The sequence below is a fragment of the Procambarus clarkii genome, chromosome 6 (genome assembly GCF_040958095.1).
Source record: "Procambarus clarkii isolate CNS0578487 chromosome 6, FALCON_Pclarkii_2.0, whole genome shotgun sequence".
Lineage (NCBI taxonomy): Eukaryota > Metazoa > Arthropoda > Malacostraca > Decapoda > Cambaridae > Procambarus > Procambarus clarkii.
Genome location: NC_091155.1, coordinates 3,945,245 through 4,017,333, shown reverse-complemented (window position 1 = coordinate 4,017,333; position 72,089 = coordinate 3,945,245). Strand labels below are relative to the sequence as shown.

The 72,089-nt window shown below is 42.5% G+C and overlaps 2 protein-coding genes across 2 annotated transcripts; both read right to left on the bottom strand.

The window, feature by feature from the left end:
- Nucleotides 1-17,177: 17,177 nt before the first annotated feature.
- LOC138354718 (J domain-containing protein DDB_G0295729-like) lies at nucleotides 17,178-50,988 on the bottom strand. Its single transcript, XM_069309170.1, has 4 exons — nucleotides 50,890-50,988; nucleotides 49,622-50,137; nucleotides 18,158-18,354; nucleotides 17,178-17,784 (listed from the first exon to the last, which is right to left on the bottom strand). Exons 1-4 carry the CDS (start codon nucleotides 50,986-50,988, stop codon nucleotides 17,178-17,180), a joined length of 1,419 nt encoding a protein of 472 aa, XP_069165271.1.
- A 10,288-nt stretch (nucleotides 50,989-61,276) lies between these two features.
- On the bottom strand, nucleotides 61,277-61,678 carry LOC138354717 (uncharacterized glycosyltransferase RBE_0706-like). The gene has a single exon (XM_069309159.1). It carries the CDS (start codon nucleotides 61,676-61,678, stop codon nucleotides 61,277-61,279), a length of 402 nt encoding a protein of 133 aa, XP_069165260.1.
- Between the last annotated feature and the right edge of the window lie 10,411 nt (nucleotides 61,679-72,089).

Here is a 72,089-nt window from a genome sequence, read left to right as displayed (position 1 = left end):
GCTTGGAACAGTCACCCCTACATTTCAGAGAGATATCTGAAGATATTGAGTCTGATCCACCTGTACATCGTTTGTGGGATTTAGACACTTTAGGTATTATCCCTGAACAACCAAGCCCTGATGATATGTGGACTTACCAGCAATATCTGGATACAGTTGTCTATGAAAATAAACAATACTGGGTAAGACTCCCATGGAAGTTGGACCATCCACAACTTCCAGTTAATTATTTTATGGCAGCCTCACAATTGCAGTCTCAATTAGCACGACTACAGAAGCAGTCAGACAAACTGAACATGTATCATCAACTCATCCAACAACAACTTAACAGTAAATTTATTGAAGTTGTTGATAACGATGACCGAAAAATAGGTCATTATTTACCTCATCACGCTGTGGTGAAAGACTCATTGACAACACCTATTCGTATTGTCTTTAACTGTAGTGCTAAAGTAAAGCCAAGCAGTGTGTCTTTAAATGAATGTCTCCAAACGGGACCTAGCCTAACCCAAAGGCTACATGATGTGCTGTTACGATTTCGCACTGGTATTTTCGCCTATACTGCTGATATCAGCAAAGCCTTCCTCTGAGTAGGTTTGCAGGAGGAAGATCGTAACTACACAAAATTTCTCTGGATTAAGGACCCACTGGATCCTAACAGTGATATCATCACATATCGTTTTGCCTCAGTATTATTCGGAGCTACGTCCTCACCGTTTCTTTTGCAAGCAACATTAGACACACATTTGAGGAAATCAAATAGCCCTTATAAGGCAGACATTAGCGACATCTTGTATGTCGACAATTTCCAGGGAACAACTAATGAACAAACTAATTTGGTAGAAATCTACCATGAGGCTAACCGTGAGCTATTAGGAGCCAATATGCCACTACAGTCATGGGCCTCAAATAATGAATTACTCAACCAGGTAATCGAGAAAGAATTTCCAGGTTATCAGGTACCCAATCAATTAAAGGTTCTAGGCGTGGAATGGAACACCAGTACTGACGAGATGAATGTCAAGTCAGTACAAACTGATAACTCAACCCTTACCATGAGAACACTGCTCTCGTTTGTCAGTCAACCATTTGACCCTTTAGGCTTACTTACTCCTATATTAATAAGGGGCAAACTCCTAATGCAGGAGTGCTGGCAGAAACATATGGGATGGGATGATCCGTTACCAAGTGAGTTACAAGCTAAATGGCAGATACTCGCATGGGATTTTAATCAGTTAGGTGTTTTGAAATTTCCTCGTAATGCTTCAGGACCAAACTTACCCACAAATTTACATGTTTTCTGCGATGCCTCTGGCAAAGCATATGGCGCTGTAGCCTACTTAGTTAACAGTGCACAATCAATTTTGCTCACATCTAAAGCAAGAGTTGCTCCCATTAAGAAGAGATCTTTACCTCAAATGGAGTTGACTGCATTGCTGGTGGGAGTAAGATTGGCTCATTGCCTGACAAAGACACTCAATAATATCCACTTTGGTGAGATTGTCGTGTGGTCAGACAACGAGGCAGTCTTACAATGGGTAAGAAACAACAACAACAAGACTCCCTACGTCAGTAATCGTGTTAGGGAAATTCATGAGTTATCTGCTGGATATAAATTCAGACATGTTCCTACTTAGGACAATCCTGCAGATTATTTATTTCGAGGGTTAACGATAAAACAACTTATCAAGTCTTCGCTGTGGTTCAATGGACCTTCATGGCTTGTTGGTGGACAGTGGCCCAAACAAAAGCCACAAGTCATAGTGACCAATATCACCACTCCCATGAAAGAACCAGAAACTCAACGAATCTTAGCCATTGATCCTCACAATTATTCTAACTTAAGTAAGTTATTAAGAGTGACTGCACATGTGTTTGACTTTCTTGTTAAGATAGGAATTCGACATAAGTTTCCCAATCCTATCCTCTACTGGATCCAACGTGCACAACAAGAGACATATGGAAGCGAATATGAAAATCTTCCAGATAAATTAACTAGGTCTCTAGGTATCTGGTATGATGCCAACACTCATAATATACTAAGATGTGGAAGACGTTTGCTTCATGCAAAAATTGATTTGGACACAAAGAATCCAATTCTTTTACCTCGTCAGCACATCATCACTAAACTTCTTGTTTTGCATCACCATCAATATGGTACTTTACATGGTGGAGTGTTAGATACTCTCACCGACCTTAGACAAAAGTACTGGCTTCCTCAAGGTCGTCAGACAGTTAAGTCAATAATTAAATTCTGTGTAATCTGTAAAAGATACGATGCTAGAGTATGTCCTTACCCAGGACCTCCACCACTCCCTGAGGAAAGAGTGGTTCATCTTCGTCCCATTGAAACCACTGGTGTTGATTACACAGGAGCCTTACTTCTCACTGGCAACCCAGACAAGATACCAGTGAAAGCGTACATTTGTCTCTTTACGTGTGCTACAACCAGTGGCGTACATTTAGAAGTGACTTCAGATATGAGTGCTGAAGCCTTCCTCCAGGCCTTCCGCAGATTTGCTGCTCGCAGATCTTGTCCCAAATTAATGATATCGGACAATGGTTCCAATTTTGTGGCAGGAGAAGCTTGTCTACGAGAAGTCTGGAATCACCCAGAAGTACAGTCAGTCCTGCAGAGACGACAATGTCACTGGAAATTTATAGCACCAAGAGCCCCTTGGCAAGGTGGGTTCTATGAGCGAATGATAGGCACAGTCAAGAAGTGTTTAAGAAAAACTTTACACAGACAAAGGGTCAGTTACTCCGAGCTCCAAACCATTGTTGTGGAAATCGAGGCGCGAGTCAATAACCGCCCATTAACATACCTGTCTGATGATTTCACCCAGAGAGAACCTCTGAGTCCCTCACACTTGATCCATGGAGGTCTACTGAGCCCTCTCATTCCTTTAGCCGAAGAGGACCCCGTAGACCCGTCACATGTGACCAGAGGTGACTTGGTGGAAAGCTACCAGCATCTTTCAGGGGATATTAACAGGTGGAATGAGGTGTGGACTCGAGAGTACCTCACAGCTCTACGAGAGTACCACTACGGAGCTTCGAGTCCTTATAATAAAGTGCAACTAAAACCAGGGGACCTAGTACTAGTCGACAGTGATGGACCAAGGTCAGAGTGGCCCATAGGCAAAATTGTTGCCATTTATCCAGATCATCAAGGTGTCCTGAGAGTAGTGAAAGTTTTATGCCGAGGCAACACTACTCTGAAAACTTTAGAGAAGCTGGTTCCTCTCGAATTGGCTGAACGAGAGTATCAACCAGAACTAGCTTCCCCAGTAGTTTCCGAGGACAGTGATTCTGATCCTCCGAGCAACCGCCCCACTAGAGCTGCTGCTCAACAATGTAAGCGGAAACTGCAAGCCTATTACAGCTCTGACCAAGAGTAATTCCCTTTACATCCAATTTAGATAACTATGATGATACTGTGGTGTGATGTCAAGTAACAAACCATTACAAGTCACTATGACCCAGGACATTCTCATCACCGTAGATTCTGTTGTTTGAATTGTGTGATTTAAATCTTTAATTGTTGTATAGGCTATAAATAACATTATTTATCTAGAGTATCTGAGAGTTTGCAGACTTTGAGATTTTGTAACATACACATTACATGTCATAGCGACACCAGTCACAGAGTCTAGTGTAAGTTCTTAGTTATCAGCTTTAGGTAATTCATAATAACATGTTCCATTTAACATGAAATCAGCAAGACTTAAGTTTCTTGTATGTCCTTGACAAATACGGGACATTCGTTATGTGTGTACTAACATACTAACATACTAATATTAATACCAACTTCGGGATAGGTGTGTCAGTACTCCACATTACACTGCGACCCTAAAACTCTCCCCCTGGAGTTATGTTGGAAATTTCCAACACTAAATACAACACTGTTGTATTATTATTAATTATTACTAAATCTACTAATCATTGTAGTAATTAAAATTAACCAAACGTAGAGTTCACATGTACTAATAATTACATCTGTACAATAAGGCTAGAATTCTTACGTCACCAGACGCCAGTATTGCGTCAGATTCCATTATAATAAACACAACTATATCCAATGTGTCTGAGAATTGAGTTTGATTCTCTATAAAACAACGGTGTTCTGTGTGATAATTATTTACAGATAAACTGATCCCCAACTAATGCCAAATAGAGCGTTTATAGTTATAACTGTTATCTGGTAATAAATTTAACGTCACGCGTGAATGCCCTGGAGAGACTTTAATTCATCTCCATTGCTCGTTTACTCATCTCCATTGCTCGTTTACCATCATAAAATGGGCAAATAATTATATTTAACTCCTCTGAATAATAAACCCGTCCTTATCCGAGCATTTCAATCACAACTGCGAGAAATGATAATATTCGTAGTAAATAATTTGTGTATCAAACGCGGGACGCGAAGCGGGGCAGGGGAGACGCGAGTACACGAGGCGACGTGCTCGGAGAGAGACGCCATTACCCAAGCCACCAGGGTAGACGCCACCAAGAGCTCCAGATGAAAGTCGCCACTGTGAGGTGTGAAGAACCTTTGCTGACAACAACTTAGCTGGTGTCAGTGTCACTTTACACATCGTGTTGAATTGTCAAGAGATTTAATTTGACATTCAGCCAGGAACCTGTTAAATTTGTTCCGTGTAGCACAACGTGACCGGCCAGATAAGCGCGTCAACATCTAGGCTAGGCTCGACACCACGTGTTCGTTACAACGACGCCTGAACCTAGGACCCGAACTTCGGCAAGCCTTAACTTACACAGTGCCCGATTAGCTAAGTACCTTTATTCCCATTTGATGCATCATTTAGGAGGGGGTTATAGCTGGGTAGCTTGTCGTCACGCAGAGCGACTATAAAAAACCACAGGTTATTATTTACCTCCATTATTTAATTTAATTTTCTTGAACATAGATGTCTAGCAGCTTAATCTGTTGCTACTGAATATAATTTGATTTACAGCGTGTGTGAAGAATTCCTCGAGCTGTCATTTCCCGTGTTAATCATCTCCCAGTGTTCCATGATGAGTCCAGGAGATTCCGAGGATGAGTCGTAACCGACTTTGTGGAAATCGTTTTCAAGCTAAGACCCTTTCCGTATTCCTTAAATTCCATTATCTGTAGTATTATTCATGCAGAAAACTGTTTCTTTGGATTGACATGTGTTTATTATAATTATTAATTTCTCATGTTCATAATCTATGTTCTTATTGGTGATAAATATAATGATTCTATAATTGATCATAGGATTAGATTATTGCATAATGAACTGGTGCACGAACCACACTAGTTCCTGGACATATATGAAGTTCCAGTAATAACCCCCCAATGTAGGTGTTTGAGGCTTTGATTCAGTTAAATTATACAGCCCATTAATTTATATAAGTGATCATATTCTCTAGTATTTATCCATAGTTACTGGTTCATCTAGGAATTTTCTAATGATCATATTTTATTAGTTTCCCTCTTTACTATAAAAGCGGGTGGTCCTTCGTAATAGAATTTCATTACATTAATATTTAAATAAATTGAGTCAAACCCCAAATGTCCCACAAGGATTGTTGGAAACTTCCAACACTAATACAATATTATTGTATTATTATTATAAACTAGTGTTAAAATATACTAATTACTGTAGTTACTAAAAATTTACTAACAGTATGGTTCACATGAACTAATAATCATATCTGTATAATAATACTGGAATTCTTACGAAACCAAGCTCCAGTATTGCGTCAGATTCTACCTAGTTAAACACATTTATATCCAGTGTGTTAGAGAATTGAATGTGATTCTCTAAAATCATCAGTATTCCGTGTGATAATTATTTACGGATAACATAACTCCCAAATAATTCCAAATCGAGAGTTTTTAGTTACAATTGTTATCAAGTAATAAATTTACCGTCACGCGTGAATGCCATGGAGAAAACTAAAATCTTCTCCATTTCTCGCTTACTACCATAAGACGAGAAAATAATAATATTTAACTCCCTAGAATTACAACCCAGCCTTTATTAAAGCATTTTAGCCACAACTACGCAAAATAATATTATTCGTGATAAATAATTTCTGTGGCGAATGCGAGACGTGAGCGGAGAGGGAGACGCCATTGTGATTTGTGGCTCGAGGAGGACAAGATGCCAGCGTGCGGCTTGAAGTCATTTGTTGCGGAATTGAGCAACAAGTTTTGGTGTCAGAGTCTAGGACACGTTACGGTGAAGTTGTCAGCAAGATTTAACCTGATACTCATCACAGAACTAGTTAATTTGTTCTACGTGATCTGTCGTGACCGGCCAACTAAACGTGTCGACATTCAAGCCAAGCTATCAACCACGTGTTCGCCATTGTGAGAGTGGAGCTTGGGACGCGGTTTCGGCAAGCCTCAACTTAATCTGTACCCCTTAGCTAAGTATATATAACTCCCTTTTGATGCATCATTAGAGATTATATATGTCGGGGTAGCTTGTCGTTACATTGAGCAACCTCAACAAAACCCATGTTAGTATTCTAACTAATTTATTTTCCATTTCCATGAATATAGATATTTTAGTAGCCTAGTGCATTGCTACGTAATATCCCTTAAATTACAGCTCGCGTGTGAGGAATCCACGAGCTGTTACCTTACCCGTGTTATTCATCTCCCTTTGTTCTATGAGGAATTCCGGAGATCCCGAGGATGATTCGTAACTGATGTCTTTGAAATCGTCTTCAAGCTAAGACGTTTCATATTCCCTTAATTCTTCAAATTCTCATTATTTTATTTTATCATTTAATGGAATACTGTGTACACTGGAGATAATACGTGTTTATTAGTATGATTAATTTTTGATGTTAATGATCTATATATTTACTGGTGATAAATTTTCTATTGATTTCTTTAATTGGTCATAAGATTAGGTTATTACACAATGAACTGGTGCATGAACCACACTAGTTCCTACACATATATGAAGTTCTAGCAATAACCCATCAATGTAGGTGTTTGAGGCTTTGATTCAAGTAAATTATCTATACAGCCCATTAATTATTTAAGTGATTATACTTCCTAATATTTGCCATAGACACTGGTTCTTCTTGGAATTTCGAATTATCACTTTTTATTAGTTTCCCTCTTTACTATAAAAGCGTAATTCTTCTCGTAAGTCCTTCGTAATTGATTTCATTACTTTAATAATTAAATAAATAGAGTCAAGCCCCAAATGTCCCACATTATGGTCCTTATCGAACTGGATAAACATAAAATATAAATATACATACTAATTAGTAATAACTAATCACCGTGTGAAGTAGTCTAGACTAACCATTTTAATTAATTGTGTCTACCAACAGCGTAACACATAGGTTAGCCTAAGTCACACCAAGTCATTACTACTTACACCTCATGTATAAGGTAGCACTAGTGGGACACAGTCAATTACCCACAACACTTAGACCTATACCTCATACTGAAGTAAGAATCTTTAGGTCACCAGGAGCAACAGCTCATAACTTTTATAACAATTCCACACTAACACCTGCGTTAGAGTGGCCACACCATCTAACCATTATTTACTTAGGTGGTAATGACATCCATCCTACTCGTCATCCAGCTGAGGTGATCAATCACCTTAAAGCCATAATTTCTTCATTTAAGCTCATCAGCAATTCGGTAGTATTCACATTAGTGGAACCTCGCCAACCAAGTCAAGATAATCGTTGGGGAGTAACACCAGAATACTACCAGAGAGCTGCTAAATACATAAATTTCAGGCTGAAAAAACGAGTGAGATTGGATGCCACTTATATCCAATTTACAGCCAGACCATATAGACAAAACCTGGCAAGAGATGGTGTACACCTGTCAGGTGAGTCTAGGTCACATGTAGTTGACAAATTGATCAACACAATCAATTATCACAAACGGCTGTGGCTAGCAAGCCAAAGTTAACTGTACATAATTGTTTTCACTTGTGTGTGCAAGTGCACACTTATAAACTATAAAATCCAAAAAAAAAAAAAAAAATACAGAACAACTATATTCACATTACTGCACCACAATAATCTTTACCAATCTTATTAGGTAGAATTTAGGCTGTGATTGGGCTGAATTTGGCACAAACACAGACTAAATAAATTTGTAGTTATTAGGTAGGAATTATCACGACTAGACTTAAGCTAGTCAGTAGTATATGTATTATACCCTTTGTGCTGACCCTATCAAGAGTGGGATTAAACTTTGAGATAACTCTGATTAGAGTATCTCCATATTATTTCATCTTGTACTCATTATTTGTGTGTATCTATTTTGAGTATTGCTGGATGATCACCATTACATCTAATGGTGATGTAAAAGAGCTAACCGGACGAAAGTTAATGGTGAAGTTCAAGCAGTGCTCAAAATAATTAGCTACTTGTTGTTAGGTAGGCACATTTAACCTCGAATGAGGTAGAGTATAATTTAGCCACGTTAAATTAGGCTACATTTAATATTACTTGTCAACTAATGAACAAGTACCCAAGCTTCATTAGTAATACTTATTCCAATCCCATGAAGTTTGGACTTAAGCCCATCATGGCTACTCCTGAACAATTAAGGAGAACCTATATTGGCCTCAAAGGTCATTTAACCAGACTAATTAACAAGTCTGAGGGCTTATCTAAAGCAACTCCCATTGATTCTTATCAATTAGGGACATCAGTAAGAGTGGCTGAACTGAAATTTGATCAAGTTAAATCTACAAGTCAGTCTTATATTGATCTACTGAATACCATAGAATCTGATTCTGATGAATTGGATCGAATTATAGTAGATATTTCCCAGTATGAAGATGAGACTCAAGATAAACTTTACATACTATCCAATCTAGTAACACAATCTAAATCTAATACAAATAATGCTATGTCTCAATCCAGTAACCAATTACCAGAGGTTCGTTTACCTACTTTAGACTTACCTACATTTACAGGGCTGGATACAGAAAATTGGGACAACTTTTGGACTTCATTTGAAGTTCATATACATAAGAAATAGTCTCTTGACAAGATTTCTAAATTATTTATAATAATAATTTTTATTTAGGCAAAGGTACATACATAAAGAGATTTTACAAAGTTTGTTGGCTTTATAGATAGAGCTAGTACATACAATGCCTAAAGCCACTATTAAAATTCTCATACCTGCTTAGTCTTCTCAAAGGAGAGGCTAAAAAGGTCATACATAACCTAGCTCTCACTGAGAGTAATTATGAGGAAGCTGTAAAACTGCTGAAGTTGAACTATTGCAACAAAGAGTTGAGTATAGCTAACCTTTATTACCAGTTGCTAGATCTGAATGCACCAAATAACAGACCAGACTCACTTCAAAGCTTCAGACTAGAAGTAGAGTCTCTAGTGAAAGCCTTAGGTACTAAAGTTGATATACCAGCCTCAGAATGGTCAATCAAATTACTTTTGCAGAGGAAATTACCTCGAAATATCTTAGCAGAAATCTGCTCACACTATAAAACCGAGTTTCTCACTCTTGACCAAATATTCGAGGGACTGAGAATAACAGTTAACAGGTTGAAGACCCATGATAAGATTAAACCTGAGTCTAAACCACCTAATATTGACACTTCAGTCAAAACCAAACCGACTTTGAATAAGTCTAATAAATATAAAACTAGGACTGCTCCATCCACTAAAAAGAGGAGTGGTAATGTAGGTACTTATTCAGTATCTCCTTCTGAGGTAACCAATGACTTGTCTGCTAAAGAGACCAAGTCAACCAGAGAGAGAAGGTGTCTGTTTTGTAGTCAAGGACATGCCACCTACCAATGCCCTGTTTATCCTAACTTTAATACCAGGATTAAACGGTTACAAGAAATACACAGGTGCACCAAGTGCATGGGCTCTCATGATCCCAAAAAATGTGTAGTGCAACTACGTTCATGCAGTACATCACTATGTGTACATCACTATGCCTTATGTAGAAAAACTTCTACCCAATCCATGACAACTGGGGAGAATGCCACTAATTCTACCACATTACAATATTGTAAAGTACATCAAGAAATAAATGTACTTGCTACTGAGTCAGGCAATAATACTACTCTGCCTACAGCTCAACTTAAACTAATAAACAGGAAATCTAGAGTTAACACTAAAGGTCTTTTCGATCAAGGATCACAGAAAACCTTCATTACACAACAATTAGTCGAGCAGTTAAAATTAAAATCTGCCAAAAGTGTGAGATTGAATATTTCTGGTTTCTTGACTAATAGTGGACCTCGTGAATACCAAGTAGTTAAGGTATTAGTGAGACTTGGATCTTCCACTAGTCCAATACAAGCGGTAGTAGTAGATAAACTTTCTACAGACCTGCAGGTCACAGGATTAGCTCGCACTGCGAAATATCTTAAACGAAACTGCATGAGGCTAGCAGATTACAAAATAAATTCTGACTGCCTCACTGATGTTGGAATACTTATAGGCGCTGACTATTATTATAAATTTATAACGGGATGCACCAGAGAACACGGAATGAATTTGTTGTCATCTGCTGGAGGCAAATTGCTTACTGGACCGGTGCTTTTCCAACAAAATCCAGCGTCAAACAACCAACAATCTAACAACATAATAGTGGCGTGACTAGGCTTGGAACAGTCACCCCTACATTTCAGAGAAATATCTGAAGATATTGAGTCTGATCCCCTTGTACATCGTCTGTGGGATTTAGACACTTTAGGTATTATCCCTGAACAACCAAGCCCTGATGGTATGTGGACTTACCAGCAATATCTGGATACAGTTGTCTATAAAGATAAACAATACTGGGTGAGACTACCATGGAAGTTGAATCATCCACAACTTCTAGTTAATTATTTTATGGCAGCCTCACAATTACAGTCTCAATTAATACGGCTGAAGAAGCAGCCAGACAAACTGAACATGTATCTTCAACTAATCCAACAACAACTCAACAGTAAATTTATCGAGGTTGTTGATAATGATGACCAGAAAATAGGTCACTATTTACCCCATCACGCTGTGGTGAAAGATTCATTGACGACACCAATACATATTGTCTTCAACTGTAGTGCTAAAGTGAAGTCAAGCAGTGTGTCTTTGAATGAATGTCTCCAAACGGGACCTAGCCTAACCCAAAGGCTACATGATGTGCTATTACGATTCCGTACTGGTATTTTTGCTTATACTGCTAATATCAGTAAAGCTTTCCATAGAGTAGTTTACAGGAAGAGGATCGTAATTATACCAAGTTTCTCTGGATTAAGGATCCACTGGATCCTAACAGTGATATCATCACATATCGTTTTGCCTCAGTATTATTCGGAGCGACGTCTTCCCCATTTCTATTGCAAACAACATTAGATACACATTTGAGGAAGTCTTATAGCCCTTATAAGGCAGAAATTAGTGACAACTTGTATGTCGACAATTTCCAGGGAACTACAAATGATCAATCTAATTTGGTAGAAATCTACCATGAGGCTAACCGTGAGTTATTAGGAGCCAATATGCCACTACAATCATGGGCCTCAAATAATAAATCATTAAACCAGATAATCGAGAAAGAATTTCCAGGTTATAAGGTACCTAATCAATTAAAGGTTCTAGGCGTGGAATGGAACACAGGTACTGACGAGATGAATGTCAAGTCAGTACAAACCGATAATTCATCCCTTACCATGAGAAAATTACTCTCATATGTCAGTCAACCATTTGACCCTTTAGGCTTACTTAGTCCTATATTAATAAGGGGCAAACTCCTAATGCAGGAATGCTAGCAGAAACATATGGGATGGGATGATCCGTTACCAAGTGAGTTACAAGCTAAATGGTAGATACTCACAACGGATTTCAATCAGTTAGGTGTTTTGAAATTTCATCACAATGCTTCAGGACCAAACTTGCCCACAAATTTGCACGTTTTTTGCGATGCCTCTGGCAAAGCGTATGGCGCTGTAGCCTACTTAGTTAATAGTGCACAATCAATTTTGCTCACATCTAAGGCAAGAGTTGCTCCCATTAAGAAGAGATCTTTACCTCAAATGGAGTTACTGCATTGGTGGTGGGAGTAAGATTGGCTCATTGCCTGACCAAAACACTCAATAATACTCACTTTGGTGAGATTGTCGTGTGGTCAGACAATGAGGCAGTCTTGCAATGGGTAAGAAACAACAATAATAAAACTCCCTACGTCAGTAATCGTGTTAGGGAAATTCATGAATTATCTGCTGGATATAAATTCAGACATGTTCCTACTAAGGACAATCCTGCAGATTATTTATCTCGAGGATTAACACTAAAACAACTTATCAAGTCATCTCATCGAATCTTAGCTATTGATCCTCACAACTATTCTAACTTAAGTAAGTTATTAAGAGTGACAGCACATGTGTTTGACTTTCTTGCTAAGATATGAATCAGACATAAGTTTCCCAATCCTATCCTCTACTGGATCAAACGTGCACAGCAAGAGACATATGGAAGCGAATATGAAAATCTTCCAGATAAATTTACTAAGTCTCTAGGTATCTGGTATGATGCCAACACTCATAATATATTAAGGTGTGGAGGACGTTTGCTTCATGCAAAAATTTATCTGGATACAAAGAATCCAATCCTTCTACCACGTTACCACATCATTACCAAACTTCTAGTTTTACATCACCATCAATATGGTTCTTTACATGGTGGAGTGTTAGACACTCTCACCGACCTTAGACAGAAATACTGGCTTCCTCAAGGTCGTCAAACAGTCAAGTCAATTATTAAATTCTGTGTAATCTGCAAGAGATACGATGCTCGAGTGTGTCCTTACCCAGAACCTCCACCACTCCCTGAAGAAAGAGTGGTTCATCTTCGTCCTTTTGAAACCACTGGTGTCGATTACACAGGAGCCTTGCTTCTCACTGGTAATCCAGATAAGATACCAGCGAAGGCTTACATTTGCCTCTTTACGTGTGCTACCACCAGAGGCGTACATCTAGAAGTGACTTCAGATATGAGTGCTGAAGCCTTCATACAAGCTTTTCATAGATTTGCAGCTCGCAGATCCTGTCCCAAACTAATGATATCGGACAATAGTTCAAATTTTGTGGCAGGAGAAGCCTGTCTGCGAGAAGTATGGAATCATCCAGAAGTGCAATCAGTCCTGCAGAGACGACAATGCCACTGGAAATTTATAGCTCCAAGAGCCCCTTGGCAAGGTGGGTTCTACGAACGAATGATAGGAACTGTCAAAAAATGTTTAAGAAAGACCTTACATCGACAAAAAATTAGTTACTCCGAACTCCAAACCTTTGTTGTAGAAATCGAGGCGCGAGTCAATAACCGCTCATTAACATACCTGTCAGATGATTTCTCACAGAGAGAACCTTTGAGTCCCTCCCACTTGATACATGGAGGCCTGCTGAGCCCTCTAATACCTTTGGCAGAAGAGGACCCCGTCGATCCTTCACATGTAACCAGGAGTGACTTAGTAGAAAGTTACCAACATCTCTCAAGAGTAATTGAAAGGTGGAATGAGGTGTGGACTCGAGAGTATCTCACAGCTCTACGAGAGTACCACTATGGAGCTTCGAGCCCCTATAATAAAGTACAACTTAAACCAGGAGACCTAGTATTGGTTGACAGTGATGGACCAAGGTCAGAGTGGCCCATAGGCAAAATTGTTGTTATCCACCCAGATCACCAAGGTATCCTGAGAGTAGTGAAAGTTTTGTGCCGAGGCAACACTACCCTAAAAACCTTAGAGAAGTTGGTACCTCTCGAATTAGCAGAACGAGAGGGTTTATCAGAACCAGCTTCACCAACAGTTTCCGAGGACAGCAATTCTGATCCACCGAGCAACCGCCCCACTAGAGCTGCTGCTCAACAATGCAAGCGGAAGCTACAAGCCTATTATAGCTCTGACCAAGAGCACATACCTTCCCATCCAATTTAAGTAATCATGATGATACTGCGGTGTGATGTCAAGTAGCAAATCGTTACAAGTCACCATGACCCAGAACATTCTCATCACAGTAGATTCTCAGTTATTTGAATTGTGTGATTTAAATTCTTAATTGTTGTATAGGCTATTAATACCATCATTTCGTTTAGAGTATCTGAAAGTTTACTAGACTTTAAGACTTAGTAACCTAAACATTACATGTCATAACGACACCAGTCTCAGAGTTTATTGTAGGCTTTCTTAGTTATTAACTTTAGATAATTCATAATAACATGTTCCATTCAACATGAAATTTGCAAGACTTAAGTTTTTTGTGTGTCCTTGACAATTACGGGACATCCGTTATGTGTGTACTAACATACTAACATACTAATATTAATACTAACTTCGGGATGGGTATGTCAGTACTCAACATTACACTGCGACCCGATAAATCTCCCCCCGGAGTTATGTTCGAAATTTCCAATACTAATACAATATTATTGTATTATTATTATAAACTAGTGTTAAAATATACTAATTACTGTAGTTACTAAAAATTTACTAACAGTAGGGTTCACATGAACTAATAATCATATCTGTATAATAATACTGGAATTCTTACGAAATCAAGCTCCAGTATTGCATCAGATTCTACCTAGTTAAACACATTTATATCCAGTGTGTTAGAGAATTGAATGTGATTCTCTAAAATCATCAGTAATCTGTGTGATAATTATTTATGGATAACATAACTCCCAAATAATTCCAAATCGAGAGTTTTTAGTTACAATTGTTATCAAGTAATAAATTTACCGTCTTGCGTGAATGCCATGGAGAAAACTAAAATCTTCTCCATTTCTCGCTTACTACCATAAGACGAGAAAGTAATAATATTTAACTCCTTAGAATTACAACCCAGTCTTTATTAAAGCATTTTAGCCACAACTACGCAAAATAATATTATTCGTGATAAATAATTTCTGTGGCGAATGCGAGACGCAAGTGGAGAGGGAGACGCCATTGTGATTTGTGGCTCGAGGAGGACAAGACACCAGCGTGCGGCGTAAGTCACTTGTTGCGGAATTGAGCAACAAGTTTTGGTGTCAGAGTCTAGGACACGTTACGGTGAAGTTGTCAGCAAGATTTAACCTGATACTCATCACAGAACTAGTTAATTTGTTCTACGTGATCTATCGTGACCGGCCAACTAAACGCGTCGACATTCAAGCCAAGCTATCAACCACGTGTTCGCCATTGTGAGAGTGGAGCTTGGGACGCGGTTTCGGCAAGCCTCAACTTAATCTGTACCCCTTAGCTAAGTATATATAACTCCCTTTTGATGCATCATTAGAGATTGTATATGTCGGGGTAGCTTGTCGTTACATTGAGCAACCTCAACAAAACCCATGTTAGTATTCTAACTAATTTATTTTCCATTTCCATGAATATAGATATTTTATTGGCCTAGTGCATTGCTACGTAATATCCCTTAAATTACAGCTCGCGTGTGAGGAATCCTCGAGCTGTTACCTTACCCGTGTTATTCATCTCCCTTTGTTCTATGAGGAATTCCGGAGATCCCGAGGATGATTCGTAACTGATGTCTTTGAAATCGTCTTCAAGCTAAGACTTTTCGTATTCCCTTAATTCTTCAAATTCTCATTATTTTATTTTATCATTTAATGGAATACTGTGTACACTGGAGATAATACGTGTTTATTAGTATGATTAATTTCTGATGTTAATGATCTATATATTTACTGGTGATAAATTTTCTATTCATTTCTTTAATTGGTCATAAGATTAGGTTATTACACAATGAACTGGTGCATGAACCACACTAGTTCCTACACATATATGAAGTTCTAGCAATAACCCATCAATGTAGGTGTTTGAGGCTTTGATTCAAGTAAATTATCTATACAGCTTATTAATTATTTAAGTGATTATACTTCCTAATATTTGCCATAGACACTGGTTCTTGTTGGAATTTCTAATTATCACTTTTTATTAGTTTCCCTCTTTACTATAAAAGCCAAGCGCCAAAGGTCCCACAAGGATGGGGTTTTCCATGACAGAGTCACATACCTGGGGTTTGTCCATGATGATCAAGTTTGAAGGTTGTAGATCTTCGCCAAGTCGTTGCCCTGGAGAAGTTGTACCCCTGACATGGGAAAAGGCTTTTCCCGGATGGCGACTTGGACTTTACTTTGTACGAAAGGACAATCCAGGTGGACTCTGGCGAGTGGATACGGAGTGGTAGCAGTAAGGTCAGTGATAAGGACCATCTCCCCGGTGTAGGTGATGTTAGGTACGGCCGATTTCAAAGTTATAGACTAAAGAGCTGCTGTGTCCCTCAAGATCTTCACTTTGAAACATCCCTCCGAATTTGTACTGTTGGCAGAGACAGTTCCAGGGTACAGGTGTTTGCATAAGAGAGAAAGATCATTAACAGGAACACAAATATTCAACACAGGCTTACCGGACTTAGGAGGAGTCGGTTTGGGTTTAGGAGTTTCACTATAGCCTTTGTATTGGGCTTTTCCACATTTATCTATAGTATGTGCATAGAGCTTGCAATACCTACAATATAATTGAGAGTTCGCTTGATTGGTACTCACTTTGTCAAAATTAGACCAAGACTTCTTACTGGAAGATGTGTCAGCTGTTAACCTGTGTATAAGACTGTAGGTGTCAGCCGTCTTCGCACATCTGATGAGGTCGGTCTCCTCTTTGTCTACTAAGTGAAGACGGATGAAAGCAGCGACATGTCGAAAGAATTCCTCGACTAGAATGAGGTTGACGAGGTCTGAAAATGAAGAAACATGGGCTGCTTCCAGCCATTTCATGAAATACCTTTTCTTAGTATTGGCAAATTCTAATTAGGTGGTGTCACTTGCCTTTAGATAATCACGGAATTTTCGTCTGTAGCTTTCGATGGAGAGAAGGTAGGCATCTAGAACGACTTGCTTTATGATCTTGTAGTTATTCTCAGACGCTAAGGTACTGAGAGTAACTGCAGCTCTACCTGCGAGATGTACTCTGAGAAGTATAGACCACTGATCTTCAGGCCAGCTAAGTTTTTTAGCTAGGGCCTCAAAAGTAGTAAAAAACACATTTATCTCTGTCTCAACGAATGGTGGCATTAACTTACTTGCCTGGGAGATGCTGAAGCTTACTGGAGGACTGATTGTTTGTGGTTGGCGTGTCCTTTCCAATTCCACTTCCTTTCTTTTCTGTTCTACAATGATGTCAGCTTGTTTTGTGCGGCTACTAGTTGAAATTCGGCCTTTTTCTTCGCAAGGTCGTACTCGTACTCTAGTTCTTCTTTATGCCTGGCAGCTTGTTCTTTCTGGCGTTCTCGCTCTAGGGTAGCCTCGCTTTCCTTCAATTGTAGAGCTTCTTTCTGACGTTCACGCTCAAGGGCAGCTTCGCGTTCCTTAAATTGTAGAGCTTCTTTCTGGCGTTCACGCTCAAAGGAAGCTTCGCTTTCCTTGAATTGTAGAGCTTCTTTCTGACGTTCACGCTCTAGGGTGGCAAGGTGTCGTTGTTCTTTCGTTTGTTCTAACTTTAACTTCATAGCTGCTATAGTATGACGGTTTGTAATGGAATAGTTTTCGTGAGAATCAGGGTCTATACTTCCATTATCTAGGAGGTGGTCAAGAATAAGGTTATGCAAGTCACTTTTGGTGGCTCCATGGGGAACATCTAGGTGGTACTCATGTGCTAGAGTTTGTAATTTTGTCTTTTTGGCACTAATTAATTTTCCTACTTCATTTGCTGGATCACTACGAAATGCTGAGAGACGAAACATTTTGAGAGATGAAACATATGTACAGAGAATATACCTGTGGTATTATAAGTGTCAGTAACAGGATGACGTGGCAACTGGTGACTATCCTGTGTGAATTCAATCGTTAATGTCAAAACAATTAACGTTAATATTAGATGTTAAGTGATTAAATAATGAAAATGCAGGGAAATCTTGTACCTGGCACTCTATATACGAGAATAAGGGCAAAAAAAATCCAACTTAAATAAATGAAACTTTAATAGTTTCAAAAGTGAGAGGTAGTCCAAAAACGTAGGGATACCTTGCCGGGTCTCTATAGGACAGAAGCAGAGGGTTTTCTACTTAACTAGATGACACTTACAGAATTAGCGTTCTTTGTGCTCTGGAAAAGAATACCAATTCCCTATCTGTGTATCATCAACTCTGACCGACACGTAGGGGTGCGAGTGTCAACTGGTGATGAGAACTGCTGTTGGGGTCCCAACTCAACAGCGTAGTCTGTGCGAGACGAACTATGGCCCTCTACATCCTCCTTCGGTCGGATTAGAAGATAGGGTACATGTCCCGAGGACAAACCAAAGTACGAGGGTACCAAAGGGGTGATCTGCCGTAAATGAGAAATATTCTTGGGACCAGAATAAGGTGGAATACACGAGTAATAACACCGAGGGATGAATAACCAATTAAGAGAGTGACTGTGGCCACCAGACACCACGTAATCCCCAGTCATCCAACACTCATAAAATGTTACACTCGGAAAGCACATAATACACAGCACCATAAAATAAATTGAAAGTTATGAAATTATTGAAAAAGCAACGTGTAACAAAGCCAAGTACACTTACCACAAATTGAAATGATTGGTCTAGTATTAGTACCCGAGTAGTTCTTCCAAGACAAACCTTATTGTGAAGACAAATCCCGGACGGGGCCCCATTAATGTGACGAGAAATGTAGGAGTTAAGGTAGTCTTCTCTATGGCTGGTGCAAATGCCAATCACATTAAAAAAAAGAGAAACAAAATTTTGACTGCTTGGCGGTTGTCTCCTGTGGTAAAGTGAAAGGGAAAAATACGCAAAACAAATCTTATAAATAATGAATAAGGTGTCATCTACGTTAAAATCCGAAAAATTTCGAAAATTTACGAAAAATTCTGAAAAATACTACAACGTTCTGGCAACACTGTGGTGCAAACCGTTTTATGTTATCTTGAAAAATAACGTAATTAGAGTCAAATTTCCCGCTGCAAGTTTCCCCAATCCGGTTCTCGCGGCCTGGGTGCGCCGTGGGGTATTGTGTCTTACGTTGTAGAAGTCTAATATTTCGTAATAGCATGGAAAATAACGTGTTATGCATGTTGACCAGACCACACACTAGAAGTTGAAGGGACTGCCTCGTATGGGCCAATAGGCCTTCTGCAGTTATCATTATTACTACTATCCCCTACACCTTACTTTTCTCCTCAGCTCTCTCTTGCCTATTTATTGCCTGTCCCTACCTCCTCATCACAATCGACTTGAGAATGGTCCAGGACGGACCGAAACGTCGTCGTCCCTTCAACTTCTAGTGTGTGGTCTGGTCAACATACTTCAGCCACGTTATTGTGACTCATCGCCTGCACGTGTTATGCATAAAACGAATATAAACTCACTCATTGGCAACAGTCTCGTGTGAGAGAGGGGTGGGCTTGCTGGCTAACGGTCAGTCACTCTTTGTGTCCCTCAGCTGGTGGATCTATCGTGGACGCGCTCTCACAATTTGTGCTATTTTTACTGCAAAATGACGTACAAAACGAAGATGAGGAAAACTATGAAAGCATGCTAGCTGCCCGTAGAAGGTGCGAGCTGGCTAGAATCCGTAGATTACGTACTTTGACAAGTGATGATTGAGGCGGCCACTCAGCCGCAAGTGTGAGGAACTTGTCCCAGCCATCTGACCCCACACCCCCCACAATCCCACCCTCTGCCACTGCACATTTTCCACCTACTCCAGGTCTTGCACCTGCTACTCCAAATCTAACTGGACTGGTACTTGAACAAAAAGAACAAGTCCTGTCCAGGAATAGTCCTGGGGACCATTCAGGCTTCTTTGCATTTGTGTTTCTCACGTGTGCCCCAAAGAATGAGGTGATTTGATAAAATGCTATGCCCAAGATTACCATCCGAGTGCCGGCGGGGAAGTGGTTCAAATAGCTTCGGCTATCACTTCCTTATGTCCGGTCGTGTTGGTCAAGCGGATTAAGACGTCCCTGTACATACCAGTTGCGTTGCTCCTGGCAGTATGGGTTCGAGTCACTTCTGGGGTGTGAGTTTTCAGTTGTATATAGTCCTGGGGACCATTCAGGCTTCTTTGCATTTGTGTTCCTCACGTGTGCCCCAAAGAATGAGGTGATTTGATAAAATGCTATGCCCAAGATTACCATCCGAGTGCCGGCAGGGAAGTGGTTCAAATAGCTTCGGCTATCACTTCCTTATGTCCGGTCGTGATGGTCAAGCGGATTAAGGCGTCCCTGTACATACCAGTTGCGTTGCTCCTGGCAGTATGGGTTCGAGTCACTTCTTGGGGTGTGAGTTTTCAGTTATATATATATATATATATATATATATATATATATATATATATATATATATATATATATATATATATATATATATTGGTGTATACTGGCAGCAGGTTTTCTTTCAAACATGTTTCATTGAATATGACCGCATATTCTGTATTTATTATTTTCTGGTTTAGGGCTTCTATCCCTCTAACTATTTTCTTAGCATCAGGGCTAAGAAAACTCATTTTCGTACTTTTAAGGTGAAGAAAAGAAGTGATTTACTATAGAGTGTATTACACTTATTTGTATAATTTGCACGACGTTTCGAACCTCCATGGTTCATTCTCAAGTGAACAGATCTTACAATACTAGTTGATTTTATACCCGCATTAGGTCAGGTGATAATACAATGAAGGTGAAAAACATGGGGGGATACATAAGGGATAAACATAGGGGCTGCAGAAGGCTTATTGGCCCATACGAGGCATCGCCTATCTAAACACAAAGATTAATCCAGTGTAATTGGCCTGTTATGTTGGACATTGTCTTCTGTGTTGGCATCGATATGTTCTTGTCTTGTCCTTACTCTCATGGTGGGTAGAGTAAATAGTTCCGTGATTTGGGTGTTCATGGTAGGTCGCTCTATTCTTATGTGAATTGCCTCAAGAATTTGTAATCTTCTTGAATCTTGGGTTTTGTCTATTATGCAAGTATTCTTGTTCAACATTTCTCTTGTTAGAGTAATGTCATGGGCTTGTCTCATGTGATTTCTAGGGGCACCAGATTGAAGATGGCATGTCAAACGCCTCGTCAGCTTGGTCGACGTCATACCTATGTACTTACATTGAAGGTTACATCCTTCGTGGGGGCAAGTGTACATGTATACAACGCTTGACTGCTGTAGAGGGTTCTCCGTCGGCTTCGGGCTGTTTTTGATAAGGAGTTCGGAAGTCTTCTTGGTTTTGTAGAATATTATCAGGTTTATGTTTTGGTTAGGAGTAGTGCTTTTTACTCCTTTACGGATTATTTCTTTCATTATTCTTTCCTCTTTTATATGTTCACTGTGCATGGTTGATTTGTAATATAATTTTATTGGGGGTGTTGTGGTTTCTGTTCTAGGTTCTGAATTATATATATATATATATATATATATATATATATATATATATATATATTTTATATATATATATATATATATATATATATATATATATATATATATATATATATATATATATATATATATTTTGTGACGATAATCTCTTTCAAGAGAGATTGAGCCTGCTCTTCCCTCCAAACTACGTCCCAGTAACAACTAATATAGAAGATATATCCATAAGTACAACAACAAGTTTTGCCCAGAGTGCAAAACGTATCCAACACCGGCACACCTGCTCGCCTCCGCCACCGTGAACCGGCAAACTACTTGTCCATCACCTGCCTGTCGCTGATTGGCTGGTGCCCGTCGCACCTGCCCCACCACCCGCCACACGAGCTGATGTCTGGGCCACCGCGACCTAGGGAAGACAGAATATATCGTGCTCCACACAAGTTGACACGTCTCATTGGTAGACTAAGCCTTGGCTTACTTGTACTAAGGGAGGTGGCAGCTTGAAGCCAATATTCCTGCATCATTATTTCCTTTGCTATATTTACTTTGCTATTATTCACTTGTCTTAACGTAACTTTTCATTTGCCAGTGATTATTCTTATTATTTTGTTTGATTGATTTATCTGTTACAGTTTTTATGCCCAATTTTATTCATGTCTTGCTTTTCTAACGTAATTAAAATTTCATTGTTAAATTTACTTCTGTTTTGTGTGTCTTCCCATTACCTTACCACAGACGAAAGTTCCAGCTTTTTTCTTTTTTTTTCTTTATGTGACGAGGCCATACCCCTAGCTTTTGAAACAGCCGAACACCAACGCGTTACCGTCACATAAAGTGGGGGCCTGCTCTAGGAGCTTCACTCAGGTACTGGTGCCAAGTAGTAATTTATGGTAAGCGTATTTGGCTTTGGTAACGTAGCTTTTACTATTTTTCATATTGAATTTCATTTTTATATGGTGCTGTGTGTATTGTGCATTCCGAGAGTAGCATATGGTTAAGGTGAGACAACTTTGGATTACGTGGTGACTGTAGGCCTCAGTCATACTCTTAATTAGTCATCTCTCCCTTCGTGTTTACCATCTTTTGTCCCTTGGATATTTCTCATATTTTCGACAGATCATCATATTGGTACCCTGGTACTGTGGTCTGCCCCCGGGTCAAGTGCACCTAATCTTCTGCAATCTGACAATAGGAGGATAAAGAGGGCCATAGTTCCTCTAGCACGAACTTTAGTTGCTGAATTGGGACCTCAGCAGCAGTTCTCGTCACCAGTTGACACCTCGCACCCCTACACGTCAGTCAGAGATGATGATACATACATATTGGGAGGGAATTAGCTTTCTTTTTCAGAGCACAAAAGTTCGCTAATTCTGTAAGTATCATATTAATTTCAGTGGGAAAACTTGCTTATGTCCTATAGAGACTCGGCAAGGTATGCCTACATCCTTGGACTACCAATTTTACTTTTGAGGCAATTAACTGTTTCATTTGTTTTAGAAACTCAGTTTCACTTGTTTAGTAGGATTTTCTTGCCCTTATCCTCTTACATGAGTACCGGGTACAAGATTTCCTGCGACCTTGATTTAAATTAATCATTTAACATCTTGTACTTAACTTTAATTGTTAAAGATTCCACAGGATAGGTACCAGTTGACACGTTGTCCTGTTTCTGACATTCACTATATCACAACAGTATATTCGTTGTGCATTTATTTGCTAATTTCACAATGTTTCGTCTCCAAGCTTTCCGTGCAGATCCAGCAGGTGAAATAGGGACTTTAAGTCGTGCCAAGAGGACTGAATTACACACTCTTGCACATGAGTATCAACTAGAAGTTCCCTACCAAGCCAACAAAAATGACATACACAACCTGTTACTGGATCACTTCTTAGAGCAAGGTAAAATAGACTCTGAAACTCATGAAACTTACTATATTGCAGATAAAACTGATTTGGCAACGATGAAACTCAAATTAGAGCTGGACAAGATTGAACGTGAGCAGCAAAGGGAAGCCCTCGAGCAGCAAAGAGAAGCAGCTGCCATACGAAGGGAAGAACAAGAACGAGAAATCGCCCTCAAGGAACGTGAAGCTACCTTGAAGAAAGAAGAACACGAACGTGACATCGCCCTCCAGGAACGTGATGTTGCAATACTCCGTGAGCGGGAACGAGTACAGCTTGAAACAAAACGACGCGAGTTGGAGATGCAACACGAACATGACAAGCAACAAGCAACTCTGGCTATAGAGTGTCGTCAACGAGAATTCGCGTTGGAAACTTCACACCTCGCTCAACGCCAGCAAGCTACTGCCAATCTTCCCATCAGTTTTAATATATCACATGCAAGTAAGTTAATGCCATCATTTGTAGAAGCAGAAGTTGACGTGTTTTTTACCACCTTTGAAACCCTTGCTAATCAACTCAGTTGGCCTGTCGACCAATGGGCCACACTTCTCAGAGTATATCTTACAGGTAGAGGTGCAGTCACACTCAGAACTTTGGCGTCTGAGAATGACTACCAGACTCTGAAACAAGCAGTGTTGGACGCCTACCTTCTCTCCACCGAAAGTTATCGAAGGAAATTCCGTGACCACCTGAAGGCAAGTACCACTACCTTTCTCGAGTTTGCTAACACAAAACGGAGATATTTTATGAAATGGCTGGAAGCAGCACATGTCTCTACTTTTACAGAACTCGTCAACCTGATGCTAGTTGAAGAATTCTTGAGGCGTGTGTGCCGCCTCCTGTCCGTCTATATTTAGCAGATAAAGAAGAAACCGACTACCTGAAGTGTGCTAAGTCGGCTGACACTTACAGCCTCATCCACTGGCTGACACCAGAACCATCCTCCAGTAAGAAGTCGTGGTACAGTTACGAGAAAGTGAGTACCGATCAAGCTGGCTCGCAATTGTACTGCAAATATTGTAGACTCTATGGACATACCATAGATAAGTGTGGTAAGTCTCAATACAAAGGAACCACTGACACGTAAAAACCCAAACCAACTCCTCCTAAGTCCGGTAAGCCTGTGATGAATGTTGGTGTTCATGTTAATGATCTTTCTCTTTTCAGTAACCACCTGTATACTGGAACTGTCTCTGCCAACGGTTCAAATCCGGAGGGACGTTTCAAATTGAAGATCTTGAGGGACACAGCGGCTCTTCAATCGATCATCTTGAAGTCGGCTGTGCCCAACATCGCCTACACCGGAGAAACTCTCTTCATCACTGACCTCACTGCTACCACTCCTTATCCTCTCGCCAGAGTCCACCTGGATTGTCCCTTCGTGAACGGAGAAGTCCAAGTCGCCGTCAGGAAAAAGCCTTTTCCCATGCCTGGAGTGCAACTTCTCCTAGGCAACGACTTGGCAGAAGACCTGCAACCGACCAACCTGATCGTCATGGACAAACCCCAGGTGTGTACCTCTGTGCCAGATAACCCTATATTCGAGTATGTTCCAGCAAAGGTTCAAGAGAGTGATGAAGTTTCTCCTCCGGTTCTAGTGACCACCCGTGCACAAGCCGCACGACCACAGCCAGCTGACTCTACTGCTACCGCTGTCCCTCAAGACCCTCAGAAACTACCCCCGAATCTGACCAAGTTGGAGTTCTGTAAGTTACAGAGGGAAGATCTTACCTTAACACCATTATTTTTCCAGGCTGAGACTCAACCCGACAGTATTCCTGGGTTCTTCCTAGAGAACGACTTGCTCTACCGCAGATATAGACCCAGTAAACTGAAGGAGGAGGACGATTGGGCCAACATCGAACAACTTGTGATTCCTGCCAGCCTGCGGCCCACTATTCTACACCTGGCCCACGGAGCACTCTCCCACTACGGATTCAACAAGACTTACCATGGAATTCGTCAAGACTACCACTGGCCAGGTATGGTAAATAGCGTCAAACAGTACATAAAACAGTGTCATACATGTCAGATGGCAGGTAAACCGAACATCTCTATTCCCAGAGCGCCACTGATTCCCATACAGGTGCCTGCGGAACCTTTCCACAGACTTCTTATAGACTGTGTTGGTCCTTTACCTCGGACCAGTTCAGGTAACGCCTATATCTTAACCATCCTGTGTCCTACCACCAGATTTTCCATAGCAGTTCCAGTGAAGAACATTACGACTGCTACGGTTGTGAAGCACTTATTGAAGATCTTCACCCAGTATGGATTTCCCAGGGAGATTCAGAGCGTCTGTGGTACCAACTTCACCAGTGATCTCTTCAAAAGGACACTGGAGGAGTTCAACATCACACAGGTATTGTCCAGCCCCTATCATCCTGCTTCACAGGGTTCTCTTGAGCGTAGTCATCAGACTATAAAAGCACTCCTGAAAAAGTTTTGTAGTGAAACCTCTAAGGATTGGGATAAGCAAATAGATCTGATAATGCACATTTATAGAAGTCTTCCCAATGAGTCCCTAGGAGTATCTCCTTATGAGATGCTCTACGGCCGTAAGTGCCATACTCCCCTCAAGGATTTCAAAGACTCTCTACGAGATGCCACCTTCAGTGAGCATCAGAATGTGCCCCAGTTTCTTCAAAACCTTCAACACATTCTAGAGAGAGTCCACAGTTTTGCCCATGATAATCTATTGAAAGCACAGGAGAGGATGAAGACTCATTACGACCAGACCAGCAAAGTAAGAAAATAAGTCCGGGAGACTTCGTGCTATCTTACTTCCCTATCCCAGGTTCTCCTCTACAAAACAGGTTTTCAGGACCCTACCGCATCAAGGAGTGCAGAAACAACCATAACTACGTTCTAGAGACTCCAGATAGGCGGCGGAAGATCCAGCTGTGCCAAGTCAACCTCCTGAAGCTATATAATGGTACTCCTCCCACTGTCATGTTAAACTACTCTACTTTTACAGAACCATACATCCACAGTGAGACCTTCCCTGCTTCTCCTCCCGAAAGCACTGACAAGGAGTCGGCGCTTTCTAATTCAAAAATCCATACTGATATTCCCAACCATTTTCAGGACCATAATAGTGCTCCTTTGCCATATTCTAATTCCACTCTCACCTCGTCAGATAAGCCCTTCATCCTCCATGTCGACGCCAGTGGTACCGGCGTTGGTGGTGTCGTGATGCAGCAACGAGGCGAGGAGAATGCACCTGTCAGCGACTACTGTTACAAGGAACTATGGAACAATTGGCAAGGAGCTACTCTTCATCATCCTGAAGCTCCAGCACTTTACTCCACACCTGAAAAGTGCTCGGTCTACCATCAACACGGACCACACCACCCTACACCTCCTGCAGCACGCCCACTTCTAAACTCATCGTCTTCTACGATGGGCTTAATAACTGCAGAAATTCAACCTGGAGACCCGCTATACCAAGGTTCTGACAACATCATAGCCGATGAACTCTCCAGAGTTTATGAAGTAGAAGCAACTCCACCTATTACTCCACCACATAACGACATACTTCTTCCAGAACCGCAGGCTTCGGGGGAGAGTTGTGACGATAATCTCTTTCAAGAGAGATTGAGCCTGCTCTTCCCTCCAAACTACGTCCCAGTAACAACTAATATAGAAGATATATCCAACAAGTACAACAACAAGTTTTGCCCAGAGTGCAAAACGTATCCAACACCGGCACACCTGGTCGCCTCCGCCACCGTGAACCGGCAAACTACTTGTCCATCGCCTGCCTGTCGCTGATTGACTGGTGCCCGTTGCACCTGCCCCACCACCCGCCACACGAGCTGATGTCTGGGCCACCGCGACCTAGGGAAGACAGAATATATCGTGCTCCACACAAGTTGACACGTCTCATTGGTAGACTAAGCCTTGGCTTACGTGTACTAAGGGAGGTGGCAGCTTGAAGCCAATATTCCTTCATCATTATTTCCTTTGCTATATTTACTTTGCTATTATTCACTTGTCTTAACGTAACTTTTCATTTGCCAGTGATTATTCTTATTATTTTGTTTGATTGATTTATCTGTTACAATTTTTATGCCCAATTTTATTCATGTCTTGCTTTTCTAACGTAATTAAAATTTCATTTTTAAATTTACTTGTGTTTTGTGTCTTCCCATTACCTTACCACAGACGAAAGTTCCAGCTTTTTTCTTTTTTCTTCTTTATGTGACGAGGCCATACCCCTAGCTTTTGAAACAGCCGAACACCAACGCGTTACCGTCACAAAATATATATATATATATATATATATATATATATATATGTCGTACCTAATAGCCAGAACGCACTTCTCAGCCTACTATTCAAGGCCCGATTTGCCTAATAAGCCAAGTTTTCATGAATTAATGTTTTTTCGTCTACATAACCTACCTAACCTAACCTAACCTAGCTTTTTTTGGCTACCTAACCTAACCTTACCTATAAATATAGGTTAGGTTAGGTTAGGTAGGGTTGGTTAGGTTCGGTCATATATCTACGTTAATTTTAACTCCAATAAAAAAAAATTGACCTCATACATAGAGAAAAGGGTTGCTTTATCATTTCATAAGAAAAAAATTATAGTAAATATATTAATTCAGGAAAACTTGGCTTATTAGGCAAATCGGGCCTTGAATAGTAGGCTGAGAAGTGAGTTCTGGCTACTAGGTACGACATATATATATATATACATATATATATATATATATATATATATATATATGTCGTACCTAGTAGCCAGAACGCACTTCTCAGCCTACTATGCAAGGCCCGATTTGCCTAATAAGCCAAGTTTTCCTGAATTAATATATTTTCTCTAATTTTTTTCTTATGAAATGATAAAGTTACCCATTTCATTATGTATGAGGTCAATTTTTTTTTATTGGAGTTAAAATTAACGACGATATATGACCGAACCTAACCAACCCTACCTAACCTAACCTAACCTATCTCTATAGGTTAGGTTAGGTTAGGTAGCCGAGAAAGTTAGTTTAGGTTAGGTTAGGTAGGTTAGGTACTCGAAAAACAATTAATTAATGAAAACTTGGCTTATTAGGCAAATAGGGCCTTGCATAGTAGGCTGAGAAGTGCGTTCTGGCTACTAGGTACGACACATATATATATATATATATATATATATATATATATATATATATATATAATATCAAAATTTCAAGTGGGGGCTATAATATCAAAATTGATAATATCATTATCTATAATATCAATAATATCAAAATTGTACAAGTGGGGGCTACCGGAGCAGAACCTCTCTGGGTGGCTGAATCTGTGGTCCATACAGCAGCCATGTCCTTCCCTACAGGATCAGCAGGTGGGTTCACAGGACTAAAACCCAACCACGTCAAGCAAATGCTCAACCCTACACTGGGTGACATTGCAAAGAACCTCTTGGTGGAACTAACCAGATTCACCAACACATGTCTAGCTGGCAACATACCAGCGTCCATAAGACCTATCTTTTTTGGAGCATCTCTCTGTGCTCTACAGAAAAGGGATGGAGGGATCAGGCCAATAGCTGTGGGCAATTCTCTCCGGCGTCTCGTCGCAAAGGCAGCTGCAAGAACAGTTAGTGATGCAGTGGCCAACATGCTGAAGCCAAAAACTGAATGCCAAACCAAAAAGGTTTGGCATTCCACAAGGGTGTGAGGCGGCAGCCCATGCAGCTCGAGCCTTCATCGCCAACATCACAGACGAAAAGGCCCTTATCAAGCTAGATTTCAAAAATGCCTTCAATTTGGTGCGGAGGGATGCTGTACTCCGTGCGGTTCATAGTCATTTCCCTTCCCTCTACCCTTTTGTACATTCATGCTACAGTATGGATCTTAAGCTACTTTTTGGCGAACATGAAATTGACTCGCGAGAAGGCGTCCAACAGGGTGACCTCCTTGCTCCTCTCCTTTTCTGCTTAGTCATCAAACAAGTCACAGAGGTCCTGTCCAGCGAGCTTAACATCTGGTTTTTGGATGATGGTACCCTAGCTGGTTCCCAAGACTCAATCCTGGAGGACATCAGAAAAATCCAGGAGCAAGGTGCAGCTTTAGGCCTCACCCTGAACCCTTCTAAATGTAAAATAATATGTTCCAACCAGGGCATCGAAGAGAGAATAGAGGGTCTTCTGCCAAATATCCATAAAACTAAACCTGAAGACAGCACACTCCTAGGAGCTCCCCTGGGGTTGAAAGCCATCGATGAGGTCCTTGATAAGAAAATCGCCGACCTTAAGAGGATGGACGGGATTATTGAGGATATTGATGTTCATGATGCACTCTACCTCATCACCAGATGTCTGTCCCTCCCCAGGTTAACCTACTTTCTGAGGTGTTCACCATCTTACAGTAGCCAAAAACTAAGTGAGTATGACCGGTTACTGAAATCAATGCTAGAAAAAGCCCTTAACCTCTCTCTCGATGACCTACAGTGGAAACAAGCCTCTCTTCCCGTAAGACTTGGGGGCCTCGGAGTTCGAACAGCAACGCAAATCGCTGTTCCAGCCTTCCTGTCCTCCTTATCAGCATTCGACGACCTTGTGAAGGAAATTCTACCTGCCCACTTACATCAGCTGGCAGGTGTACATGATCCCAATTTTACACGCTCTGCCACAGAGTGGGCCTCTCGTGCAGGCCAATCACCTCAACCACCATCCCCAAAAGCCCACAAGCAATCCAGCTGAGATGGCCCCATTGTAGACCAAGTTGCTGCAGAGTGCCTGGGTGCTGCAACAACACAACACGACATTGCTCGCCTCACAGCAGTAGCAGCACCACATGCAGGGGATTTCCAGTTAGCAACCCCAATGTCGGCAACTGGCACGCGTCTCACACCACACGCCCTCCGAATTGCTGTGGCCCTCCGCCTTGCTGCCCCAATCCACACCAGATACAGGTGTATTTGCGGCGAGGTGGTGGCTGACAGGTACGGCCACCATGGCCTACTCTGCCAAAGCACAGGGGGATGGCACTCGAGGCACAGTGAAGTTAACGACATCATCAAGAGGAGCCTCACCACAGGTGGATGCCCAGCTGAGAGAACCCGTTACCCAACGCCCCGTAACTCTGATGCTCTTATTGGTCGCCCGGATGGTATCACAGTGAACCCCTGGAAGAATGGCAAGCAGTTGGTATGGGACTACACGTGCGTATCAACCCTGGCTAACACCTACATTAACCTCAGTGTTGCACAACCAGGTGGCGCTGCCACCCACAGGGAAGCAGCCAAATCCCATAAGTATAGAGAACTGGATCACCACTACAATTTTGTCCCCATTGCTTCTGAGACACTCGGCGCCTGGGGTAAAAGTGCTACCAGTTTTTTGAAGGAACTGGGTTCTAGGCTCATTGAAACGACATGGGACCCAAGAGCTGCAAGCTTTCTTTTCCAGCGCCTCAGTGTGGCGATACAGAGGGGAAATGCGCACTGCATCCAGGGTTCCTGCCCGCCATCTGAGGAGCTGGAGGAACTCGACAACCTATGATAACCATCTTTGTAACCCATATGTAACTCCTTTTTTGTAACAAAGTTCAAATAAAGTAAATATATATGTGCAGGCGATGAGTCACAATAACGTGGCTGAAGAATGTTGACCAGCCCACACACTAGAAATTGAAGGGACGACGACGTTTCGGTCCGTCCTGGACCATTCTCAAGTCGATTGTGTGAACACAATCGACTTGAGAATGGTCCAGGACGGACCGAAACGTCGTCGTCCCTTCAATTTCTAGTGTGTAGTCTGGTCAACTTAAATATATATGTGTACATACAAAAGAATGAGGGTGGTAGGAGAAGATAATATTAGTGTTCAGTGAGAAACCACAAGGTCTCCTCTGAATACTTTTTATTTTCTTCTCCGAGGCTATGGGTCCCCACATTGGCACCAGAGGTGGTACCCTCACAAACTTTTATATATATATATATATATATATATATATATATATATATATATATATATATATATATATATATATATATATATATATATATATGTCGTACCTAGTAGCCAGAACTCACTTCTCAGCCTACTATTCAAGGCCCGATTTGCCTAATAAGCCAAGTTTTCCTGAATTAATATATTTATTATAATTTTTTTCTCATGAAATGATAAAGCAACCCTTTTCTCTATGTATGAGGTCATTTTTTTTTAATTGGAGTTAAAATTAAGGTAGATATATGACCGAACCTAACCAACCCTACCTAACCTAACCTAACCTATATTTATGTGTAAGGTTAGGTTAGGTAGCCAAAAAAAGCTAGGTTAGGTTAGGTTAGGTAGGTTAGGTAGACGAATAAACATTAATTCATGAAAACTTGGCTTATTAGGCAAATCGGGCCTTGAATAGTAGGCTGAGAAGTGCGTTCTGGCTATTAGGTACGACATATATATATATATATATATATATATATATATATATATATATATATATATATATATATATATATGTCGTACCTAGTAGCCAGAACTCACTTCTCAGCCTACTATTCAAGGCCCGATTTGCCTAATAAGCCAAGTTTTCATGAATTAATGTTTTTTCGTCTACCTAACCTACCTAACCTAACCTAACCTAGCTTTTTTTGGCTACCTAACCTAACCTTATCTATAAATATAGGTTAGGTTAGGTTAGGTAGGGTTGGTTAGGTTCGGTCATATATCTACATTAATTTTAACTCCAATAAAAAAAATTGACCTCATACATAATGAAATGGGTAGCTTTATTATTTCATCAGAAAAAATTATAGTAAATATATTAATTCAGGAAAACTTGGCTTATTAGGCAAATCGGGCCTTGAATAGTAGGCTGACAAGTGAGTTCTGGCTACTAGGTACGACATATATATATATATATATATATATATATATATATATATATATATATATATATATATATATATATATATATATATATATATATGTATACATATATGTATATATATATATACATATATATATATATATATATATATATATATATATATATATATATATATATATATATATATATATATATATATATATGTCGTACCTAGTAGCCAGAACTCACTTCTCAGCCTACTATTCAAGGCCCGATTTGCCTAATAAGCCAAGTTTTCCTGAATTAATATATTTACTATATTTTTTTTCTTATGAAATGATAAAGCAACCCTTTTCTCTATGTATGAGGTCATTTTTTTTTTATTGGAGTTAAAATTAACGTAGATATATGACCGAACCTAACCAACCCTACCTAACCTAACCTAACCTATATTTATCGGTAAGTTTAGGTTAGGTAGCCAAAAAAAGCTAGGTTAGGTTAGGTTAGGTAGGTTAGGTAGACGAAAAAACATTAATTCATGAAAACTTGGCTTATTAGGCAAATCGGGCCTTGAATAGTAGGCTGAGAAGTGCGTTCTGGCTATTAGGTACGACATATATATATATATATATATATATATATATATATATATATATATATATATATATATATATATATATATATATATATATATATATGTCGTACCTAGTAGCCAGAACGCACTTCTCAGCCTACTATGCAAGGCCCGATTTGCCTAATAAGCCAAGTTTTCATGAATTAATTGTTTTTCGACGACCTAACCTACCTAACCTAACCTAACCTACCTTTTTTGGCTACCTAACCTAACCTAACCTATAGAGATAGGTTAGGTTAGGTTAGGTAGGGTTGGTTAGGTTCGGTCATATATCTACGTTAATTTTAACTACAATAAAAAAAAAATTGACCTCATACATAATGAAATGGTTAGCCTTATCTTTTCATAAGAAAAAAATTTGAGAAAATATATTAATTCAGGAAAACTTGGCTTATTAGGCACATTTGGCCTTGCATAGTAGGCTGACAAGTGCGTTCTGGCTACTAGGTACGACATATATATATATATATATATATATATATATATATATATATATATATATGTCGTACCTAGTAGCCAGAACTCACTTCTGAGCCTACTATGCAAGGCCCGATTTGCCTAATAAGCCAAGTTTTCATGAATTAATTGCTTTTCGACTACCTAACCTACCTAACCTAACCTAACCTAACTTTTTCGGCTACCTAACCGAACCTAACCTATAAAGATAGGTTAGGTTAGGTTAGGTAGGGTTGGTTAGGTTCGGTCATATTTCTACGTTAATTTTAACTCCAATAAAAAAAAATTGACCTCTTACATAATGAAATGGGTTGCTTTATCATTTCATAAGAAAAAAATTATAGAAAATATATTAATTCATGAAAACTTGGCTTATTAGGCAAATCGGGCCTTGCATTGTAGGCTGAAAAGTGAGTTCTGGCTACTAGGTACGACATATATATATATATATATATATATATATATATATATATATATATATTTATATATATATATGCAAACAAGCCTGAATGGTCCCCAGGACTATATACAACTGAAAACTCACACCCCAGAAGTGACTCGAACCCATACTCCCACAACTGGTATGTACAGGGACGCCTTAATCCGCTTGACCATCACGACCGGACATAAGGAAGTGATAGCCGAGGCTATATGAACCACTTCCCCGCCGGCACTCGGATGGTAATCTTGGGCATAGCATTTTATCAAATCACCTCATTCTTTGGGGCACACGTGAGGAACACAAATGCAAACAAGCCTGAATGGTCCCCAGGACTATATACAACTGAAAACTCACACCCCAGAAGTGACTCGAACCCATACTCCCACAACTGGTATGTACAGGGACGCCTTAATCCGCTTGACCATCACGACCGGACATAAGGAAGTGATAGCCGAGGCTATATGAACCACTTCCCCGCCGGCACTCGGATGGTAATCTTGGGCATAGCATTTTATCAAATCACCTCATTCTTTGGGGCACACGTGAGGAACACAAATGCAAACAAGCCTGAATGGTCCCCAGGACTATATACAACTGAAGTGGTTCATATAGCCTCGGCTATCACTTCCTTATGTCCGGTCGTGATGGTCAAGCGGATTAAGGCGTCCCTGTACATACCAGTTGTGGGAGTATGGGTTCGAGTCACTTCTGGGGTGTGAGTTTTCAGTTATATATATATATATATATATATATATATATATATATATATATATATGTGTGTGTGTGTGTGTGTGTGTGTGTGTGTGTGTGTGTGTGTGTGTGTGTGTGTGAGTGTGTGTGTGTGTGTGTGTGTGTGTGTGTGTGTGTGTGTGTGTGTGTGTGTGTGTGTGTGTGTAGCTGTCCATAGGTAATTGAACCATTTATAAGAAAATTATGAAAGGGTCGTCTGTAACTTCTGTTACAGCTGACCAACTTAATATTTTTAATCAACCGGCAAGAATATTTGTAGCTGGATTCAGCAACTCTGGGAAACTACGACGGTAGCAAATTTATGTGTAAAATACCACAGAAAATTCTCAAAAATTATTGTGTCAGCTGCAAATAATACAGAAATCCACTTTCAAAAATCCCCATTCTGCGAAACAAGATTACTCTCTCCCAAGGGCTGATTAATCCATCAGAGTATCAGAATCCTTTTTCAAATGAATCAGTTTTGTATATAATTGATGACTTATATCTGGAAACCATACAGAGTCCAATTATAGCCAATATCTTCACTCTTTGTTGGCACAATAATATTTCCATAATTCTAATTAGTCTAAATTTGTTTCCCCTGGGAAAATATGCCAGAACAGTAATTCTGAATTGTAGCCATTTTATATATTAATGAAGAAAGAGAGAATTAATGACCCAACTTGAAATTTTAAATGGGCAGCTGTATGGACGAAAAACTATTTCTAATTTCTTTGAAATATACCTTTGGGCATCATGCCAGAGCATGTATGGTTATTTATTGTTTGATCTGACAGTTCCCGAGGCATTGCAGTTAAGGACGAGAATCGTCAACGAGGCACAGTGTGAAATAGTTTATCAGATGTGAAAAAAAATGACTAACATCACAGAAACGGTCAATTCTTAGCTCCATTTACAATGACATTTCTAGCTCGGGTGGTTTTACAGGATCAATTCAAAAGCTCTATAAAGTCGGCAGACTTAAAGACGCCATCATTAGCATTACAGAAGCGAGGGAATTTCTTCGGGAGGAGCGATCTTATACCTTTATAAAAGAAATTTGGTTAGATTCCTCCGGGGAAAAATATTAGCTCTGAAGCCCTGCACCATAATTACCTGTGATCTAGGAGACTTTTGTAGTTTACAAAAATACAATAATGGTGTTAAATATATTTGGATTTGTGTTGATGTTTATTCTCGATTAATGTAGGCTCAAACCTTAAAAAAAAATGGGGGGGATGTGCTAGCTGCTCTAAAGAAAATGATAGAGGAAACCCGTCAGTTTTTGGTGTAAGATGAGTATTCACTGACCGAAGCAAAGAATTTTACAACAGGTCAGTTCAAAATTATTTTAATAAGAAAAATATTAAATTATATAGCGTGTTTTCGGAAATGAAATCTAGTATAGTGGAGCGTGCCATCAAAATTTTAAAACATAAACTGTATCATTATATGATCCAAGCTAATTCATTAAAATACATTCACGTCCTCCCAAAATCGTATACGTTTACAACAATACCTTCCACAGAATACTAAAAAATAAACCACATGTCATTCATAAGTTACAAAACATTGAAGATATACCTAGACAGTTTAAGGTCATGTATTTAAACAATGACTCCCCCATAACCCCCATCAGTCCACAATTGCAGGTTGGACCGCATGTACGACTGGCAAAGCGCAGGAATACATTTCATAAAGGCCTTTATCCCCAAAATACAGAGGAAATATTTAAAGTGTCACATATTGACAAAACACAGCCAATCTCAACCTATAAAATCAAGTACGAGCAAGAGTTGATACCAAGCTCAGACTGTATGAGAATGACATTCGTTCTGTAGCACAAAAAAAACCTTTGTACAAGAAAAAAAAAACATCCTAACCTCTAGGCAAGGAGGGGCTATATTGGCGGCTCTGTTACCTTTGGCTGTATTGTTAATTTAAACCCTAATAAAGTAATGAAAGTAATTAAGTAAATAGGTAACGAGAGAAAAAAGGGTGAAAGAATATTGTCTGGTGCCGCGACTTGTCGCTGAAAAATATTTATTTAATAAAAACAAGATTACCTCAACGCCTCTTAATGAGGTGGGTCCACCCTTTTCCACCAGGGATGATGGAAGTAACTCCTTCTCTTTAACCCTTTAACTGTGCAACACATCATATGATGTGTTCAGTGACTTGCAGTAACTTGCGCTCCACATCATATGATGTATTGGAGTACTACGCAAGATTTAAACAGCCCGCGGATACACGGGGTCACCACACCTTCCTCAGGGCGCATGTAAACAGACGCCATTTTTTTTAAATATCGTGGGCCAAATTCCCGGGTGTGAGGGGCCTCAGTACTAAGTGAGCTACCAAGCCTAACACATGCAGCATGAGCTCACAGCACTGCTGTTCAGCTTGTGACCACAGCATCGCCTAAAAATGCCATAATATACATTTGCATGCTCTTATATAGCGATGATATTATTACAGAAGACCCCTGACAGTGATAAAAATTACCAGGATTCTGATAATAGCAGGATTGTTGTGATAATTAGTGCTGTAGTGGGAGGAGTAATCTTGGTGGGGAGGGAGGTAGCATTGTCTGCTGACTGTGTGTGACCACCTTTTACTGTCTGGACTCACTATACCAGCTTAGTTGTTCGCTATGGTAAACAAAACATGCAGATACTTATATATAACGTCTGTATATAAAAGCAAAAACAGTATGGTGGAAGGAGAATGGTGGCGACTCAGGTGAGGTGAGGGAGGGAGGGAGTGGCAGCCAGTGGCGGGCTGCCACTGGCTGAGTATATAGTGTAATAAATAACCGACAAAGTATTTGTTCACTGCTTGAAGAACATAATAATTGAATCAACAATATGCACACCATATTTTTTAGTACAGCGATGATTCACTCATTTTATTATATAAATATATCATACTACACACTATTGAATAATATTACAGCAAAAAAACTACGAAAAAACAATCAGAGATATTAATATAATTAGGTAATTATCTCTTTGTGGCAACTCCTGCCTGACAGCTGGCAAGCAACAGACCGTCTGGGACGCACGCTGATTCAGCACCTGTTTTTTACCAGACTTCCCCACCCTATAGCGGGCAATATATGCCACTTACGATATTTTTATTATTTTTCTCATTTTCAGAGAACACAAATTAACAGGTTTAAAAGAAAAAATATATATATATTTTTTGTATGCTCCTGTGGGTGAAAAATGCTAAATAGCAGCACTAGTGGTGGTGATGGTTGTGGAGGGGGTGCGGGCGCTTCCCCCACACACCCGGTAACAACGGGTTGTCGGCGGTGTTGCCATGGTAAAGGTTGTGAATGTGGGAAGCCTTTAAACGTCACCGCCTGGGCGGGGCGGCTCGCACAACTTTTAAATGACCATATTAAAGCCTGTGCAAATTTAAATATTTTAGATATTATTAAAACATTAGGCTTTACGAAAGGGCAATATAGGACAGCGGACAAATCAAATGTAAGGATTTTACTTGAGGTAGCTAGCATAGAGCTGAGCTTTATACGTAATTATCGCGCCAGATTGCAGCTAAAGGGGGGGGGGGGAGCTACCCATAGAAGACCCCATTGGGAACCGTATTGGGAACCGTTCTGAGCTGTGGCTGAGAGCACGGTCGACATATGCGTTAACAACACTCCTCTTGTACCTGTCTGGGCAGTCGCTGTTGGCATTTAGGCACATTCCTATGTTTGTTTCCTTAGTGTAGACTGCAGTGTGGAAACCTCCGCCCTTTTCCATGATTGTTACATCTAGAAAGGGCAGCTTCCCATCCTTTTCCATCTCGTAAGTGAAACGCAGCACGGAACTCTGCTCAAATGCCTCCTTCAGCTCCTGCAGATGTCTGACATCAGGTACCTGTGTGAAAATGTCGTCAACATACCTGCAGTATATGGCCGGTTTCAAGTTCATGTCGACTAAGACTTTTTGCTCGATGGTACCCATGTAGAAGTTTGCAAACAGGACACCTAGGGGAGAACCCATGGCGACCCCATCTACTTGCTTATACATGTGCCCATCCGGGCTCAAGAAGGGTGCCTCTTTAGTACAAGCTTGGAGTAGTTTCCTCAGAATATTTTCTGGTATGTCAAGAGGAGTACAGGCTGGATCACGATACACTCTGTCGGCTATCATTCCGATTGTCTCGTCCACAGGTACGTTGGTAAACAGCGATTCTACGTCCAACGAGGCTCTTATCCCTGTGGCCCGTGTTCCCCGCAGTAAGTCAACAAATTCCTTTGGAGACTTCAGGCTGAAGGCACAAGGAACATAAGGAGTCAGCAGGCCGTTGAGTCGCTTCGCCAGTCTGTACGTGGGTGTGGGTATCTGGCTAATGATTGGCCGAAGTGGGTTTCCAGGCTTGTGCGTCTTGACATTTCCATACGCATATCCAGGTTTATATTCCCCAATGATCTTTGGCAGGTGGAGTCCGGATTTCTTGGCGTTCACAGTTTCGATCAGTTTGTTGACCTTATTCGTCTTAAAAAAGACGAATATCTGGCGAAAATGAACATCATACTCTCTGACCAAACTAAGTTCCAAAGGGTAACGAAGGACACTACAGCCGAATTAAAAGCAAAGGTCAACAAACTGATCGAATATATAGTAATTGTGATATATATACTATATTACTATATATATATTGATATATAGTTATTTTTATGGGGGGACCATTGAGGGTAGGTGGGAGAGGAAGAAGGAACCCACCCCATTGACTGTGATGCAGCAGACAAGACCACCAGGTGTTGTGGGGGGGGGGGGGGTAGGGGGAACCACCCTACTGGGTGGAACCTGTTTTTTTACACCTGTACATTACTGGATGCAACTGGATTAGCCGTACATTATATTATATTATATACTTATTACCACCCTCTTCTGGTGTATAAAACACATGAACATAGTGGCACCAACTGACATACCCATGTATATTATATTATGATCTCTCATACGGTACAGACAAGGCTGTCATTTGTGGGGAGGGGTAGGGGGGGCACCTTACTGTGTGGAAACCTGTTATTGCACCTGCCCATGGAGACAGCCTGCTGGTACACTTTCTTTGGTGGTCGCAGCTGGCATGCCAGTATATTATATACATTTTATATACATATACATATCTCCATACCTTTTTGAGTATAAAGCACAGGGACATAGCTGTACCATACTGGATCCCTATCTTCACTTTTTTTTGGTGGCTGCTACTGGCACACCCGCCTCTGATGACCTAAAATGGGGTGGCACTATCTGGCACACTCCCCTCTGATTCCCTAAAATGGGTGGGTCCATCTGGCACTAAAACACCTACTGGCCCTTTTTTCGCCGTAACACGTATGAGCAAAAAGCGATGTAATTTATAAAAGGATGGGTTGAAACATTCACATAAACTGCGTTTATTATAAAGAAGATGCAAACTCACAAATGTCCAAAGTGTGCAATGGGATTCACTCTTATTAACAATGTGAAGATTCACATGTTAGTCCATTCTGATGAAACGCCTTTTGAGTATGTTGATTGTGGAAAACGATCATGGAACTTTAAAAACATCCTGGAACTATAACAAGCCACATATTAGTGCATTCAAGCGACAAAGCTCACAGTTGTCCAGTGTCGTAACAGGTTTATTCAACTTGGAAGTATTAGAATTCTTGGATCGAGCTATAATGTATACAATATTGGGAGACAAGACGCAAAGTGTATTCCATTCAACTGGGCTTTATGGGTCTTGAACCGTGAACCCTTATTTATCGCGAAGTGTATAGTGGGTTTTTGTGTATATTTAATATAGTCTTGGTTACAGCAGTCGGATGTTGGCAATGTAATGATGTCTTTTGATAGCTGAGACATGGATGCTAGTGTTTCCCTTGATCTGAGAGTAGAGAGCTCAACGTGCAGTACAAGAGCAGGTGTGTCTCTGATTTTTCGTTGTTGTTGTTTAAGATTCAGCTACTCTCAACAAAAAGTTCGAAGTAGCTTGGGCTATGGTGAGCCCGTAGTGGACTTACCTGGCACAGGAGAGAGATGTAACTGTTGATTTTACATTCGTGACAGCTGATATTCCACACTTCACCTGACAGTGTGTTGGACAGAATGCTTCTGGCAAGTTGACTATTATGCTGGAAAACTTGCTGGTTACTTTTGGGATGTTGTAAATGATTCCTGGAAAACTTGGGAACAAGTATCAATTGTAATTAGTGAACATCGATTTTTGGAAATTGTTTTTTGTAGAACGACTTGGAATATGGAATTCTTAGGGTCAAGGTATGAGGAATTAACAGACATCCAATTGCTTTCAAGGGAACTTTTGAGAACATTGGAGCAACTGTATTACTTTTAATATAGTTGCTACAGTGAATTCAGTTGAAAAAGCTCATGAGTGTCAAGAGTGTGCAACAAGGTTCATTAAGCCCAGAATTATGTAAACTCACAAGATGGTACATTTGGGTGATAAAGGCCATGAGTGCACAGGGTGTGGGAAGAGGTTCTCTATACTTAGAAGTATGAAGACTCAGGATAGTGCATATAGTTGAAAAACCTCTCATGTGTCTCGAGTGTGGGAAGAGTTTCAGTCAGCTTGAAGTGTGAAGGTTTGCAGGTTCATGTATTCAGGTTAAAAAGGTTATGAGTCTCCAAAGTGTGGGATGAGGTTCTGTAAACTTGAAAGTTTGAATACTAACAAAATGGTGCATTCAGGTGAAAATCCCCACAAGTGTTTAGGATTTGGGACATGGTTCTGTTAGCTCTGATTTATTAATACTCACAAAATGATGCATTCGGTTGTAAAACATCACTAGTGTCCAACATATAGGGAACGTTTCAGTCAGCTATGATATGTGAGGTCATACACATGACCTCATGTGTATGTGTGTGTGTGTGTGTGTGTATGTGTGTACTCACCTATTTGTGTTTGAGGGGGTTGAGTTTTGTCTCTTTGGTCTCGCCTCTCAACTGTCAATCAACTGGTGTACAGATTTCTGAGCCTACTGGGCTCTATCATATCTACATTTGAAACTGTGTATGAAGTCAGCCTCCACCACATCACTTCCTAGTGCATTCCATTTACTAACTACTCTGACACTGAAAAAATTCTTTCTAATGTCTCCGTGGCTCATTTGGTACTAAGTTTCCACTTGTGTCCCCTAGTTCGTGTTACACCCGTGCTGAAAAGTTTGTCTTTGTCCACCCTGTCAATTCCCCTGAGAATTTTGTAGGTGTTTATCAAGTCTCCACTTACTCTTCTGTTTTCCACGGACGTGAGGTTCAGCTCCTTCAGCCATTCCTTGTAGCTCATATCTCTCAGTTCCAGGACAAGTCTAGTGGCATATCGCTGAATCTTCTCTAACTTTGCCTTGTGTATAAGTAGATATGGACTACGGGCAGAAGCTGCATATTCCAGGATTGCTCTAACTTAAGTGATATACAGGGTCCTGAACGATTCCTTACACAAGTGTGTGTTTATTCACCTAGTTGTGTTTGCGGGGGGTTGAGCTCAGGCTCTCTGGTCCCACCTCTCAACCATCAATCAACAGGTGTACAGATTCCTGAGCCTATTGGGCTCTATCATATCTACACTTGAAACTGTGTATGGAGTCAGCCTCCACCACATCATTTCCTAATGCATTCCATTTATCAACCACTCTGAAAAAGTTTTTCTAATATCTTTAGATACCTAATATCTAATTTTTCTAATATATATAAGAAAAATTTATCTAATAATATTAGAAAAATATTTTTTCTAATTTCTAATATTTATTTCTAATAAATTTTTTAATATAATAAGTGGCTCATTTGGGCGCTCAGTTTCCACCTGTGTCCCCTTGTGCGTGTGCCCCTTTTGTTAAATAGCCTGTCTGTATCTACCCTATCAATTCCCATCAGAATCTTGAATGTGGTGATCATGTCCACTAGATATGGACTCCATGCTGGGGCTGCATACTCCAGGATTGGCCTGACATATGTGGTATACAAAGTTCTGAAAGATTCTTTACACAAGTTTCTGAATGCCGTTCGTATGTTGGCCAGCCTGGCATATGCTGCTGATGTTATCCTCTTGATATGTGCTGCAGGAGACAGGTCTAGCGTGATATCAACTCCCAAGTCTTTTTCTTACTCTGACTCTTGAAGAATTTCCTCTCCCAGATGATAACTAGCTCTATCTATAAAGCCAACAAACGTTGTAAAATCTCTTTATGTATGTACCTTACCTAAATAAAAATTATTATTATTATTATTATTATTATAAATTGTATCTGGCCTCCTGCTACCTACACCTATCTTCATTACATTACATTTGGTTGGGTTAAACTCTAACAACCATTTGTTCGACCATTCCTTCAGCTTGTCTAGGTCTTCCTGAAGCCTCAAACAGTCCTTTTCTGTTTTAATCCTTCTCATAATTTTGGCATCGTCCGCAAACATTGAGAGAAATGAATCGATACCCTCCGGGAGACCATTTACATATATCAGAAACAAGATAGGACCGAGTAGAGAGCCCTGTGGGACTCCACTGGTGACTTCACGCCAATCGGAGGTCTCACCCCTCACCGTAACTCTCTGCTTCTTATTGCTTAGGTACTCCCATATCCACTGGAGCATCTTACCAGCTACACCTGCCTGTCTCTCCAGCTTATGTACCAGCCTCTTATGCGGTACTGTGTCAAAGGCTTGACGACAATCCAAGAAAATGCAGTCCACCTAGCCCTCTCTTTCTTGCTTAATCTTTGTCAACTGGTCATAGAATTCTATTAAGCCAGTCAGGCAAGACTTACCCTCCCTGAACCCATGTTGGCGATTTGTCACAAAGTCCCTTCTCTCCAGACGTGTTACCAGGTTTTTTCTCACGATCTTCTCCATCGTGAGAAAATGTGTGTGTGTGTGTGTGTGTGTGTGTGTGTGGATGTACTCACCTAATTGTACTCACCTAATTGTGCTTGCGGGGGTTGAGCTCTGGCTCTTTGGTCCCGCCTCTCAACCGTCAATCAACTGGTGTACAGATTCCTGAGCCTATTGGGCTCTATCATATCTACATTTGAAACTGTGAATGGAGTCAGCCTCCACCACATCACTTCCTAATGCATTCCATTTGCTAACTACTCTGACACTGAAAAAGTTCTTTCTAACGTCTCTGTGGCTCATTTGGGTACTCAGCTTCCACCTGTGTCCCCTTGTTCGCGTCCCACCAGTGTTGAAAAGTTCGTCCTTGTTTACCCGGTCGATTCCCCTGAGGATTTTGTAGGTTGTGATCATGTCCCCCCTTACTCTTCTGTCTTCCAGTGTCGTGAGGTGCATTTCCCGCAGCCTTTCCTCATAACTCATGCCTCTTAGTTCTGGGACTAGTCTAGTAGCATACCTTTGGACTTTTTCCAGCTTCGTCTTGTGCTTGACAAGGTACGGGCTCCATGCTGGGGCCGCATACTCCAGGATTGGTCTTACATATGTGGTGTACAAGATTCTGAATGATTCCTTACACAGGTTCCTGAACGCCGTTCTGATGTTAGCCAGCCTCGCATATGCCGCAGACGTTATTCTCTTTATGTGGGCTTCAGGAGACAGGTTTGGTGTGATATCAACTCCTAGATCTTTCTCTCTGTCTGTTTCATTAAGTACTTCATCTCCTATTCTGTATCCTGTGCCTGGCCTCCTGTTTCCACTGCCTAGTTTCATTACTTTGCATTTACTCGGGTTGAACTTCAACAGCCATTTGTTGGACCATTCACTCAGTCTATCCAGGTCATCTTGTAGCCTCCTACTATCATCCTCTGTTTCAATCCTCCTCATAATTTTTGCATCGTCGGCAAACATTGAGAGGAACGAATCTATACCCTCTGGGAGATCATTTACATATACCAGAAACAGTATAGGTCCAAGGACTGACCCCTGCGGGACTCCACTTGTGACGTCTCGCCAATCTGAGACCTCACCCCTCACACAGACTCGTTGTCTCCTGTTGCTTAGGTATTCCTCTATCCACCGGAGTACCTTCCCTCTCACTCCAGCCTGCATCTCCAACTTTCGCACTAGCCTCTTGTGTGGCACTGTATCAAAGGCTTTCTGACAATCCAAAAATATGCAGTCTGCCCACCCTTCTCTTTCTTGCCTTATTTTTGTTGCCTGGTCGTAGAATTCAAGTAACCCTGTGAGGCAGGACCTGCCATCCCTGAACCCATGTTGATGCTGTGTTACAAAGTTCCTTCGCTCCAGATGCTCCACTAGTTTTTTTCGCACAATCTTCTCCATCAGCTTGCATGGTATGCAGGTTAGGGACACTGGCCTGTAGTTCAGTGCCTCCTGTCTATCCCCTTTCTTGTATATCGGGACTACGTTAGCTGCTTTCCAAGTATCTGGCAGTTCCCCTGTTGCCAGTGATTTGTTATACACTATGGAGAGTGGTAGGCTCAGTTCTCTTGCTCCTTCCTTTAGAACCCAAGGGGAGATTCCATCTGGGCCTATAGCCTTCGTCACGTCCAACTCTAGTAAACACTTCCTTACTTCCCCACTGGTAATCTCAAACTCTTCCAGTGGTTCCTGGTTAGCTATTCCCTCACTTACCTCTGGAATTTCTCCTTGTTCTAAGGTGAAGACCTCCTGGAATTTCTTATTCAATTCCTCACACACTTCACACTTTTTATATGTGGATGTGTGTGTGTGTGTGTGTGTGTGTGTGTGTGTGGATGTGTGTGTGTGTGTGTGTGTACTCACCTATTTGTACTCACCAATTTGTGCTTGCAGGATCGAGCATTGATTCTTGGATCCCGCCTTTCCAGCTATCGGTTGTTTACAGCAATGACTCCTGTCCCATTTCCTTATCATATCTAGTTTTAAAAGTATGAATAGTATTTGCTTCCACAATCTGTTCCCCAAGTGCATTCCATTTTTCCACTACTCTCACGCTAAAAGAAAACTTCCTAACATCTCTGTGACTCATCTGAGTTTCCAGTTTCCACCCATGTCCCCTCGTTCTGTTATTATTACGTGTGAACATTTCATCTATTTCCACTTTGTCAATTCCCCTGAGTATTTTATATGTCCCTATCATATCTCCTCTCTCCCTTCTTTTCTCTAGTATCGTAAGGTTCAGTTCCTTCAGACGCTCTTCATATCCCATCCCTTGTAACTCTGGGACAAGCCTCGTCGCAAACCTCTGAACCTTCTCCAGTTTCTTTATGTGTTTCTTCAGGTGGGGGCTCCATGATGGTGCGGCATACTCTAAGACGGGTCTCACGTAGGCAGTGTAAAGCGCCCTAAAAGCCTCCTCATTTAGGTTTCTGAATGAAGTTCTAATTTTCGCCAGCGTAGAGTACGCTGCTGTCGTTATCCTATTTATATGTGCCTCAGGAGTTAGATTAGGTGTCACTTCCACTCCCAGGTCTCTTTCGTGAATCTTTACAGGTAGGCTGTTCCCCTTCATTGTGTACTGTCCCTTTGGTCTCCTGTCACCTGATCCCATTTCCATAACTTTACAATTACTGGTGTTAAACTCCAGTAGCCATTTCTCTGACCATCTCTGCAACCTGTTTAAGTCCTCTTGGAGGATCCTACAATCCTCGTCTGTCACAACTCTTCTCATTAATTTTGCATCATCCGCAAACATTGACATGTATGATTCCACTCCTGTAAACATATCATTTATGTAAATTAGAAAGAGGATTGGTCCCTGCACCGATCCTTGAGGTACTCCACTTGTTACTGTTCGCCAGTCCGACTTCTCGCCCCTTACCATTACCCTCTGGCTCCTTCCTGTTAGGTAGTTCTTCACCCATACTAGGACCTTTCCGCTTACTCCTGCCTGCCTCTCAAGTTTGTATAGCAGTCTCATGTGCGGTACTGTATCAAAGGCCTTTTGGCAGTCAAGAAATATGCAGTCTGCCCAGCCTTCTCTGTCCTGCCTTATCCTTGTTACTTTATCATAGAATTCTAAAAGGTTTGTTAGGCATGATTTACCTGTCCAGAACCCATGTTGATGCTTGTTTACAAACCCAATGCTCTCCAGGTGCTCAACAAGTCTTAGCCTAATTATTCTTTCAAGTATTTTGCAGGGGATGCTTGTCAGTGATACGGGTCTGTAGTTAAGTGCCTCCTCCCTATCACCTTTCTTGAAAATCGATACGACATTTGTCTCCTTCCAGCAACTGGGCAATTCTCCCGACATCAGTGACTCATTAAAGATCATTGCCAGAGGCACGCTGAGAGCCTGTGCTGCCTCTTTAAGTATCCACGGTGATACTTTGTCTGGTCCAACAGCTTTATTTGCATCCAGTGTTGTCAACTGTTTCATTACCTCCTCTGCTGTCACCTCTATATCTGATAGTCTTTCATCTAGGGTAATCGCTTCTAACAATGGGAGCTGCTCAGGCTCGGTTGTGAACACTCCATGGTATTTTGCATTCAGTACCTCACAGATTTCCTTGTCGCTTTCTGTATATGCCCCTTCTGTTTTCCTCAGTCTTGTCACTTGGTCATTTACCGACATCTTCCTTCTTATATGGCTATGTAGTAATTTAGCTTGCTTTTTCGCTTTGACTGCAATATCATTCTCATAATTTCTTTCCGACACTCGTGTTATGTTAATGTAATCATTCCTAGCTCTGTTACATCTAATCCTGTTGTCCTCTGTCCTTTGTCTTCTGTACTTCCTCCACTCCCTCCTGCTTCTCACCTGTGCTTCCTGACACTGTCTATTAAACCTTAGGTTATTATATTCCCTCCTGCTTTTTTCCTTTATTGTTGGAATAAATCTCTCTTCAGCCTCCTTGCATTTCAATATGACTTGGTTCATCATACCTTGCACTGTTTTTCCTCTAAGTTCTTCCTCCCACTGCACTTCTCCCAGGTAGTCCCTTATTCTTCTGTAGTCCCCTTTTCTGTAATCAAGTCTTTTTTCCCGGACCTCTTGTCCTTTGGTCACAATTTTAAGCTCCATCATGTAGTCAAAGACTAGGACACAATGGTCACTGGCTCCTAGTGGTATTTCATGTTCCAACTGCTCGATGTCTTCTACATTCTGGGTGAAAATGAGATCTAATAGACTGGGCGTATCCCCTCCTCTTTCCCTAGTATCTTCTTTCACATGCTGTGTTAGGAAATTCCTGTCAATAACGTCTACCAGCTTCGCTCCCCAGGTCTCCTCCCCGCAATGGGGATTCCTCGTTTCCCAATCTATCTCTCCGTGATTTAGTTCCCCCATGACCAGCAGCTTCGCTCTCATTCTATGCGCTATAGTTGCTGCCCTCTGCAGTTCATCTATACATGCCTTGTTGCTGTCCTCGTACTCCTGCCTGGGCCTTCTACTGTTTGGTGGGGGATTGTAGAGTATCAAGATTACAATCTTCTTCCCATCCACTGTCAGAGTTCCATGTATGAAGCTCGTGCTTTCATTGGTACCCGGATTTTCCAGCTCATCAAACTTCCATTTCCGCTTTATTAGGAGTGCCACTCCTCCTCCCTGTCTCGGTGTCCTTTCTTTTCTTATCACCTGGTACCCCTCTGGAAAGATTGCATCCGAGATCATGCCATTTATTTTAGTTTCCACTATTGCCACTATGTCTGGGTCTGCCTCACTAACTCTTTCTTTTATCTCTTCTGCTTTATTGGCTACCCCATCAGCATTGGTGTACCAAACCTTGAGACTCTTCTTGGAAACTCGGGTGTCAGAGTTTCCCCTTTCACCGGGGGTCTGGGGGGAACTGGGGGGTGTCTGGGGGGCGAGTGGGGGTTGTGGGGGTGAATGGGGGGGTGCTAGGGGGGTGCCTGGGAGTGCCTGGTAGGCAAATGGGGTCTGGGCATCTAAGGGGGTAGGAAGGGCATAATGAATCTGAAAGTTAGGGGTCTGAATAGCATAGAGGGGTTGAGAAATAGAGTGAGACTGAGTGTCAGATAGAGGTTGAGAGGTTAGGGGGGAGAGGGATATTGAGGGCAGAGGGCTGAGAGGAGAATGGAGCATGGGTGCTGGGAGTGGAAGAGAGGGTGTATTAGTTAGGGGGGAATCGGGGGTAGGTGGGGGTTTTGGGGTAGAAGAGGGAGATGGGGGAAGGTATTAGGGAGTCACAAGGTGAGGGGGTTAAATGATGTGTGTGTGTGTGTGTGTGTGTGTGTGTGTGTGTGTGTGTGTGTGTGTGTGTGTGTGTGTGTGTGTGTGTGAAAAAGTTACAAGTTAATAACAGGTGATTGATTGACAGTTGAGAGGCGGGCCGAAAGAGCAGAGCTCAACCCCCGCAAGCAAAACTAGGTTAATACAAGGACCATGAGAATTTCTGTCATACTCCACTGACAACGTCATGATAGTGTCTTGCAAAGGCGAGAGTCTCCAAGGCTGAAATTCCCAAATTTGTTTAATGTTATTTTAGCCATTATTATGTTATGAGTAATCCAGTAAAGGAGCAAAGCTGTTTAGCCTCTGGTTGTCTGGGTTTAATGTCCAAAAGCTTTTGTTTGTTGACGTCTTTATGATCCTTATGGAGCACTCGCAGTTTATTTATATCAGAGAAGAAAGTGTTATTCACTGGCATAACGACTAGAGCCGAGAATCCCCAACATATACGCTCACCTTCCGACTGTGTTGACATCTGAGCAGTTGCCAGCACTCACCACTCCCTCGTGGCTCCTAATTCCCAAATACTTGTCCTTTCTCTGTGGATTTTTCTGACCTGAATGATTGCCTACCCGTGCTTGCCTAGCAGTGCTTGCCTAGCAGTGTTTGTCTAGCAGTGCTTACCTAGCAGTGCTTGATTAACAGTGCTTGGCTAACAGTGCTTGCCTAGTAGTGTTTGCATAGCAGTGCTTGCCTAGCAGTGCTTGCCTAGTAGTGTTTGTCTACCCGTGCTTGCCTAGCAGTGCTTGCTAGCGGTGCTTGTCTAACAGTGCTTGCCTAGTAGTGTTTGTCTACCCGTGCTTGCCTAGCAGTGCTTGCTTAGCGGTGCTTGTCTAACAGTGCTTGCCTCGCTGTGCTTGCCTAGCAGTGTTTGTCTACCGTGCTTGCCTAGCAGTGCTTGCTTAGCGGTGCTTGTCTAACAGTGCTTGCCTCGCTGTGCTTGCCTAGCAGTGTTTTTCTAGCCATACTTGCCTAGCAGTGTTTGCCTAACAGTGCTAACCAAGCAGTGTTTGCCTAATAGTGCTAACCTAGCAGTGTTTGCCTAACAGTGCTAACCTAGCAGTGTTTGCCTAACAGTGCTAACCTAAGAGTGACTAAAGGGCCGAGAGGTCTTACTCATGCCCCGCCTGCTGACCTACTTTCCCCGTTGAGTTATAATTGATCGTTGGTGATGTTGGTGTTCCTTGGTGACCTTGACCTTTGGTGATGTTGATGTTCCTTGTCGACCTTGACCTTTGGTGATGTTGATGTTCCTTGTCGACCTTGAGCTTTGGTGATGTTGATGTTCCTTGTCGACCTTGACCTTTGGTGATGTTGGTGTTCCTTGTCGACCTTGACCTTTGGTGATGTTGATGTTCCTTGTTGATCTTGACCTTTGGTGATGTTGGTGTTCCATGTCGACCTTGACCTTTGGTGATGTTGATGTTCCTTGTCGACCTTGATCTTTGGTGATGTTGATGTTCCTTGTCGACCTTGACCTTTGGTGATGTTGGTGTTCCTTGTCGACCTTGACCTTTGGTGATGTTGATGTTCCTTGTTGATCTTGACCTTTGGTGATGTTGATGTTCCTTGTCGACCTTGATCTTAAAGTTGTGATTAATGTGGTTGTGCTGATGTGCTCGGACTTGATCAATTTGTATTTGACTTGAGTGTGCCTGACAAACTTATGCTTGAAAGTAAATAATTATCAAAAGAAGGCATCAAGCCGGGAAGGCTATGTAGCACCATCAAATGTGCGGAATAATCAGAGGGCGCTGAATATCACCAAGGATGCCAATACGAGAACAGAAACGCATATCGCGAACGTTATGAAAAGTATCTGATTTACCAATAATTCTATGGAGGGACAGCGAGAGACGGTTGGAAAGCAAGATACACACTCGTCCTGGAAGTCAGGACATTCAACAAGGATATGCACAACTGCAAGAGGGACAATGCAGTTTGGACAATAAGGAGCAGGGCGGCGCTCCATTAAGTGTTCGTGAGATAAGGGTGTATGGCCGAAGCTCATCCTCACCACAGCAGTTTCCCACCGCCAGTTACGGTGGTAGGAGGGAAAGCACGGGGACACACTACTCTTAAGAGCACGCAGTTTGTTATTAGTAACAGAAGACCAACAATCCTGTCAACAGGCATGGATGGCAGAATGATAAACTGGGTAAAAGTCGGAATGCAGAATACCTTTACGGGAGATGGGACAAGTGCGGATAGCATTCTTAGCGGCAGCATCTGCACATTAATTTCAAAAGACACCAATATGACTGGGAACCCAGCAAAACACTACCATCTTAAATTTACTGGAGATAAGAAACAGCCAATCTTGAATCTCGACGATCTCCAGTCTCGATGGACTGGATTAAAGGAATCCAGAGCCATGAGGGCACTGTGAGAGTGAACTACAACCCACATAGGAAGAGTAACAGCGAGAAAGCAGTAGATGAAGAGCATAGAGAATAGCATAAAATTCTGCCGTGAAGATGCTAGTCTCCAGAGGCACTCGACACATAGACACATATTGGTGTGGTCAGGAAAAACAACAGAGTAGCCTACACCGTCTGCAGACTTAGACCCATCGGTGATGATGGAAATGGAGCGGGAGTGTGAAGAAAAGTGTTCAAGAAAAAGGCGTTTCAGAACTTAAGTAGGGGTAAAAGCTGTAGTGCTGTGAGTCGGGGATTTACAAATGCAAATGTTAGAAGGGGGACCCTCCACAGGGGCAAGGACAGGACAACACGAAGAGAAATATTGGTAATACTAACCGAAAGAGAATTTTGCATGCGAGATAACTGGACAGAAAGAGGGAGGTGGTGAGGTGGAACAGGAACTACAAGAGGGGTAAAAGTCAAAGCACGATATAGGCAAGAGTGAGGGTGTTGTAAGGACCGTGCGCAATGTAGCGAAGACAATAGCGATCACGGTGGTGTTGGAGAGACAGGAAGTCAGTGTCAACATACAACCTGAGGGTTGGAGTCGAACGAAAGGAACCAAAGTTGATGCGCAACCCAGTATGGTGCAAAGTATCAAGACGGAGAAGAGTAGAAGGAGAAGCAGACGAGTAAGCAGGGCAACCATAATCGAGATTAGACAGAACGAGAAAGGAATGTAAAGAGAGGAGCGTGCACCTATCTACTCTCAAAGAAGTATGAAACAAAACCAAAGGTAGGTTAAGAGCCATACGACATTCATCTCGGAGGTAAGAGATATTGGGTGACCAAGACAAACGAGTGTCAAACATTAACCCAAAAGCATAGCAGAATCTTTGTATACAAGGGAATGACCATAAATCGACAAAGAGAGATGAAGAACGACTTACTTCCGAGTAAAAGTCATAGCACAAGTCTTAGTCTCAGAGAACTTGAAGTCATGATTCGTGGCTTAAGACTACACAGCATCAATCGCAAGTTGAATCCGCCTTTGAAGGCGAATCATCACCTCGACAGCAAAGGGTAAGATCGTCGAAATAGAGAACGGAGAAGATGCCGGAAGGACGGGAGGAAAGAGACCACTGAGGGCAACTAGAAAAAGAGTAGTGTTTAGAACACTACCTTGGGGTACACCTCTAAATTGCCTAAAAGACGCAGAGAGATTGCCACCAAGCTTCACTCTAAAGGAAAGTTCCTCTTACGAGGAAGAGAGAGATTACCACGAAGGCCAAAAGAACGAAGTTGGGACAGAATATAGCATCTCCAGGTGGTATCGTAAGCCTTTTCCATGTAAAAAAAACACAGCAACATGGAGGTCTTCGCAGCAAAAACAGTTCGAATATAGACCTCCAAGTTCACCAAGACACCAGTTGTGCTGCAGCACCTGCGAAAACCAAATTGAGAGGGGGAGAGGTGGTGATAGTGTTCCAAGAACCACATCAGACGAGCATTGACCATACGTTCAAGGAGTTTGCAGATACAACTCGTGAGGGCAATAGGGCAGAAGTCATTAGGGGATGTCTCTAGAGACCCTGGTTTCCGAATAGAAAGTACAACGGCATCTAGCTAGTCCTCAGAGACTGACGACGACTCCCAGACCCGGTTTTACAGATTCAATAAATACTGAAATTCACATGGAGGGAGATGGTGAAGCATCTCATAATAAATGTCATCTGAGCCCGATCCCGTAGAACCACAGAGCGCCAGGGTAGACTGAATTTCAGAGAGAGAGCGAAGGGATCGGACGGAACTCGGAGATGAGTGCGGAAATCTAAGGGATGTGATTCGAGAACGGGCTTACAACAGAGGGAATGATTGAGGAAGATGAGAACCGGAGCTAACAGCCGAAAAGGGGGAACCCAGGTCGTTTGCGACCGTCACGGGGTCCGCCACAAGAGTCCCACGGAGGTGAAAGACTGGCGATACATCTAAAATGAACTTCCCCGCTATCTTGCATATTTTCCAGATCTGCGGCAGAGGAATATCGGACGTAACGGTGGAAACATAAAGGCACCAATTTCCAGCTCGCACGTTTAGCTGTATGGATGGCCCTACGGGCCACCACACTTGCCTTCCGAAACAAAATAAAAGAATCAGCCGTTTGCCAGCGTCGGTGTTTCTTCCAGGCTGCATGCTTACAGCGGACACCCCTACCACAGTCCGCATTCCACCATAGAACGCACTTCCAAGTGCCCTGGAATGTAGAGCGGGGAATAGAATGGAGGGCACCGTCGAATACGGTGCCATGAAAACGAAGGAGGGCGCGAGGGAGAGGCAGAAGGGAGAGGTCAAAGAGAGTAGCATGACGGGTGAATAGGTTACAGTCAGCCTTGGCAAACTGTCATCTAGAGAGCTGAGAGAAGTGGGCGAAAAGAGAAAACGGTAACAAGGATGGGGAAATGATCACACTTAAGGTCATGAAGAACCTGCCACTTGAGATTAAAGTAAAGAGGCGATGAGCAGAGAGAAAGATCAAGACAGGAAAGGAAAGTTCAAGAGTTCACATGAGTAAGCTCACCAGAAATCAGAAGAGACTGGGAAGAAGAGAGTTCGAGAAGGCGGCTGCACGTGTTTATCCGAACAACACCCAAAAAGGTATGTCGACAGTTAAAATCACCCAATAGGAGCACAGGCTTTGGCAAGGAGTCCAGTAGATGCTTAAGATCAGGAAGAGAAAGCGGGGCATTAAGGGGGAGATATATTGAACAGGTCTTATACCCTTTACTCACAAAGACACAGGCTGCAGAACAGTGGATAGGCGATCGAAAAAGTAGGGGGACGAAGGGAATATCAGTACGAATCAAGAGAGCAGTAGAGTTATGGGCCCCAGCAAAAGGGGGAATGAGAAATAGGAATAACCATGAAAATGACCAGAACGAGCACCAAGCATCGGCTCCTGGAGACATAAACAAAGTGGTGAAAACTTTGTAATCAGAAGTTGGAGTTCGGGGAAGCTGGCAGAAAATCTATGAATATACCATTGAAGAGTAGATATTTTCAAAAAGAGAAAAAACAGCAACAGAGAATAATGAAGAATCATAGGTTAAGAAGAACTCAGCATATTAAATAAGCTCAGGATCAGGATCAGGATCTGGGCCAGCAAAGTCAGGGTTAGGGGACATGGGGAAACTTAGTAAGGATGGATTGAAGGGATTGGGAGGACAGACCAGAGGCGGATGGACGGGGTCCAGAAAAGGAGGAGACAACCGAAAAAGGCGGTCAAGAACAGGAGGAGGAGGAGGAAGGGGCAGAAACTGGGGAGCGCACCTCAGCAAGGACAGCAACCGAGAGGGAATCAGGTGCGAAAGCAACTTCCATAGCTGGGACAGGGGGCCCGACCACCAAAACGGGAGGGGACGAAGAAATATTCAGAGGTGGGGGACGAGGAAGAAAGCGATGCCTTCTTACCCGCCAGAGAGGTGCCAGGCTAAAGTTTCTAAACTAAAGAGACAGGCTTTCCAGCAACAAGGTACTGGGCAACAGACTCAATTGTCTCAGCAGGTGACGAACAACAAGAAGATTGCTAGGATGATGATGGACAACAGCCTGGACAGACAGGCGGCGTGGAGGGCCAAGAGACTGGGGGAAGGGTTGGGAAGAAGGATCGAGGGGAGATGAGGAAGAAGACACAGGAGACATGGCAGACTGGGTAAGAAAGGGGGAAAATACCAAATGGAGAACCAGTTGTGGGAACTGACTTGTGAGTTTTATATTTATTTAATATATATAAATTTATAATGTGTTTATATTTACATTAATCTATATATTTCGATAGCAATTTATATGATGTTTAGCAAACTGTATTTCTGAAATATTCTCACAAATCGATTCCTTACACATTGGGGGGGAGGTATATTAAATTTATGTATGCAGTCAATCAAACTACAGTATTAAACTACATATATTAGTAATGATAATTGAGAGGCCTTATCGTATTGTATAGTAGGCTTAGTCCACCAGGTATAAACCAGGATGATGACACCAAATAATCCTCAGTTGAGACTAGCATCCACCACCCATATACTGATGTACCAAGATTAATTCTTGCTTCCTCTTCTATACCTGTTAAAAGGACACTTGCAGTAAAGCAGGAATCCTATATATGACATCTATATCGGAGAAAATACTGTGTATTATATAAGATAAGGACCAAGGAGTAATTACCAGGGTTTAGTCACTTGTGCATGTTCTAATCGGTGTGTCCTATATCTACGTAACATTAACTGACCAGAAATGTGGTAATAAACAGGTTTCGGTAAGACACTTCCCTTGTTTGGATGTTGAATGTGTGTTGATGATGGAAGAAGCACTAATTTGATCTCCATAACACTTCGTCCAAAGGGGAATTATAGGAGCTGAATTTGTTCCAGTGACTCTGGTCGTAAACAATGGCTGACCTCCCTCCCACTGACGCCCTGCCTCTCCTTGTCCAAATGTCAATAAGTGGTAGAAGGGTCATATTTACTTTATTTCAGTACTGATAATTAAGTTAATTCAAATGAGATGTTTTTATGATTTTAAAAGTCCAAAGACTGCTGTATTAAGAATAATTCTTAGCATGAAAAACTGGTGAATTTAATAGCGCTATGTGGCAATGATATTCTGTTTTCTATTGACGGAAAATTCTACTACAGGCTACATTTTCTATGGGTTAACTTGCGTATACAACAGCAGCAATATTATCTGCTTATTGTATTTAATATTAGTAAATGGTGTCGGGTTTTCTGACACGAGGAGGGGGACCCGTCAGGACAAAATATAAAAGAACAGGGGAGGAGGTGGTGGGCATGTCCGGGTCTAAGGCCGGAGACGATTGTGAGACTGAGTAAGGAAGGAAGGATGAGGAGAGGTAGAACACCGCACGCAAGCATAAGATACGCCAGTGAAAGGGTTGAGACAGTGGACTTGGTGTCTCGCTTCAGGAAAAGACAAAAAGTCCCAGTGTTTCAGGTTGAGGACGGCTTCCTCAAGTTTGTAGTGTATACACGCGAGGGAGACGGGAGGGTGGGCCTCACCACAATTGAAGCAGTGAGCCTGGGGGAGAAGAGCACTCTGTCTTAGAGTGAGCTTCGTCCCCATACATGAGGCATAGAGTCACAGTACTTGTGTATTTGAGGGCACCATGCCGAAACTTTCAGCACTTATTATAAAGTCTAGAAGAAGGGATGTACTCCTGAACGGAGCACCTGATACCAGCAAGACTGATAGAGAGCGGAAGGGCCCTACTATCGAAGGTGATTTTCACAACTAGAAGGGGCTGATGGCGACGACCACGAGGGGGTCGAGTGAAAGTGTCCACGTGGAGAACAGGATGGCCTTGGTGGTATGTTTATGTTTAATATCCTCGTGGCAGTCTTTTAGGTCTCTAACACAAGGTTGCAACATGGTGCGGGAGGAGAACAGGGCCAACACTGTCATTTAACCGAGCGTTTCTGGAAACCCAAACAGGGGTCTCCCCAGTGCCGGACAATGCGGCTAAGCGGGTAGCTGCATCCTGAGAAGCAGCAGCGACGACACGTGTACCAAGACGGGTAAGGTTAAACGTAAAGGATCGTGCGAGTGCGACCGTGCGGCACAGAAGTCACATTGAGAGACTGAACCATGCCAGGGGACGAGGTCGTCACCACTGGGTGCTTGGGGCTCGACCCAACCACAGAGGTGAGAGGCGACAGGAGGGGAGTAGTCAGGAGGGATCAAAGGAGGAGCTTGGTCTTGGCCAAATGTAGCCGGGGCTACAGAGCCCGGTCTTCCAACACAGTCGGACTCGGGGGCTTGGTCACCCACCCCACGAGCACGAGAAGTTATAAGAGGATCATTATTCAGCAGCATGGAAACGAGGAGGTAATACTTTCATTCACGAATGAGGCCCCATACCCACCATGGAGCCACAATTAGAGGATAGGACACCCAACCAGACAGAGGCTGGGGACTCCCTAGGGGTGCATCGTGAGTATACGCCGCACAATCGCCACCTTAAGAACCGTCAGTTGTCGAGATCGGGTTCAGCGACGAAAGGAGGATTGACAATAAAAGCGTCCCCTCGCTCGCGACGTCGGGTACCACAGTTCTACGGGTGAGAGAGTGTGCCTCCCCAAACACCCGGGCGTCAAAACAGACGATGTCCAAAAGAATATTCAAGACAGGCAAAAGATCGGCGGGAAATGACAATTAGAAAGGAGAAGAGGGGGAAGAAAAATGAAATATAAGGAAAAGGAAAAGACTTCCAGCATAATTTGTGAAGACAGCAGCAGGAGCATAAGGCTTCAAAGGAAACAGAGGACTGTTCCATGGAATATCACACTCCAGGGGGGGGGGGGGTGATATTCAGTCGCCCACCAAGTCCCATCACGACAACAACGATCTGGAAAGGGAGGGGGTGTGCTTGAAAACTTCTGCATGATATGTTGGTACTCGACTTGTGCTTTGCATTCCTGTGCCTGACACTCTTGTGCTTGACATTCAATTGCTTGACATTCCCGTGCCTGACATTCCTATTCTTGACATTCTTGTGCTTCACATGCCGGCGCTTAACATGCCAGTGCCTGACAAGTCAGTTCTTGACATGTTGGTGCTTAACACACTTATGCGTGACACATCCCGTCAAGTCTGACGTACCACCCACACAGAAGGGATAACACGATTGTCAAGAACAGCATCACTCTTTGCCCTTATAAGACTGAACATGAAATTGCCGGAAGCGCAGCATATATTTGGAGGATAACCTGCAAGTAGATACGGTAAAATGCCTGAGAAAGTCATTATGATTTAAATAATGAGAGCGTGATCTTTGCCGAGGAAGGACAACATGAAATTATAGGAGTAAGGGAAAGCCAGTCTTAATCCAGTCATATGACAGGATTACCAAAATACGACAAAACATTATGGCTCAATTCTCTATATCTTCCTTTATTGTTATTGAGCAGTTGTTACAATTTCTGATAAAGGGCTGGTATTCAAGATGAAAAAACATGCAGGAACAGAGGGGAAAAACACTGAACTGGGTCAAGGAATACCCGATAGACAGAAAGCAGGTCAGAGCGAGATTGAGAAATGTGACAGGACAGGGGGCCCAAAAGGGCTCTGCCCGAAGCCAACTACTGTCTCTAACCTAAGTGACTGACCTACCCCAGCGAGTAGTCACGTACGTAATAATTTGTTTTTATTTTGATTATTTATATATATATATACAAGAGTTCTAACATTCTTGTACAGCCCCTAGCACGCATAGTATTTCGGGCTGGTCCTTATTCCAAATTTTCCCCAGAATATGACCCGCAAAGTCGTTTAACAACCAGGTAACCAATCACTGCTAGGTGAACAGAGGATACAGTTAAGGATTGGCACCCGATCAATCCTCCCCGGCCAGGATACGAACCCAGGTCAAAGCGCTCGTGAAGTGCCGGGCGAGTGTCTTACTAGCAGAGCAAAAATTTACAGAAAGACCCTAATGAACTCCAAGATAAAGGGCACAGATGATTGTTAGAGTTCAATCCCAAGAAGTGTAAGACAGTAAAAATGGAGCAGGGAGAAATGAGACAAAGTATTGAATATAAACAGATTTGAATGTGGATATAACTTCAACAATGGCATCAGAGAAACACATACTCAGTGTAACAACAGCAGCATATGGGAAGCTAAAAAACATTAAAATAGGATTTATAAGCCTAAATAAGAACTCCATCGAGACAATGTATTCAGACAATACAATAGTTTTATACAATGATGCAGAAGTACTATAAATTGCACCGGGCTAGAATCAATACCTTATTATGCAGAGGCTTGCAACAAGATGAGGGCAGCATTATGACGGTTTATCAATGATGATAGTTTAATAATGCAGCTAAATCTCTAAACCTCTTATGGACAGACGAAACTGAAAAGACATGTTCACAACATACAAGATACTGATTGGAAAAGACAAAGTGGATATGGACAACCCCTTGTAACTGAGACATGGGTTGAAGCTGGAAATGCAAAAAATTTGAAGAAAAAAAATCATCTTGCCCTGTGTGGAAGAACAGCAAGTGGGAAAGTATTGAAGAAGTAGTCAGGGAAGCCTCCTCCATCACCAGCAAACAATTCGAACACCAGGAAACCAAAAGAAAATGCAACATGTATAACAAGGTTAATGGGCGGGTCTTAAAGGAATAGGCATCACCTCTCCGCAGTCACTAAACTGCCCCTCAACTCTCCCTGTTGTTGTTATTGTTGTTAAAGATTTGTTACCTGGGACAAAAAGTTCCAAGTAGCACGGGCTATGGTGAGCCCGTACTGCCTTAACTCTCCCTTGTCAACCATCTTCCACCCCCCCTCCCCCTTAACCATTATGTAAGAGGCATGAACGTAAAGGGTATGGTTCTCATTGGCTTGTCGTGTTGGATGGAAAAATATGAACAAGAACCGTTGGACACACCTGAGGGTGCGGAAAAGGGAAGAGCTAGCGTGCGCATGCGTATTATAGACTGCAATCAACATCTGTGAGGTTCCTGCAAACATTTAGGAAGAACAGTGTAATGAGTTTAAGATAAACATTTCCATGTACATTTTGTGGCTTACCGTTATGACGGGAAATTAGTGTTAAATGTTGAAGTACAGAACAGGACACATAAACTAATATATGGATGGAGGAGAGAATATTATGAATTGTCAAAACATTGGAACGGTTGGCGGGAAACACCCAGCAGCCACAGCGGGAGATAGAGGGAGAGGCTCGGTGTCTGCTGAGCGAGAGATGACGCCAAGGTTGATCGTGTTCCTGGACCTGTAAAGGCTCTCAGATCACATGAGGGGAGTATGGGTCAACGTAAACCGTATACCCATATATCTTGTGTTTCATATAAATTGGTGCAAGGTGCTCAATAGCATAGTATGAAACAGAAACAGAAACTGCCCGAAACGCTTTGCGTAATAGTGGCTTTAGGCATTGTATGTACTAGCTCTATCTATAAAGCCAACAAACTTTGTAAAATCTCTTTATGTATGTACCTTTACCTAAATAAAAATTATTATTATTATAAAAAAAAAGATGTTTGGAGATTATTAAAGCAATTCAGAATTTGAAGACGGCCATGTTTGGTCCTGCATTCAAGAGGACATTGATAGGTGAGTATATGTGTGTGGATAACAAATGTTTCAGTGCCTAATAGAAACTTTACTACATTATTTGGCATTATTTCATTGTTCATATAACTATTGTTGTAGTCGTTGTCACCACTGTGAGGCCAGCTATATGAAAGTTACATCACCATTTACAGTCAGTTAATAAATAATTTTAAATAGGTTTTGTAGGAAGTTTTCTTGTCTGAAATAAAATAAAAATAAAAAATTCTATCACATACCCAGAGAAGAGTTGGGTCAGGGATATACACGTGCATGTATAAATAACATTTTGTTCTTTGTAATTCCAATATTATTATTCTACAGTAATTTTTATATGTATATATATATATATATATATATACATATATATATATATATATATATATATATGTCGTACCTAATAGCCAGAACGCACTTCTCAGCCTACTATTCAAGGCCCGATTTGCCTAATAAGCCAAGTTTTCATGAATTAATGTTTTTTCGTCTACCTAACCTACCTAACCTAACCTAACCTAGCTTTTTTTGGCTACCTAACCTAACCTTACCTATTAATATAGGTTAGGTTAGGTTAGGTAGGGTTGGTTAGGTTCGGTCATATATCTACATTAATTTTAACTCCAATAAAAAAAAATTGACCTCATACATAGAGAAAAGGGTTGCTTTATCATTTCATAAGAAAAAAATTATAGTAAATATATTAATTCAGGAAAACTTGGCTTATTAGGCAAATCGGGCCTTGAATAGTAGGCTGAGAAGTGAGTTCTGGCTACTAGGTACGACATATATATATATATATATATATATATATATATGTCGTACCTAGTAGCCAGAACGCACTTCTCGGCCTACTATTCAAGGCCCGATTTGCCTAATAAGCCAAGTTTTCATGAATTAATTGGTTTTCGACTACCTAACCTACCTAACCTAACCTAACCTAACTTTTTTGGCTACCTAACCTAACCTAACCTATAAAGATAGGTTAGGTTAGGTTAGGTAGGGTTGGTTAGGTTCGGTCATATATCTATGTTAATTTTAACGCCAATAAAAAAAATTTACCTCATACATAATGAAATGGGTAGATTTATCATTTCATAAGAAAAAAATTAGAGAAAATATATTAATTCATGAAAACTTGGCTTATTAGGCAAATCGGGCCTTGAATAGTAGGCTGAGAAGTGCGTTCTGGCTACTAGGTACGACATATATATATATATATATATATATATATATATATATATATATATATATTTTGGCTTTCACTATAATGACCTTCTACACGTACACCCCCTTAACCATGTTCTCCACCAACTCCCCCTTAACCATGTTCTCCACCAACTCCCCCTTAACCATGTTCTCCACCAACTCCCCCTTAACCATGTTCTCCACCAACTCCCCCTTAACCATGTTCTCCACCAACTCCCCCTTAACCATGTTCTCCACCAACTCCCCCTTAACCATGTTCTCCACCAACTCCCCCTTAACCATGTTCTCCACCAACTCCCCCTTAACCATGTTCTCCACCAACTCCCCCTTAACCATGTTCTCCACCAACTCCCCCTTAACCATGTTCTCCACCAACTCCCCCTTAACCATGTTCTCCACCAACTCCCCCTTAACCATGTTCTCCAACAGCTCCCCCTTAACCATGTCCTCCACCAACTCCCCCTTAACCATGTTCTCCAACAGCTCCCCCTTAACCATGTCCTCCTACAGCTCCCCCTTAACCATGTCCTCCAACAGCTCCCCCTTAACCATGTCCTCCACCCGCTTCCCCTTAACCATGTTCTCCACCAGCTCCCCCTTAACCATGTTCTCCAACAGCTACCCCTTAACCATGTCCTCCAACAGCTCCCCCTTAACCATGTCCTCCAACAGCTCCCCCTTAACCATGTCCTCCACCCGCTACCCCTTAACCATGTTCTCCAACAGCTCCCCCTTAACCATGTTCCCCAACAGCTACCCCTTAACCATGTCCTCCAACAGCTCCCCCTTAACCATGTCCTCCACCCGCTACCCCTTAACCATGTTCTCCAACAGCTACCCCTTAACCATGTCCTCCTACAGCTCCCCCTTAACCATGTCCTCCTACAGCTCCCCCTTAACCATGTCCTCCACCAGCTACCCCTTAACCATGTCCTCCACCAGCTCCCCTTTAACCATGTCCTCCACCAGCTCCCCCTTAACTTTGTCCTCTACCAGCTCCTCCCCCTTAACCATGTCCTACACCAGCTCCCCTTAACCACCATCAACTCCTTAACCATCTTCTTCACCACCATCAACCCCTTAACCATGTTCTCCACCACCTCTTCCCCCATTAACCATGTCCACCACCCCCACCGCCTGGCTATTCTCCACCTCTCCTCTATTTTGACCATTCTCCTCTGCCTCTAGCCCAGGACGGCTCTAATATTCAGCTCTCTTTGGCTCTATTAATCTTTTCTCTTCATGCGCCTCCTTCCCTTCTTTTAATCGGCCTTCGTGTTTGACCGGCGTTCAGGGCTCCTCCCACTCTCACACACGTCGACTGGTGTCGTATTTCTGCCACAGTTCTGACAAGAATGATCTCATTAGCTGTTATTCCTTTCATTTGTCATCATATTCCTCTTCCCACATCTTTATCTGTCTTTCATGTCGTCCTGACTTCCCTTTTTTGCCGTCCACTCGTGTAAGGAGGCCTTATATATATGTCTGCTGTAAGACGGAGGAAGCTGTCTGTCTTACAGGACCGGGGGAAGTTACTGTCCTACGAGGAAGGGGGAAACTTGTGTATCTTACATGACAGAAGAAGCTTGTTGTTAGACAGGGAAACTGACTGTCTGGAAATAAAAGTTAATTTAAGGTGTTATTTGTGCCCGTCCATCTGAAGGGTCTTACTTCATATCGTTCGTCTCCGTCTCCGTTTGTCTGTTTTACTCCATATCTGTTTGTCTCGCTGTTTGACTGTTTCTTCTTTCTTGACTCACTGTCTCACTGTCTCTTTATTTACCTGTCTCGTTTTCTGATTGTCTCGTTGTTTACCATTCTCTATGTCTCTCTCTCTCCATATATAATTATCTCTTTATTTCCCTGTCTCTATAATTTTACCTTTATTTCCCTGTCTCCCTTTAATTATCTTCTTATGTCCCTGTCTATAATTCCCTATCTGTAAGATTTTCTCTCTGTATCCCTGTCACTATGTCTGATTGCGTCTTTGTTTCCCAGTGTGTGTGTCTCCCTCTCTGACTCCTGTCACTTTCCCCTTCCATCTTCCACTGGCAGTGTGTATTATGCGTGATTAAGCTGGATCACAGACAAGAATGGTTCCTGTTCCACAACGTCAGACAGAGCGGAATGCTTCATAAAGTTGGGATCAACCCTTGTGGTTTTTAGAAGGACCGGCTCGCTTCTTGGGTCAGCCCAACCCCAATATTATAGACGACTACCGTCTGACACAACCAGACCATTAGCAACCACCCTCTCAGACCATTAACGACTACCTTCTCAGACCACCAGACCATTAGCGACTATAACAGACCACCAGACATTTAGCGACTATAACAGACCACCAGACCATAAGCGATTATAACAGACCACCAAACCATTAGCGACTATAACAGACCTCCAGACCATTAGCGACTATCTTTAACAGAATACCACCACCATTAACGACTATAAGAGACCACCAGACCGTTAGCGACTATAACAGACCACCATATCATTAGCGACTTAACAGACCATAAGACCATTAGCGATTTTAACAGACCACCGGACCATTAGCGACTATCTTCTCAAACCATTAACGACTACCTTCTCTGACCATTAGACCATAAGCGACTTGAACAGACCATCAGACCATTAGCGACTATAACAGACCACCAGACCATTAACGACTATAACAGGCCACCAGACCGTTAGCGACTATAACAGACCACCAGACCATTAGCGACTATAACAGACCACCAGACCATTAGCGACTATAACAGACCACCAAACCATTAACGACTCTATCGGACCACCAGACCATTAGCGACTTTAACAGACCACCAGACCATTACCGACTACCTTCTCAGACCACCAGACCATTAGCGACTACCTTCTCAGACCACCAGACCATTACCGACTACTTTCTCACACCACCAGACCATTACTGACTATCTTCACAGACCACCAGACCATTAGTGACTACCTTCTAAGACCACCAGACCATTAGCAACTACCTTCTCAGACCACCAGACCATTAGTGACTATAACAGACCACCAGACCATTAGCGACTTTAACAGACCACCGACCATTAGCAACTACCTTCTCAGACCACCAGACCATTAGCGACTATAACAGACCACCACCCATTAGCAGCTTTCACATACCATCAGACCATTAGCGACTTTACCAGACCACCAAACCATTGGCGACTATAACAGACCACCAAAACATTAGCGAATATAACAGACAATCAGACCATTAACGACTACCTTCTCAGACCACCAGACCATTAGCTACTACCTTCTCAGACCACCAGACAATTAGCGACTATAAGAGACCACCAGACCATTAGCGACTATAACAGACCACCAGACCATTAGCGACTATAACAGACCACCAGACGATTAGCGACCACTTTCTCAGACCACCAGACCATTAGCGACTACCTTCTCAGACCACCAGCCCATTAGCAACTACCTTCTCAGACCACCAGACCATTAGCGACTATAATGGACCACCAGACGATTAGCGACCACTTTCTCAGACCACCAGACCATTAGCGACTACCTTCTCATACCACCAGACCATTAGCGACTATAAGGGACCACCAGACTATTAGCGACTATTAGGGACCACCAGACCATTTGCGACTATAATATACCTATCAACATTTAGCGACTATAACAGACCATCAGACCATTAGAGACTACATCAAACCACCAGACCATTAGCGACTATAACAGACCTCCAGACCATTAGCAACTATAAAAGAAAACTAGACCGTCAGCGACTATAGCAGACCACCAGACCATTAGCGACTTTAACAGACCACCAGACCATTAGGGTCTTCTTTGGTCAGCCCAACTCCATTATTATAGACGACTACCCGCACAGACTACCTGATAATTAGCGACTACCTTTACAGACCACCACACCATTAGCGACTACCTTCACACACAATCAGACCATTAACGATTACCTACTCAGTACACCAGACCATTAGCGACTACCTTCTCAGACCACCAGAACATTAGCGACTATAACAGACCACCAGACCATTAGCGACTACCTTCGCAGACCACCAGACCATTAGCGACTTTAACAGACCACCAGACCATTAGCGACTATAACAAACCACCAAACCATTAGCGACTATAACAGATTACCAGACCATTAGTGACTATAACAGAGACCACTAGACCATTAGCGCCTATAAAAGACCACCAGACCGTTAGCGACTATAACAGCATACCAGACCATTAGCGACTCTAACAGACCTCCAGACCATTAGAGACTATCTTTAACAGACTACCAGACCGTTAGCGACTTTAACAGACCAACAGACCATTAGAGACTACTTTCTCAAACCACCAGACCATTAGCGACAACCTTCTCAGACCACTATTAGATTAGCGACTTTAACAGACCACCAGTCCATTAGCGACTATAACAGACCACCAGACCATTAGCGACTTTAGCAGACCACCAGACCATTATTGACTAACAGAAACCACTACACCATTAGCAACTTTAACAGACCACAGACCATTAGCGACTATAACAGATTATCAGACCATTAGAGACTATAGCAAACCACCAGACCATTAGCGACTATAACAGGCCACCAGACCATTAGCGACTTTAACGGACTAATAGACCATTAGGGTCTTTTTGGGGTCAGCCTAACCACAATATTATAAACGACTAACCGCACAGACCACCTGACCATTAGCGACTACCTTCACAGACCACCAGACAATTACCAACTACCTTCTCAGACCACGAGACCATTAGCGACAACCTCACACCACCAGACCATTAGCGACTACCTTCTCACACCACCAGAGCATTAGCGACTACCTTCTCACACCACCAGACCATTAGCAACTACCTTCACAGACCACCAGACCATTAGTGACTATCTAAACAGACCACCAGACCATTAGCAAATACCTTTTTCACACAACCAGACCATTAGCGACTACCTTTTCACACCATCATACCATTAACGACTCGTTAATGGTATTAATATAGATCATTAGCGACTTTAGCAGACCATCAGACCATTAGTGACTATAACAGAGACCAGTTGACCATTAGCGATTTTAACAGAGCACCAGACCATTACCGACTATAACAGGCCACCAGACCATTAGCGACTATAGCAAACCACCAGACCATTAGCGACTTTAACAAACCATCAGACCATTAGTGACTATAACAGAGACCAGTTGACCATTAGCGATTTTAACAGAGCACCAGACCATTACCGACTATAACAGGCCACCAGACCATTAGCGACTACCTTCTCAGACCACCAGACCATTAGCGACTATAAGAGACCACCAGACCATTAGCAACTATAACATACCACCAGACCATTGGCGACTATAACAGACTATTAGACCATTGGTGAATATAACAGACCATCAGACCATTGGTGACTATAAAAGACCATCAGACCATTGGCGACTATAACAGACTATTAGACCATGGGCGATTATAACAGACCACCAGACCATTGGCGACTATAACAGACCACCAGACCATTGGCGACTATAACAGACCACCAGACCATTGACGACTATAATAGGCCACCAGACCATTGGCGACTAAGTTTCTCAGACCACGAGACCAAGAAGGTAAACGGCCTTCATCAGACCACCAGACCAATAACGAAGTCAACTTTCCTCCCAATACTAGTAATTTTTTTCAAATTAAATCCAGCTAATAGTCGGATGATCTGAGAAAATTACTGATAGTCTGATGGTCTGAGAAAATTACTATCAGTAATTTTATCAGACCACCAGACTATTAGTAATAAGTACCCTTCTCCGACTACCAGAGCATTAGTGACAACCTACTTCAGACCATTACTTCTTTTCCTCAGATTTCAGACCATTCCTCAGCCCACGAGACCATTAGTGACAAACGCTATGCTGAAGCTCAGAAAGATCAATGAACCTAACTAACTTTAGCACTACTAAACCAAAAATAATTATCAAGATACGTCCGATCTCACGTGACCTCGTTTGATTTAGATGACCTTTCCATGACCTTCCAAGACCAATATGTGGCTATTACCAACCGTCCCCTGCTGGTAATTACTACCCATTACCTTTTAATATGACTGGTCACTCTTATCTTCAAGTAGCAACACCTTATAATAACCGCACACACATTAATCTTATATTTCTCTTCCAGCCGGTCCATGGTTGGGTATTTATGTATCTTTATACGAGCTGGGCCATGGCTGGGTATTTATGTATCCTTAATGTGAGCTGGGCCATGGTTGGGTATTTATGTATCTTTATACGAGCTGGGCCATGGTTGGGTATTTATGTATCTTTATACGAGCTGGGCCATGGCTGGGTATTTATGTATCCTTAATGTGAGCTGGACCATGGTTGGGTATTTATGTATCTTTATACGAGCTGGGCCATGGTTGGGTATTTATGTATCTTTATACGAGCTGGGCCATAGTTGGGTATTTATGTATCTTTATACGAGCTGGGCCATGGTTGGGTATTCATGAAATATTATGCGGGCCGGCCCATGCTGGGTATCTATTTATCACTGTACTACCCGCATAATGCTGGGTATCCATCTATCACTGTACTACCCGCATAATGCTGGGTATCCATCTATCACTGTACTACCCGCATAATGCTGGGCATGCATCTATCGCTGTACTACCCGAACCATGCTGGGTATCCATCTATCACTACTACCCGAACCATGCTGGGTATCCATCTATCACTACTACCCGAACCATGCTGGGTATCCGTCTATCACTGTACTATACGCACCATGCTGGGTATCCATCTATCATTCTACTACCCGAAAGATGCTGGGTATCCATCTATCACTGTACTACCCGCACCATACTGGATATCCATCTATCACTGTACTACCCTCACCATACTGGGTATCCATCTATCACTGTACTACCCTCACCATACTGGGTATCCATCTATAACTGTATTAACTGCACCATGCTGGGTATCCATCAGTCATTGTACTACCCGTACCATGCTGGGTATTACTGTACTACCCGTACCATGCTGGGTATTACTGTACTACCCGTACCATGCTGGGTATTACTGTACTACCCGTACCATGCTGGGTATCCATCTATCACTGTTCTACCCACACCATGCTGGGTATTACTGTACTACCCTCACCATACTGGGTATCCATCTATCACTGTTCTACCCACACCATGCTGGGTATTACTGTACTACCCTCACCATACTCACCTCAGAGGGAGCCGGTCGGCCGAGCGGACAGCACGCTGGACTTGTGATCCTGTGGTCCTGGGTTCGATCCCAGGCACCGGCGAGAAACAATGGGCAGAGTTTCTTTCACCCTATGCCCCTGTTACCTAGCAGTAAAATAGGTACCTGGGTGTTAGTCAGCTGTCACGGGCTGCTTCCTGGGGGTGGAGGCCTGGTCGAGGACCGGGCCGCGGGAACACTAAAAGCCCCGAAATCATCTCAAGATAACCTCAAGATACTGGGTATCCATCTATCACTGTATTAACTGCATCATGCTGGGGTATCAATCTGTCACTGTACTACCCACACCATGCTGGGTATCCATCTATTATTGTACTACCCGCACCATGCAGGGTATTGTTACAAGGGGGTGGTGCTTATGGTGCCTTCTTCTTCTTCTTGAGAATAGGTGCAGTTTGCATGAAGGGTGAACCCTCCCGATGACTGCACCAGGACAGATATAAGGAGACGCGTTGACGGTTAAGAGAAGAAGAAAGACAAAAGCGGTAGATGTGTTGGGCCGTAGAGAGAGGAGTGGCGACGAAAACAGAGGTGGACGTTAGAGGGAGACACCCCGCACCGGGGGGGGGGGGTCTGATCCACGCACGGCTTAGCAGTGTGCGCAAGACGGGAACTGATACTTCTCCGGAAACTTGTGTATCGGAAAGCGCAAGCAGTACGCTTCCCAAATCACCCGCAGGTCAGCGGGCAGCCGGCCACCAGGTGGCGCCCTCGGCTGAGACATCCTATCCGGCACCCTATACACAAACTCCTTCACCCGCGACACCCAGACAGTGGACGAGCACCACGGGACCGGAAGCACCCGGGCATCCCGATAAGGGCCCAACTCCGGAGCCTCACAGGGCACGACCCCAGCAGACGAGACTAGGCAATCCCCAGACCGGAGCAAGGAAGGAGGGGATACAGCAGGGGATGCAGACGCGGCACCGACCCCACCACAGGACACAAGAGCCGAGGCCCCCCACCGCACATCCTTCGTTAACATCACGACGAGGTCCCGACCATCAGGGACAACCCCCCACTGCGGGGATCCAACAGCAGAACACGCAGGAGGGGGAGGGCACAGGTAGCACCATCGGAGCCCCCTCACAGCACCATCATCCACGGTGGGGGACGCAAGAGTATCATACTCCCCCACCTCCTCCCAAGGCACACCACGAAAGGGGAGACACACTCCAAGCCCGCTGTGAACTACAGCGCTTCGAGACAGGCCGCACCACACCACGCCCAGCAGGCCCCGCCGCAGGCACGGCCACCATCTTCACATCCACACAGGCCACACCCGCACCATCCGAAGAGTCCACAGAGGCCACATCACCCACACTGTCTACATCATCTATGGAAACAGCCTCAGAATACCGACGCGCACGCTTCTGCAAAGGGATGGAAAGAGCAGAACTACAGTCACCAACACACACAGGCACGGCAGGCACCTCCCCCTGCCGAAACACCCCCTCTAAAACAGCAGAACCCACGTTCCCGGGAGCCGGTATCACATCCACAGGCGGGGGCGGGACACGGACCTCCACTGGGACATCCGTCACTACACGCAGCTCAGGCGACGGCCCGACACCCACACACACCGGCTCAACAACCCCAGGGGCCACAGCAGTCACCAGACGTGTCACACGGGTTGTAGAACTCGCCTCAACAGGCGGAGCAGCAGACAGGCAATCAGGCGCCTCAGGCACAGCACCTACTCCGTCCTCAGAACCGTCCGAACGTAACAAGGGCGGGAAATCCTCCGCACGAAGAACATGCACCCGACCAGTCGCACGCCGCAGCCAGATGACCCTCGTGACCACACTGATAACAGGTGCGCGGTTGACCCCGATACAGGCAGCGGAGCGTGTAACCCAACACGGACATCGACGACGGTACACTACACTTCAGCGACATTGTCAGGGTGCGGGAGCCGTCAAGCATACCAACACAGTGCCCGGCAACGACCTTGTTCCAATGAACACTGAACACTGTCCCAAATCGCTCAAAACAGGAGGTTAAAAAGTCGTCCTGAAATTCGAAGGGGGCACCATGCATCGCCACAGACGTCAAGGTGACACTAAGATTCACCACCTCAACTGAGCCAGCTGAATCAGGGAGAGGGTAAACACGCCCCTCACAACGCTCGAGAAACGCCTGAAAGGCAGCCTGGAGGCGGAACTTGACCACAGCACGGTTGCCCTGAAGTAGCTGGATGCCCACCAGGTCCGACAGCTGCACATGAAGCACGTCCACCAGGGCGACACCAACCAATGGATGGTCCACCGGCACCGTAAACGCTAGACCAGCCGACAGTGTCCTCTGCACTGGAGGGCGAGACGACCCCATGGCTAAGGCAAACATCACTCTGTCAGTGGCAAACTACCACCAGCAGGGCAAACATGCAATCACCCAACGTAAACACTAGCCAGTATGGAGAGACCTCAGAAGCGTCCGACCTGGCCGGTGGTCACCACGCAACTCTATGGTGCCTTACTGGGGTCTGTATTGATACCCGAGATGAGGGCCACACCACGACCACCGCCGCGGGTCTTTGCTCCCACACACCTGGGTTCCACTGATCGCCCTGGGAGCCCTTTAGCTGATCCACGGACGATACCGCTACTAGCGATCCGGCCTTGTCCCACGGAAGAGTGAAGGAAGACTCGGTATTAACCTTAAGACGTCACTTCATGCAGCTACAGCACTTCCTCTGAGTCTTGCCGGCCAGGTAACAAAAGGGGTCACAGGTCACTTGTCACACACCTGTGTCACTCAACTACTCGTAAGGTCGCCAGCTGGGTTTGTAACTCTGCACTCCAGCAATGCAGTTCAGTGGTTAAACTCTGTGTCGCCAGGCAATTATACGTTACCACGATTACAGTGTTGATTCAGTATTACCAGCCTGGGACACGCTGCCATATATACCAGTGTACTCAGATACTGCCAGTCACTAGGATATTTTCCGTAATATACATAATAATCATAGTGTGGTGCATATAGTATCACTTATATAATGCTCAAAGAGAAAGGGAGGGCGCACAAACACGTCAGTAAATTATTATGAAGTTTACTAACGAAAACTACATTAAACATATAAGAAATAACACATGAGTAAATATATGAAATAGATGATCTGGAGAACGTTGGCAGCTCTTGCCGCCTCTGGCAACTCTGACAGATGGGTAAATTTAATTATTTTTTTATTTTTTTTTACATGCGAGCATGCGTATAAGTATAATAAAAGCAAAACAGAAAAAAACTAGAACAAAACAAGTAGAGCACAGAAGTACAAAATTACAAAAGAACAAACACACAAAATAACGAAAGGTTTAAGTACAAATCACCGGCCTGAAGGTCCGACAACAAAAATACAACAATAAAAATAAACACAACAATAATGACAAACACAACAATAATTACAAACACAGGAAAATAGTACATAAATGACAACAATGCAACACATAGCACCCAAACCCTCACCCAACAACCCAAATAATACATGATATGGAGAACAAAAACAGGCTGGACCACGCTAGCATCTCGAAGGGCACGCAACACCACACAAACAAGTGCACAACCAGTACAATAAAAAAAACATAAAACCATAATAACAGGACAT

Coding starts and splice junctions, on each gene's coding strand:
- LOC138354718 (XM_069309170.1), bottom strand. CDS start 50,988: ATGTGTCGAGTGCCTCTGGAGACTAGCATCTTCACGGCAGAATTTTAT. Junction 50,138..50,889: donor CTCGCTGTTACTCTTCCTAT/GTGGGTTGTAGT, acceptor TAAGTTTGTCAG/GCACACTCAAGTCAAATACA. Junction 18,355..49,621: donor ATTATAACTCAACGGGGAAA/GTAGGTCAGCAG, acceptor TCTGGTCCCAAG/AATATTTCTCATTTACGGCA.
- LOC138354717 (XM_069309159.1), bottom strand. CDS start 61,678: ATGGTTAAGGGGGAGTTGGTGGAGGACATGGTTAAGGGGGAGCTGTTG.